General features: G+C 40.9%; 5 protein-coding genes across 5 annotated transcripts; 3 read left to right on the top strand and 2 right to left on the bottom strand.

The window, feature by feature from the left end:
• The first annotated feature begins 901 nt into the window (after positions 1-901).
• LOC111218905 (potassium voltage-gated channel subfamily E member 2-like) lies at positions 902-10,455 on the top strand. Its single transcript, XM_022741389.1, has 3 exons — positions 902-972; positions 1,265-1,277; positions 10,126-10,455. The coding sequence occupies exons 1-3, from the start codon at positions 902-904 to the stop codon at positions 10,453-10,455; spliced, it is 414 nt and encodes a 137-aa protein (XP_022597110.1).
• A 1,445-nt stretch (positions 10,456-11,900) lies between these two features.
• On the top strand, positions 11,901-16,660 carry LOC111218257 (calsequestrin-2-like). The gene is made up of 11 exons (XM_022740470.1): positions 11,901-12,416; positions 14,027-14,111; positions 14,264-14,364; positions 14,480-14,591; positions 15,079-15,152; positions 15,229-15,359; positions 15,469-15,514; positions 15,592-15,646; positions 15,816-15,916; positions 16,039-16,113; positions 16,193-16,660. Exons 1-11 carry the CDS (start codon positions 12,180-12,182, stop codon positions 16,469-16,471), a joined length of 1,296 nt encoding a protein of 431 aa, XP_022596191.1. The 5' UTR covers positions 11,901-12,179; the 3' UTR covers positions 16,472-16,660.
• A 3,727-nt stretch (positions 16,661-20,387) lies between these two features.
• Positions 20,388-35,481, bottom strand: LOC111218903 (vang-like protein 1). The gene is made up of 8 exons (XM_022741388.1): positions 35,411-35,481; positions 34,317-34,506; positions 28,412-28,840; positions 27,566-27,741; positions 26,339-26,472; positions 24,177-24,309; positions 23,085-23,319; positions 20,388-20,649 (listed from the first exon to the last, which is right to left on the bottom strand). The coding sequence occupies exons 1-8, from the start codon at positions 35,479-35,481 to the stop codon at positions 20,389-20,391; spliced, it is 1,629 nt and encodes a 542-aa protein (XP_022597109.1). The 3' UTR covers position 20,388.
• A 9,104-nt stretch (positions 35,482-44,585) lies between these two features.
• LOC111218811 (helix-loop-helix protein 2-like) lies at positions 44,586-44,924 on the bottom strand. The gene has a single exon (XM_022741288.1). The coding sequence runs from the start codon at positions 44,922-44,924 to the stop codon at positions 44,586-44,588; it is 339 nt and encodes a 112-aa protein (XP_022597009.1).
• A 13,981-nt stretch (positions 44,925-58,905) lies between these two features.
• On the top strand, positions 58,906-60,184 carry LOC111218686 (NAD(P)H dehydrogenase [quinone] 1-like). The gene is made up of 6 exons (XM_022741100.1): positions 58,906-58,910; positions 59,050-59,214; positions 59,304-59,434; positions 59,521-59,634; positions 59,706-59,807; positions 59,885-60,184. The coding sequence occupies exons 1-6, from the start codon at positions 58,907-58,909 to the stop codon at positions 60,182-60,184; spliced, it is 816 nt and encodes a 271-aa protein (XP_022596821.1). The 5' UTR covers position 58,906.
• The last annotated feature ends 11,905 nt before the right edge of the window (positions 60,185-72,089 follow it).

Below are 72,089 nucleotides of genomic sequence, written 5' to 3'. Positions count from 1 at the left end.
TTTTAGACACTGAAAATAAAACTTCCATTGAGACAAAAAGACAAATGTGTACTCATTATTTATGTTGTGTGAGAAAAAAAAACCTGAGAAACAACTTTTTTGAATTGTGGTGTATTTCAGAACATTGCAACACCAGAAATTTGACAACTTGACTAAGTAATTCAAATTAGTTGGAATTTTCTTTGTCATGCACCATTTCAACTCTCACACATTTTGCTTACTCCTCCACCAACCCCCAGTCGACTCGTGCCCTCGCTTTTTCCCCATGAGGAAACTAATGATATTGTCCTTGTGGAAAAGTACTGGCATCCAGGCCACGTTTTGTTCATTGTCTATTTTGGACAGTGAAAACATGAACAATAGTCAAACAATAGTGAAACAAATACTCCAACTGGCTTCACAGCTTTGGAATGATGATTTTATTAGATATGATGAATTAGGCTGCATGCATTGCAATCTGTCAATAGCTATGCGTAACATACATAAAAAATATAGTAATTTTATATGAATATTATTGAATATTGAATAGTTAGGTTTTATGCAGGCTTGCAAATTCAGCCCAAATGTAAACACTGCTTAAGTCGTATTCACAAATGTAAATGTTGCATTTCTTACAGCCTTCATACAGCCTTCTCTATAGCACAACACACCAGTGTCAGTTGAACTCTGTGGAGGAAAAGATACTATTCCTTTGCCTAAAGACATATTAAGCAGGACTTACCAAAATGAAACACCATAAAGCAAACATAATTTAGTTGGTCTTCATTCACATCCTGTTGGTAGACTGTAAGTGTTTGCAGTGCCCCAGCCATCTGCCTATATTTTGTCTTCTTATTATCACTGTTTGGGATCTTTCAAAATGGATATCTTTTGATAGGGGGTATGAAATACATAGAAGGTTATGAATGCCCTGAGCAGATCCTCTGAGGTAGTACTTCCTGAGCTGCTGTCTACTGCTACCAACAAGCTCTAGTAATCAAATGGTTCAGGTTAGATGGATGGTTAAGATAACCCTTAGGGCTGTGATTGGGGTTAAGTTGGTCTGCTGCCAAACGTGGTTTGTTGCCAGGACCCGGTGGTGGTGGCCATAATTGTTGCTAGGCCAGAGGTTAGTATACACCCCTTAAGCAGTGCTGGTTATCATGCTAGCTTCAGTAGAAGACAATAAGTGATACAAATAGAATCAAAACAAGAGATAAAATTGTTGTTGCTTACCAAAGTCAGAAACAAGACATGAAGTTTGATGCTGAGCATGCTTCAACATTTTTTTTAGACTGGTAAGTAAACAGCTGTTAATGCTAACGTTGGCCATGTTGCGATAGCAAAAACATACATATAGCACCTTTAAATTTGGTCAGTCCTTCAAAAACAGGTTGATAAATGTTTTTTTAAGCCTGCCTTGCAACTTATGAGACCTAGCAGGGATACTAGCAGCTAAATGCCCAGTATAAAGAAAGAAAAGATACAGATAACTATTAGCTCTAACATTACTTAGCGGTGTTTGGTTCCCTTACGAAACATGAAATGTCTGTGGTACTAGTCCCTTATGACCCTGTGGTACTGTACCACATGCTCCTCTGGAAGATTCCTGTGGTACATAGAGACTTGTTTAGTATTTTGTAACATTTACCACAGGATTGGGCCTCAGGCTTTGGTTGTGTTGTACCATACATTCTTTGGATTTGTATTATAAATCCTGTGGTACTGTACCATGTGCTTATGTGGTAAATTTCTGTGCGATATTTGGGGACATTTATCACAGGATAACAGGCTCTGTGTTACTGTACCACAGGTTAGTTACCTTAGAAAATGTACTGTAGTTTGTGGTAAATCTATGGTACAATACCACAGATACTGTGCTGTAACTCTTTTTGGTACGGTACCATAGGGGATGTACAGAGGTGAGGTACAGCCTGTTGTAGGTATAACTTTATTTGGAACACAGTCTTATTATTGTTTTCTTTCAGTTTAACAAACAATAAAACCACAAAACATGCCAACAGTTCTAACTGTCAACACAGTCCGTTAAGCTTCTTAACGCCCATAACTTTCTTTGTTCTCTTGGAGACTTTTGGCTCTAGTTGCACCTTAATGCTACAGAGGCTGTTCTTAAACACACCCTTTTTTGGCTGTGGGTATTTCCAAGAAATTAGGATGTTACTTCTTCAAATCCTTTGCTGCTGCCTGGGTGCAACTTGTAGGCTGGTGGTGCAGCCCACCTAATCAATTCCATCCGGTATTGGGGTCTGGTATATGATGCGCAGATTTGATTTGAAAACCATTGCTAATACAGTTTAATTCTGCTAACTATGCTGTTGATATCAGGGTTTGTATTTTTCAGGGTTTGGCATGGCATGCAGCTATTTTGAAACAAGTAATGTTCTACCATTCTTCCTGTGATGTGAAACCATGAAAAGTAAACAGATTGCATTAATTCAATCACAATCAATGATCAGCATACTTGCATACTTGCACCTGCATAGCTTTTCATTCCCATGCAGATCTCACACCTGTAAAGGAAGTACAGAGAATGTCTTTCCATCACCTCAGCACTTTGCATCTATAGGAAACTCATTAGATTAGAGTGATCAGTGAATATTGATGTATGCATGGATGTATGAATGAAAATTTAATGTTTGGTTTTGTATATTGTATATTGTATATTGTATATTATAAGTGATGCATTTGATTTATGATGAGCTAGCTGTTTCTGTTATTAGTGTGTTGTAGAAAAATACATATTACACATAAAAATCTCTTTTCGATATCTGCTTTTTTGTTTGTTTTCATGTTCAATGACTTTTTGGGATTTTCTGAGCCCAGCCTTGGGGCCGCTGGGTGTTCATCCATTCTGAAACTTTAAAAACATCACTGTTATTCATTCTTATTGGGGTGGCAACGAAAGCAGCCATGTAGGGAATGTGATGTGACCTTTCAAATATACAGCAAACACATAGTCAATGCATTCCTGTCATTCCCCATTCACAGCCCCGACTAAACTATGGCGGCATGCCAGGTATTCTGGCATTAATCTATTGAATAGGCCTTCAATGGCAAAAAGAAATATTTACCTCCTTTAGTAATAACAGCAGGGAGAGTAGTGTCTAGGGCCGCGACATGATGAATGTGAATCAATGAGGCATACACCAGTGACGCCTTTTCCCATCTTACTGGGTCAAACTGACCATTGACAACAACATTCTTGATGAGTGATTCAGTGACAAATCAACAGCATGGCGGCTGGAGTGTCAAGTATAAACTGCTGATAAAGAGTTTGCTGATTTGGAAACAGCAAGTTATTGATATGATGCAGAAAAAATAGAAGGTTAGTTTACATGTAAAGAAGCTAACCTCAGCAACAGGACTCATTCTTGTAAGTCATAATGTAAGTTGTCAAAAACAATCCTTATCACTCTTCTTACATGTGTCTGTGATAAGATAAGAGGACTATGAACTCACTGCCACATCGTTCGGAAAATAGGTTAGGGTGGAGAAATTTAAGACAAGAAAGAGGGAAACAGTGATGGCTGAGGTTCAAAGTTGAGCATGTAATGTTTCAAGCCTTCTAGTGCCCTTAGGTATCCCCTACAGTGCCTGAACTTCATTCACCTTCCGCTATGTTTTGCACTTTCCAGGGAGATGTATTTTTCTGGGAGAGGGCTTGTAATATAGAATTATGGCATTTTGCTGATGAATGATAAATAGTAGTGTTACCATGATAGTGGCATGATGGCCTTCGTAAGGTCAATAATGACAATATATTTGACCTGGTGAAGATCCAGATCAAAATATTGTCTACTTACCAGTAATCATTACAAATTGATTGTTACTTGTTTCTCTTTTTTAATCTCCTGTTCTCTGCTTCACCTTTCCTTTTTTTCTCACCATCCATTTCACCAGGCGACATGTCTAAAATGTTACTGGTGGAGAAGTAGGTTGACGGTGTATCTGATCATGGATACATCCATGTGTCTGATGCATCGATTCAGAGTGGCCCCTCAATTCATTCCAGTGGCTGGTCAAGTTGTCAGTTTACGGTGCCAAAACGACCCTCAGGCCACCGGAAAAAATGGCCCAGTGCTCCTGACGGAACTCGAATTGATCTAAACCAACTGATTTGAATCAACAAAGTTATTTGTAATTTAACACTCTACTGAATTGCTGTCAACCATATTGGTTTTTTGTTAATACTTGTACTGAGTGCACCCATGTCTAACCATTTCACACTCTATACATAGCTATAACAACTCAATGACAGATGAAGGCTAGTGTGACCTGTCTGACCGGTTAAAAGCTAATGTAATTGTCTGTTAAGAAAACAAAAGATCTTTAGGACCCAGCTATCATGCACTTGGCTTGCAGACCATGTTTTGTGCTTTTTGCATGGGTGAAGGAATTTAAGGAGGCGGAGCATGGAAAAAAACTTACAGCTAACTAAAATCAATAAACAACTGGTACTACAAATGCCAAGAAGTGGTTTGTTTGAAATTGTAGTCAAACCATGATGTAGGTTTTGATTTAGCTCTGTTGCTGTGGCCACTTACAAAATGGCCTCTTTAAAAAGTTTGAGGTATCACAATGAGCGCTGATTAACTCTTTTGTAATCTCTGTTTTGAACCTGCATAACAGATTATTCCAAGTTTTTCAATGCCAGACAGACATGGCAAATGAATCTTGTCTTAGAGCTGCATTGCCAAGCAACAGTTATGCAACTTAGACTGTGACTTGACGAAGATAGTGTGACTTTATATTTCAGCTTAATACCAATCTGCATTTATTGCTGCCCTTGTTAGGTCAGGCTTCAAGGTCAGACTTAAAGCGTTAGGTCAGAACCTCAGTGAGATAAAAGGAGTGATCATCATCTTCACTAGGAGTAGGGAGTGGTAACGCAGGCAAGAAGCCTCATTTGCATGTGTGGAAAAGTACTGCCTTACTGTCACTCAAGGACAAAGAAAACAAAGTGGAGATATGGAGGATTACTCCCATCACAATCAAGTTACTACATGAAATACTGTATTGAATTGAAAAGTAGTAATCATTTGTGTATAGCATGTACCGTTGAAGCTGAAGTTGTTTGTCACATGGACAGGTATTTCTGGATTTATGGCCAGATAACTATTGTGGCCAACCAAAACGTTGTGATTATATTTATCTATATAATGATGTAGGCTGACTCCTGTGACTCACAGAACACTGATTTACAGTATGTTAACACTTTATTCATGGCATGACCTCAGTGTGCCACAAACACACATATATCCAGACAAGCACTAACATGTTAAGTAACAGAATATGCTTTGTATAGTGTGTTCCTGCCTATGTATGCATAAATAGGCAGTATATTATGGTATATGGTGTCTGAGTCTGTGTGTATGTGTATGTGTGTGTGGGAATTTACATGTCAGGTTTTACATAACATTTGAGCATGGGTTTTATGGTTCACTGCCTCCCGTGGTATTGCCCCCTCTTTTGCATATGTCAGCCTTGCCTTGGGGTTTCTGTTGCTGTTCTGGTCCGTCTCTGACCCTTGATGCTTGATCCAGGCTTGTGATGATTTCCGATGGCCTCAGGTTATTTCAGTCATCACTTTGTTGTCCTTAGCTTGTTTACAACCTGGTGAAGCTGCACTTGCATCATACGAAGCATTACGTTAATTCAGGCAGAACACTAAAGTCGTGCTTGTAATGGCTGATTGGCATCAGCTGTTTGCAAAATGCTTCAGAATAATTGGCTAATTAGCTATTAGGAATTATAGGCTGAAAACATTTTCCCAAGTGGGCCCCTTGAGCCACACCCACACCAGAACCACCACCACCGTCCAGTCTTTATAAACCATTTCCAAATCCAATGTTGAAGAACCATCTGGGCCATGCTGTCTTTTCAATGTGATTATAAAGTACATTAAGTCAAGTCAGTCATTAAAAAAATCTTTTAAATCAGACTGGCAGTTCTATTCCTCCTTTTGCCTTAAAACAAAACATGAGGAAAAAAATGAAGGAGAGAAAAAAGTGCCCCCAACAAATGATTAATAAAAGGAAAGTAAAATCTAACACCGATTGAACTGAAAATACTGCAAGGCAATATATCATCAATAGATCAAATCATAATGTACTGTTCATCCATCAAATTCAATCTTGAGGGTTAAATCAATCAAAGTAAATAAAAACAAAATATGTGCAGAACTGAAATACTGATTAGAGTACATAGCTGTCAACTAAAATGATGATAATAATAACAAATAGAGACTTGCCCACATGTTTCTTATACTGGGTATGAATGCTCCTTTTGACTTTACTGCCCACTAGTGGTTGTGGGTTTACTAATGCTACACTTGAGTTCATATTATGGAACCAGTCAAGTTGAAGTTTACATCCACATCTGTCCAGAATCATATAATATATGAAAAATTAAAATAAATTAAATACAAATTGAGTTCAATTATTTTGAAATTAATTCAGTCACTTTCCAATAGCCAGTCGCTGTAGTGTCCAGTCTGCCCTGAAGAAGTGGTGCTGCTCAGGGGAGACTTTATAACCTCTTGTATCGTAAACTTAATGATGGCGGAAGCTCTTGGCAAGTGACTATCACCACCACCTGCTCCTGGCATGAAACAATGTTCAGTGACAGAGTAAACTTACAAGTAGCCTCTTTAACTTGAATGGAATTAAATAAATAAAATTGTGTTCAATTTATCAAATCTATTGAATTTATTGGGACAATGAAGACAGACAGAAAATGTTGGGAAAGAGAGTAGGGGAATGACATACAGCAAAACGTCCGGCCAGCCAGGAGTCAGCTGGGAGTTAATGCACCCTGACCACTCAGCCATCATGTCACCCAAAATTGAATTGAAGTTCTAATCATAAAACACTGACACAAGCCATTTTACTACACAATGAGTACTTTCACATACATCATGTGCATTCTGTACCAGGGTATTTCTGCTTTTGCCACATAACAAAAGTGTTGTCTGCTCTACCTTACTATATTATTTTACTTCATTAACGATAGAAATGATGGAAACATAGCAAAGCTGTTTCGGGTTGATGCAATGTCCCTCCCTTTATTATGAAAAGCATCAGATGTTCTGGTCCCCTGCTGTCAGTTCATTTCAACACACATTGTGTTGTAACATACTTTCATCACACTGAGCCAACAGACAAAGTCCTGATGTTTTAAAGAAATGTTTGATTATGAAACATCAGATTACTGAGATGCCATATTATTAAGATGTGCAGATGCTGATAACTGGCCAGAGACCAAGACAAACAAAGGCAACAAAAATCCAGGGTCAATGGAAGATGCTGTTATACACTTTGACTATTCCTTATTTTAATATGCAAAATCTCCCTTTGCAATATTTGCACATGGAAATTCCATTTGCATAAGACACCAATTCGTAGATTTTGCATGAGGAGAGCCCTGTATTTGCAATGTAGATAGAATTCCCTTCTTTATTTTACAATATATAGAGGGGTCCAAATCAGAAAGTGGTCTCAGACTTTTGGACCCCTCTGTATATATTCACATAGAACAGTTTCTACAGTTTGAAAGAAATTTTGCATATAATTTGAATCAGATTAGAGTCAAGGTGTTATTGTCTACTTCTGTCATCTGTGTCTTTCCTCTGAGGCTGTGGAATTCTACCAGTTTACTGGTCACTTTTCTCAGCTCCAGTTTTCTCTCCGTGTGTGCATCTGTCTCTTTGTGTTTGTGCTCTTTGTACTTACTGTTCCATTTTTCTCTTGTTTCACTTTACAGTGAAAAAAAAAAAGTCAGCGCAGCGTCCACCCGCTGGCACTGCATAGCAAAACATAAATGATCTTGATGGTGGGAGTCATCCACTCCAGCAGTGTGGCTCTGAGGGGGAGAGATGCCGCCTCTTCAAACACAGGATCCGGTTTCAAACAATCCCTCCAGCAAACAGACACCACGTTGAAGTGTCCTTGAGCAAGACAATGGCTCTGCAATGACTCCAGGGTGCTGAAACTGATACCTTACATTATCCTAAATGAAGACCCCATTTCAATTCCTCACGGAACCAAATAGCACACTTTTACCTTTTTGACCCTTTTATGACCCCCTTTTCTTTTCGACCCCACTGTGTTTCTCTGAAAAAAAATTAAGTGCATGACCGAAAATGTGTATCATTATACTGCCATCTAGTGAGAGCTACAGTAAAGTCCCTATAGACTGATACCAGAAATCCCCCTTGTAATGTCCTCCCTCTGTGTGAGCAGATAAGGAATTACAGGTGAATAAACACCTGCCCACTAGAAAGTGGAGCATATCACGCCGGTCCTTAAATCACTGCACTGGCTTCCTGTTTGCCAAAGGATAGATTTTAAAATCCTACTACATGTCTATGCAGCACTAAATGGTCTTGGGACCAAATAAATCTCCGCTCTACTTGCACGATATGAAACATCCAGACCCCTCAGGTCATCTGGGACAGGTTTACTCAGTGTTCCCAGAATCAGAACCAAGCAAGGTGAAGCAGCTTTTAGCTTCTTTTTAGCTTCTCCCCACCTGTGGAATAAGCTTCCTGAATACCTGAGATCAGCTCATTTAAATCAGGGCTTAAAATGTTACTGTTTGCTTCAGCACTTCTTTTAAAATGGTGTCCTAAGTCTCCGATATGATTGTATGCAATTTTGATATGACTTATTCAAACAGTTTTATTCATTCAAATTTGTTTTTTTATTGTTTTTAAATGCAATTTTAATGCCATCTTAATATTCTATTTTTTTTAATGTATTTCCATGCCTCTGTAAAGCACTTTGTCAGGTCAATCTTTAATTATTCCATTTCCTGCCATGAATTTGTTGCTGTTATTTGGATCTTAATGTATTCATGTTTGTGTATGTGTGTGTGTGTGTGTGTGTGTTTGGACTATAAAGACTTCCAGCACTCCATTTTCTTTATCAACTGGAGGAGATATCAGCAGTTTGTGCGCCCAACATTTTGAAGGTCATGCCGCAGTATCTTTCTCTCTCACACATACACACACACTGAAAACCGACCGTTCAGCCAAGCAGAAAAGATTATAAAAGTAAACAAAATATGAGCAGTGGTTGACTGCGTTTCTGTGAAGCAGTGAGCTAATGACTTTGCAGCTTCCTCTAACCAGCCGTCTTTATTTTGGTCTTTTCTCACTCATCTCCAGACTAATTTCATCATGTGGTCCTCGAAAACCTGGCAGAAGGTTGGTGCAGTATGTAAAAACTGAAACTACACCATAGTGTTTGTCCCAATTTTCTTCAACTGTAATATGATTTGAGGCCGCTGAACCCTTTTTCTGTAGTTATTCATAAGGTTGGCTGTAGAGTTGTGCTTGAATGAGGATAAGTAGGTGGACAAAAACACAGACTAAATCAGAAAGGTGCAATGTTAGTTAATGGTAATGAAATCAATGTGGGCAATTTTGTTGTTTTTGTTGTTGCATGTTGCTTTAATGTCTTGCATGTCACAATTCTGATGACCAGGCCTCTTTTACAGTTGAATCATCTTCTCTCTCTGTATTTGGACCAATATAACCCGGTTTTATAGCTGTGGTTGCTGTGGTTACTAAGGCCCTTAAAAACTTTTCTTACTGTAAACAAAGTGTGAAAAACTTTCTGCCAAAGTTAGAACAGTTTTGTTTATTTGATATGACAAATTTCTTGTGTTTTTATTTATATGCTTTTCTCATTGACTTGAATTGGGTGGGATTTACTTAAAAAAAAGGGGATATCACTGTGTTTCTATGCACCCATCATAATTTAGCAACAGTTGTGGGGTGAGTTAAACTGTGATTATTGCCCATTTAGTTAAGACTGTTTTATGCTGTAGAGAAGTTGTCCCCTTAAAATGTTTACATATTTGTTTACCTATATTAATGGGCTTATTTCTTTAAAATTGCCATTTTTATTATGAGTATTTGATGAAATTACTTTTATTACTTTTGTTTATATCTACTTTTTTTCATCTATTATTCTTGTATAGCTGCGGAAAAGAAGTTAGTTAGTTAGTTTAGTTGTACCATTAGAATTTGGATACAACACACTCAGTGTACTTTAAAAACAAGTATATAGTCTTAAACTTTTAAAATAAAAGAAAATCATCCTCTGTTTTCCCACCAACTAGATAAGTGCCTCTGATTGGTCCAACCTGACCCTTCATCTGGAGGGGTCCCTGACCAGTGCTTTGGGTCACTATCTTGACAACTGGAGGCGTAACGTGACAGCTGCAGCCAACGCTTTAGACAAGACACTGGCTGAGGAGAACTTCAGGGATGTCATCTGGTATCTGGCAGTGATGATCGGCTTATTTGCCTTCATCATTGTGGCCATCCTGGTGAGCACCGTCAAATCCAAGAGGAGGGAGCACTCGAATGACCCCTACCACCAATACATCGAGGAGGGCTGGACTGCTCAGTTACAGCAGGGAGGGGTTATAACTAACTTTGGAGTTTAATAATGCACACAGATACGTAACTCACAGCAAATCATCATCATCATCAGTTACAGAAGCAGCAGGGCAACATACTGCATGTCTTTTCTATTGCAACAGAATAATAAAGTCCAATTGATTATCTAATTTGTGGTTTAGCTTCATCCTTAATCCATTACTCTCGGTAATAAATTAGGAAGATGCCCCCAACCTTTTATTTTTATTTATATTTATATTGTTCCCTCACAATTATGTCAGATGTTCCAAGCGTGTTCATTGAATTGATTTTAAACTGCATGTTATTTGATATATTATTGATTATAAAAGTAAAAGTTATTGCTAAAGTAGATAAAGTTTCGGGTATAATTGATATAAAGACTCTTTTTTTCCTTCATTTTCAGTAAGAATGGTCACATTTACATTTATACTACTACTACTTTTTACTTCCATCCATTTATTTGTACTTCTCTCCTCACTAGTTTTCATGCATTCTCACTCACAGCATTGGTGGTGTCACAGTTTGGTTATCCTGTGCAGGTGACCTATTGTAGCCTGTTGTTGTTTATTGGCTATATGACATGTTGTCTGAAGATATTTTGACTCGTCACAGTAGGGAAAGCACTGACTGAATTAATAGTGGCTGGATTCAGTTTTAAGCCTGGTGTTGTCACTTACCAGCTTGTATGCGGTTCTACCTGCAGAGGGCAGCAGAGACCCTATTTAAAGCAGCTAAAGAACTATTGTACTTGAGGCAAGAGTGGAGATCAAGAAGACTAAAGAGGGAGGTAAAAATAGGTGCAGCTGCTGCTGGTTTGTCAGTAGTTCAGAATGTATGTGGTTATTAAACAAAAAAGTTTAAGAGGAAGATAGTGTCAGTTAAGTCAGTGTGTAAATGTATGTGAAGAGCTAAATGAGTAAAGCTGTTGAAAAATAAAGCAGATTAAATTCTGACAAAGGTTTTGCAAATCGCACCCAAATAAAAGCCAAACATTGTTATACATGGTCAGATAGCAAATTGCACATGCTAAATTAATAGGACCACATCTGCAGGACAGCCACTATAGGCAGACTATTTAAGTTGCCCTGTGCACACCTGTCGGCAGATTGTCTCCTGAGCCGTTGCTTAAAAATCTCCACCATTTTCTTCTCATGCACCAAACCACACGTCCGCTGTACTTTTGGTCCTCACCTCAAAATAACTTGAACCCCCAAATCATTGGAGCTCAACTCTCTCATCCCACATCCCTGACTCCCTCAGAGAGACATCACATGGGAGAAAGTACATACTATTAAACAACCCCACTGTTGTCCTCTACTATCTCTCTTTCTCACTTGCCATGTTATTTTTAGCATTCAAACAACTGGTCTCCTAAAAATGGGCCTGTCCTGCACGGGCAGGGGGAGAGGAGCACTGCTATGTATGGTATCCACCCCCACCCCACCCCAGTACCTCACCGGACTGACAGTACTCCTCTTTCGCCTTTGTGTCTGCACAGAGAAAGTGTCACATTGGGAGAAGGAGTTGCTGGGTCCTGAAGATGCTTTAGAAACTGGATTTCGGTGGACAGCTTGGGATGCTTGAGAACTGCCACTCAAGGACCACTTTTTACAATCTTAAACTTTCTACAGCATTTCCTACTTTTCCCTCCTCTTTCACAGGCTTTTAGGTGACCTTTCTGGTTATCTAGTTTTATTTTGTTAAACCAAACCATTCTCTGACTTTTGGGGGTGTGTGGTAGCTCTGGACCATGCTCTCCCTGTGGTTGTTCCTACTCCCTTGCCTGAGCCTCGTGCCTCTGGCGCCGGCTGAGAAGGGCCTGGAGTTCCCACAGTATGACGGGAAAGACCGTGTCCTAGACATCAATGACAAGAATTACAAGAAAGCCTTGAAGAAGTACAGCATGCTTTGCCTGTTCTACCATGAGCCCATACCAGACAGCAAGGAGCTACAAAAACAACACCAGATGACTGAGCTGGTGCTGGAGGTAAAGTATTAAGAAGAGGAAAACAAGGTAGGAAGTAGGTAGAGAAAAGGTGCAGGTCAGATTAAAGGACCGGGAGAGAGAGAGAGAGAGAGAGAGAGAGAGAGAGAGAGAGAGAGAGAGAGAGAGAGAAGAGCAGGGATACATAAAGAATTGGTTTGGTGGCAGAGGTTTCCTCAAGGTCAGTGTGTAAGTGTGTGCACTCTATGAATGCACTGTTGTCCAGTGAGATACAGTGCTGTCACTTAAGGTTATTTCAGCCTAATTCAATGTGTACTACAGTCCCATAGAAATGTATGATGCTAGTTCTCCCTGTGGCTCTACTGTTTTGGCAGAAATAGGCCAAGAGCTCATTTGTTTTATGTTTTTGAGCTATATATGTGAAGGGCACAGCTGCCTCCTGCTCTACTGTGGCTTTTTGTGGAATTGTCAAACCCAAAATAAGAGAGCTTGAGGGTATTTTGCATTCAAGCTCAGCTAAGCAGCAGGATACATGCGTAATTGATAGATTAAATGAATCTCTTTGTATGAATCCCATACAGTAGGAAAAAGTGTGCCCTGTCTCGTGTTACACGTGGCTGAGGGTGAGTTGCTCTTTGATCTGTTGAAGTAATCTGAGCCCAGCCGTGCAGTTCTGATATTAGCTTTACTTATTTTACACTGCACAGGTGGGCCATGCTAGAGTCAGACACCCCCATGGGCAGTAACCATGTAGAAAGAATAGTCTATTGCACATTAGTGACTGTTAGTGAGTAGTTACAGTTTACAACATATGTCCAAAATATCTACAACTTGCAGGGTTTTTTTTGCAGCCTTACAACCTGTTCGAGGTCTGTTTACTTTCTCATTGTTCATTGGTGGAAAACTAATGTGACCTGTGAACATTATATATAATTCATGCATTGTTTACGTCTCTGTTTGCTTGTTAACAGTTTTTCTTTTTCAATGCCACAGCTACATTTGTTGGCACATTCCCGCATAGACCAGTGGAACAGCGTAAAACTGGTGGCACTGCGTGCATGTTCACACAAGCGTGTGATCACCTACATACATGATACAAACAAAACGTGAATGCGCATGTAAAACCCTCGCCACATGGCGCTACTAGTGATCAGAAACCCCACCGGGTACCTTTAACTGTCTGGTACTGAGCTTCTCCTCGTGCGCTGAAGACAGCACATTAATCACACTAACATAAACTTGTGTGAGAATCATTTGTGGCAGCACAGTCCAAATTTCAATCAGCTCACCTACTGTACTTCACAGAACAACTGCCAGAATAATTATATGTTCTCTTTGGTTATATTTAGAACAAGGCAGTCTGGATGATTATGTAACTGTTTTTTTATGGCCCCTGGACAGCTTGGGCACCTCTGTCAGATTGCCAACTTTGGTAATAATTTTTACCACTGCAGTCAAGCTCCTCCTTTTTTTTTCACAAAAGCAGCTTCAGTTAACAGTTTAACTGAACTGGGAGTTTAATATCTGATAAAATTTACTGAACCTCAAACCCAAAATGAATTATTTTCTTTCTGTCTTGTCTCTTTACATCTTTTGTGCTCTGTCCTGTTCTTACCACTTACTCCCAAATCATCTTTTTCTTTTGGCTGCAGCTTGCAGCTCAGGTTATGGAAGAGAAGGACATTGGGTTTGGAATGGTGGACTCCCACAAAGATGCAAAGGTGGCAAAGAAACTGGGTGAGTATTTGAATGCAGCATAACCTTAATTTAGCCTCATTTATTTGTGTTGGATTAGCAAGTCTCGAAAGAGGACTGCCATTAATAACAGTTATTTAGTCAAGGGCTGACTTTAAATGTAAATAATGATATGCAATTTCCATCAATCACAGGTTTGGAAGAGGAAGGCAGTGTATATGTTTTTAAGGCCGATCGGGTGATCGAGTTCGACGGCCTGCTCTCTGCTAACACCCTGGTGGAGTTTTTGTTGGACGTGAGTAGAGTGATTTAAGGGCAGATTCCCAGCTGCCAGCGCTGATCAACACCAGTCTAGCCAGAGTAACAAGCTTACCCTAGAACTTCTCTCTCCTCTTTCTGTCTGTCTCTAGCTATTAGAGGAACCAGTAGAGGTGATAGGAAATGCTCTGGAGCTGAGGGCCTTTGACAGGATGGAGGAAGATATCCGCCTCATCGGTTACTTCAAGAACGAAGACTCTGAGCGTGAGTGTGCGAGGCTGTCGGCTCAAACTGATATGTTTGTAAAACGTGTATATTTTTTTGCTGTCTGAACAGAGCACGCTACCTTGTTAGACCGGTCTGTGATGGGCTTTCTGTGGCTCATGCCCTTCATTATAACATGAGCGCATTTTAACCCCTCATCTCCATGGATTTACGGATCCATTTTTACCGCTGCTGCTCACACAGCTGCCACTGCCTTGTCCCTTCTCACATGCGTTGGGAGAACTGAGTCTAGAGTAGTTTACTTGTGGTGATGAGCCGCAGCTTTATCCCATCTGACCAACTGTGGGAGCATTAAGTGGAGGTCAAAGTTCAGCTATTTCCGCTCCCTGATGTGCAAATGTCATGTATACAACAGCCAAAGAAAACACAAACAGATGTGTGATCAAGAAAATAGGAGCACAACAAAACCCTGTTGCACATTAGATAACACAACTCCTTTTCCCTCCCTGTTCCCTTTTATTCTCAGACTATGAAGCATTTAAAGAAGCTGCAGAGCAGTTCCAGCCCTACATTAAGTTCTTTGCCACTTTTGAGAAATCTGTGAGTAACAAACAAACACGCAAACAATTCAACAGACACATCATTACTATTGGGTGAGCTGTCATTTCTGCTTCAGGTGGCCAAGGAGCTGACGCTGAAGCTGAACGAGGTGGATTTCTATGAACCCTTCATGGAGGAGCCCGTCACCATCCCAGGCAAACCTCACTCTGAGGAGGAATTGGTGGAATTCATAACCGAACACAGACGGTAAACAAAGAGCAACCTAATACTCAAATGTGTTTTTACCAATTTCGGTGTCACTTTTAAAAAAAAGGATTTATTGTAAAAACAAATACTGTCTTTTCTGTACCATCAGACCAACTCTGAGGAAACTGCGTGCAGAAGATATGTTTGAGACCTGGGTTAGTGATGACTTTAACTTAAGTTTTCCTTAACATGTGACAGCAACCTGACATTTATGTTTCTTTTGTTATCACAGGAGGATGATATCGAGGGCATCCACATTGTGGCCTTTGCAGAGGAGGAAGATCCTGGTAAGAGTTTGTTATGAAGACTATTCAGATAAACACTAAAACATCTGGAGGCTAATGGCATATGTAAAATAAAAGTGAAATAGATAATAGACAATAAAAAATGTGACAAATAAAGCATTTAAACATTTCAAATAAGAAAATGCCACTAAAATGCCACTGTTTCTTCCAGATGGCTATGAGTTCTTGGAGATCCTGAAGGAGGTAGCCAGGGACAACACCCACACTCCTGACCTCAGCATCGTCTGGATCGACCCTGATGATTTTCCCTTGGTGAGCCGTGACACCTCCAGGCTTTAGACAGGCGCAGAGGCAGGCAGACAAGAAAGCAGTGAAACATTAAACCAAAGCTCACAAGCTGCAGCTCTAATGTGATCTGTATTTTTCACCCTCAGCTGATCCCCTACTGGGAGAAGACCTTCAAGGTGGACCTGTACAGACCACAGATTGGAGTAGTCAATGTAACAGATGTAAGTCCATGACAACCTGTTGGACATGTTGTGCTGAGTTTGTCGTGACGCTGTGTGACCGCTGTGTGTTTGTGAGCAGGCCGACAGCGTGTGGATGGAGATGGAAGACGAGGAGGATCTGCCCAGTGCTCAGGAGCTGGAGGACTGGATTGAAGATGTGCTGTCCGGCAAAGTCAATACCGAGGATGATGATGATGATGATGACGACGACGATGATGACGATGACGACGACGATGAAGATAATGATGAGGAGGATGATGACGATGACGATGATGATGATGACAGCGAAGATGATGATGATGACAGCGATGACGACGACGATGATGATGATGATGATGATGATGATGATGATGAGTAATTCATGAGAATAATAAATTGTGACTCCTCAGTCTTTATTCGTCAGGCCGAGTTGAACGTGAACTTCAAACAACTGTAAAGTAACTTTTCACTTAGAAATAATTCCAAATTTGTATTGAATATATACCTGACAGTGTAAATAAGCCTGGAACGGGTTTGGGATTAAAAATAAAACAAATATATGAATATTTATATATATACTTAAATGTCTGGACCAGACATTCACCTCACATCATGAGACAGTCATTTATCCATCTATGAATGACTGTTCATAATAAACCCTTGTCAGTGTCAACAATTTCTTCTTTTTACCCAGTGCACTGTGAAAGCATCAGTCCTCAATTAGAGACATCATTTAATTTCTCCAGTGGATTAAACTTTAATACCAAAAACAACAAAAAAATGTTGGAAAGTGCATATTTACTCAAATACTGTATTTTTACTGTACAAATTTGAGGTCCTTTATTTGAGTATTTTCATACTTGTACTACTACATTTCAGAAGGAAATACTGCACTTTGTAATGCTCTACATTTATTTCCTGGTTACTTTTCAGATTAAAAGTTTACATGAAACTAAATATATAGATACAAAATACAATATAATGTTAATAACTGAATCAGTGGTTCCAATATTTCTTGTGGCCCACAAACAAACAAAGAAACAAAGAAACAAAGAAAACAGATGTAGTTTACATTTGTACTTTTACTTATACATATTTCATGAGTACAGTTTCTGAGTACTTCTTCCACCACTCAGCCGCACTTATAAAATGTTTTACCTGTTCAATCAAATGAGTTGTGGCCCATTGCCCTCATTGTCAATAAACCAAACAGGGTGGTAAATGTGTGCTTCTCCATCCTCCTTCCAGGTAATACGACTTCAGCTGTAATGTTTGGTGTAAAGTTACATTTTCTGCCTAGGGGTGTTACAGCGTAGACATTGTAAAGCCACATGCTGACACTCTCCATTTTCAATAGCAAAGCTGTAATCTCCTCTTCTCATCTCTCACTACTTCGCCTTTCTTCATCAGGTTTATTTCTCACCTGAATTAACAGCAGCAGCTGCACAGGGAGATAATATTGTCATCACACTATTGGATTGAAGCAAGAAAGCTCATTTGAATGCTAATTCCTCGTGTTTCTCTTCCTCTCTACATTCCTGCGCTCGCACTCTGCTTGGTTTCTTCTTCGTTCTCTGCGTGACTCATTGTTTGCTCTTCGTCTCTCTCTGCGCACAGTCAAAGAAAACACAATCTGCAATCACAAGGGAGGTTTTCTGATCCATTTGTGGGCGGCAAGTTTTACATCTGCTCTCACACAGACCTGCAACTAACTCAGAGTTGGGTTAACTGCTTTGAAAAGGTATCACAGTATTTCATACTGGGAAGTTAAAGGCAGCAGAATAATCCTCAACACAAAACTGCACTAGGCCCAATTTTCATTTATTACTCCAGCTTTGGAAAGAATTTAGTTTGCAAATGTGATCTTCTCTATATCTGTTAGAGACAGACACTGATCATAAGATTATCAAAAACATATTTTATTTAATATGAAGTGCAAATGTGAAGTGAATTGTATTCATTATGCCAAACACTGATGGCTGCATGACACAAAGTCTAGCGCAATAAATATCAATGCTCTGTTCACTGTTAATGCCATCTCATTTGCACTCCACTGCTTGTCCAACATGATTACTTCATTTGATTCATTCACACACAAAATATTTTAGAAAACTCACATTCCTGTTGAATAAAAAATACAAAATGAATCTGAAAAAATCTATAATGAGAATGAAACATTTCCTGTTTCTATATGATCAGTATAATACCAAATCAACTATATGACTAACTGCAAAATGACACGTGTGGCTACAATATAGCTATCCAAGTATTAGCTATTATCATCAAGCCACTGCGAAATGTAGTTAGGCTAAGTGCTAGTTTTTCACAGTGAAACTACCAGACTAGACTTCTAAAAACTGACCATTTGCTGTTCTAATAAAATATTGGGGTTGACATGCTTATCAATCAAATTGCATAAAAATACAAACAAATACATTGAAAAGGTCAATACAAATATTTATTTAATTTTTTTTTTTTACAAATGTGACTTTGACACAGCTGCTGTGATTTTACATTTTCTGTTGTATAAAAGAAGACAGGGACAACTTAAGACTCATGACTTGCCAGCTGCAGGACATATCTTTTCTTCATTATATTCCCTTTCTTTCTCTTTTCTCCTTTCTCTCTCTCTCTCTCTCACACACACACACTTGAAAACTTGACATGTACGCTGAGCAGATCCTAAATATGTATAACTGAGGCACATGTGTAGTCAATAAGTATTTACAACCATCAACACTCCTAAACAGTCCTAAACAAAACTACACCGTCAGTGACCACAGTAACACTTGTGTAAATATAAATTTACAACATGACATGCCTCGCACATACAGAAGATCTAAAAAATACAGATCAAATATTCATAGAAATGAACAGTTTGACAGATGCACAGGGCAGCTCCTGTTCCAGCAGTGGTAGATAGATGGCAGTACTGCGACACTTGGGTTTCCACAGACAGAATACTGACAGCAGAAATACTGACACTGGGTTGAGCTAATTTACACTAAATTATTCGTTTTCTAACACTTATTTAAACACTTCCCAGCATGATTTAAGTGCCCATTCATTTTAGATAGGGATTGTATTTCAGAGAGAAAGTCTAATCTGTTGAAACAGCTCCTGAAATGTGGATTTAACTATACATTTATATATTTAATGCATTGTCTTATGCAGCTGAGAACCTCATGGCTCAGTCTATTTCACTCGGCTGATTGGATCTATGGTATGCAGAGAGGTGCCGTAATAATACGCCCTCTTCATGGTGAATTAAGACCCAAATCAGGGGCATATGTTTGGAAACTAAAGGCTACAGTTAAATTTCAGTCACATGAACCGCATAGCCATCCAAACATTAAGTGCCTCTACTGGCCTACAAAAAGATCAGTGTACACTGCACGCACTTAACTGTACAGATGCAAACATAATGACTAGTCAGATGTGTTCTTTCACAATCTATTGGCTAGACCGTCTGTATTCAGCTGTATTGTGTTTGGCATTTACTTCCAGATACTCAAGTGATTTGTCTGACATTTACGCACATGTCCTCAGCTATTTACAGTCCAGTTATCTCCACAAATACAGCACAGACAGACAAGTTAAAAAAATCATTCAAACCAAGCACAGTTTTGATATAAAAGTGTGGAGGGTTACAGTATATTCACATATAAATACTGTACATACATCTGTAATACAGGACAGTTAAATAATCATTGCTAAGACTGAAAAAGAGCAGTTTGGTTAAAAGGGTTCAGTTTATATCAAATGTCCTGGTCACTATAGTAACGCTAAGGAGAAAGAGGGAGACAAGCTGAGAAAGACAGACCCCGGGTGTATATTATACTTCAACACACACACACACAAACAAACACACAAACACACACACACACACACACACACACACACACACACACACACACACACACACACACTTTTGCATCCTAAATCACACTCTCCTAAATCATGATCTCTCCCATGCAGGCACACACTGGCACATGCAGATAAAGGAGGAGGAACATCTGTGAGGGTCATCTGAGGTGCATAGAGGAATACCTGAACTGTGTTCTGCAAATGTCAGGACAGAGAAATCCAAGCATATTCCCTCCTATTTTCTGTCTTTTATTGTCTTTCGTGTCTCCCGGGACAACGACATGGTCACAAAGATACTCTATGTGAGAAAATAACATAAACTTAAGTACAAAAAACAGTACAAAAAGCTTTTTTTTGTGTGAAAAATTCAGTCAGATAATCCTAACAGCCCTGCAAGTCCAGATCAGCAGCACTCGTCCACTGGGTCTGTTAAACTGAGGTTTCTGATTGAAGCAGCAGTATAAACTTATGCGACTTGGGGTCGATGTACTCCTCAGTCAGTCGGATGTAAGGGATGCTCTTGACGGTAACGGCTAAGCTAAAGTCCAGACACCTCAGCAGGAACTCTGACCCCTCCTTTACGCCATTGGTGACAGAAGCCTCGCTGACCAAAGTCCACTGATCAGCCATCCAGCGCTCGGGGCCGTACTGCAGGGTGGGACCAGGGGCCAGGTAGGCCTCGAGGAAGGCCTGAGCAAACAGAAACAGTCATTGATTCTACAATATTCACCAAGACAATCAGTTTTCAGTGGCGTGATGTTCAGGTGTTTGTTTTAAACCTATTGGATGGTTTACAAGATATTCCCAGTTCATTACAACATGGGTGGGTCTTATTTGCTTAGTTTTGGTCAACACTCCTAACTGCAAAAACACATCATTAATTACCATGTGAATTGTTGAGATCTGGGGCATATGGCAACAGCACTAAGCAACAGTTAGACGAGGTAAAAACAAGTTGCCAGATGCTGATGTTGCCTGAGGAGTGTTGCAGGCGAAAATAGCTCCAGATCCAAGCCTTTTGTGTGTTCTTCAAACCACTGAGTGCTGCGTGTTCAAAATATCTAGAATATACAATTTTCTCACCTTTCTGCATGTGACAACTCAAAGTCTTTTTTTCCGTCAACCCCCAGGCTGGTGACATATTATTACCAACAATTAACAACCATTACAGACCAACCAAGCTGTTTGACTCTGACCTGCCAATTCTGCTGCAGTTGTGCACAATTTTTTTTTGTGTGATGAAGGATTATTAGCAACATTTTTATGGTTAATTTACATATTTTAACTTCAAATAAAGTGGTTTAAATACAGTTCAAAACAGGTGTGCTCGTCCAAGTCAACTGAACTCTTTGCTGAGGTGACAACAGCTTATGAACTGTGATAACAGCGCTGCAAAAACAAGAAAAAAAAAAGAAAACAGACACCACAGTATTAAGATGTTTTGTGTATTTGGAGTTTGGATAATCAGATCAAAGTGTTGGCTTGTATGCAGCTTGTGTGATCTCAAAGCACTCATGTTGGTTGCCCTGTTGGACTTAGTTGTGGCAATGTCATTGTGTTCCCTGCCAGCCCCCTAGGCTGGTTTCACAATGATAGACCTTGAGTATGGCTTTAATATAACAGAGGTATAAATTCATCCGTTGCACAAAGCAGTTTAAGTCTTGACTCTCTTAAATCGGACTGTGGTACAATGAATTCTGGGTAAATCAACTTTTTTTTCAAAATAAATAAAATGGCCGACCGAGTCAACGCATCCAACCGCTCAGCTCTGTTTACCCTCAGCAGAAAATGTTGGTCTACTGGAAGAATTCAACAGCAACATGGACGTTTTACTTGGGAAATTAAGCGAAGAGTGTAACAATAAGTTTAAAATAGCAGCGACTGCAAACAGTGTCAATCTCCCTCAAAGAAATAAATGTTTGAAAGAAGAAAATACAGGAGGAAGACCACAAGAAAAGCTTAAAGACATTTCAAAAATTGTACCAAAGATATACGGCCCACTGTCGCCTCTGTTTTGGGCGATAAACGGTGGACGAGAGAGCGGAGTATGTGGGGTCAACAGCGGCCACTGAGGCTTCCCCATCCACATCGGCCAGCGTTGGCGCTGACAGCAGCCCACCAGCAGCCTCCCGAGAGGGACAGACAGAGGCCAGTGACAGCCAAGAGAACACAGGTAACATTAGGCCAAAAATGTCTCTAGTGATTGTTTGAATGACAGCAGTCAAAAGAAAAAAGTTTTACTTTGTAATGGTAGTTTTGGTATGCTAACGGTTGAGCCGGTAGCTAGCTGCTAGCGATTTAACGATACAGCCTATGTGCAAGCTACCGGCAAGTTACATGTCAACAAACGCTACAACTTGGCCTTCAGAATAAAGTAGTGCTGTCGGTGTTTATTTTTCTTAGCGACCCTATCTTTGGACGGTCTGGATGAGAGCAGAGGAGAGGCAGTTACTGCTGTCTCTAAAAACTCTTTCCCCTCGCATTGCTCTTTTCATAATAATGTTAGCAAACCACAAATTATGAGCCATGTTTTGTTGTATTTTGTTGTTGGGTGCTACTGGCCAGCACAGGTGTCACTGATTGTTACCATGGTAACATTATTCTTAGACCTGAGTTAGCCTGGGGGTTAAGGTGTGTAAATTTTTTTTGTGAAACAATCTTACTTGCATTAGACTGGTCTATGAGCTAAATTAAGGCCGGTCTAAGGCCGCTACTCATTGACCTACACTGGCTACACATGGCTGACCGAATTAAATCCAAGTAACTAATATTTGCCTTCAGAGTGACTTCTGGGTCTGCACCAATCTACTTGAACTCAATCACACAGGCTTATGCTCCTTCTCATGAAGTCTAAGCCTGTGTTCCTCCAAGGAATGTCGGCTGGCATTGCCATCCCTGCACACAAGGCAATCGCAGTCCAGACTGTTTTTGTCTGTGTTTCCCAAATGGTGGAACAAGCTACCGAATGCTATCAGAGCAGGGGCTTTGGATAAAAGTGTCTGTCAAATATAATGTAATGTAAAGTCCGATAAACACTGAGTTTTGTGGCTTAAAATATTTACAACTCATCCATTCTTATTAGAATTCAGTTATGACAGTATTAAAGTATCGAAATTCAAACTGACCTTTGGGCTCATGTTATTGACGAGGCAGAAAGCCAAGTGTTTCTGGATGCTCTCCATGCTGTGGCAGTGCTGCCTCCTGGTTGTGCGGAGGTACTTCTGCAGGGCACGTGCCATAGAGGGAAATATTGCCAGAGCAGCTTCACGAACATCCATAATGTCAGAGGGGGCCGCACGCTCATCCTCTTTCTTCATCCGCCGGACATGAGTGAAGGCCTCTTCTACAGCCACCACAAGCCTGACAAAGCAGGAGCTTACTGTCAGCTGTCGAGCTTACTGCTTTTAATCCATACTGTTCAATAAGTGACACATACCACATGTACCAGCGCAACTGCCCGTTTCAGACGTGGGATACATAATATAGATGGCTTTGCCCATCATCTGTCAAAGTAATGGCTTCTCATCATACATACATAGGTGTCCATAAATATTCCTACATTTGTCTCTGCTTCTCACTTGTAAATCACTAAATGAATTGTCATAAATTTAATCATATATTAGACAGTGAATTCTGCTGCCTTTTTTGTATATGTTACAAACATAGAATGGCATCATGTTAAGCTGAAACTCTTTTTTGCTGCATATTTAGTTTTAAATTAATGCAGTTGGGCACAAATGAAAATTGTAGGCAAGTCAAATTATCTTTGTACAAGGGTTTTTTTTTTTTTTTTCAGTTCTTCTGACCTGAACCATCGAGCAAGAAACATTGGGTTATTTATAGTATTTCCTGGATTATTAAACCAATTTCATGTGCTTTGTGCATAAAAGATGATAATTAAATGATAAATTTACAATGCTCTTGAGGCAAACTAAAAAGTGCATTCAGTCTCTCATTGTATTTATAATTATGCCGCTGTAGCTTTTGTGTTAATCTGACAGCATTTAATTCACACTTGTCTCGAGCTGATGGAAGAAATACAGTAATGCTTGAAAGACTGTCGTTCTAACTTGTATGTGAAAGCAACTTATTCACACATAGACTGACATGTGAAATTGCAGTCCTATTTACAGTATTTCCTGAGGTGCATGTCTGAAAGAGCCTATAGATCAATAATTCACCCTTTGACATGCTGTAATTTCCTCCATGCGACTCACCTGGCTCTACGTTTGCGGACTCTTCTCTCGTAGTCGGCCTCCTCGTAGTACAGCTCATTGTGGGCGCTGTCTTTGCGTTTGGCGGCAGCTGTAACCATCGCCCGTGACTGATTCCCATTACCAGGCTGAGCCCCTGCCGCGTTCCCTGGGGCTGCACCGAAAGGAGAGGACAGAGGCAAATTGGGTATATCAGTTTGAGCTGGAAGAAGTGGTCCCTGACCCCACCAGCCTCTGATTAATGTGCTGTTTCTCAATCTGAAGCATGGAAAGAAAAGGTCACATTGGAGGACAGCTAAGATCTAACACATCACTGGAGGTGTAGAAGAACTGTAAATCAAACAACTTGGTCACTATTTCCCCCATTTTGTGCTCCACAGACTTTTGAGAAAGATTTAAGGACTCTGTGTGCTATTCTTCGTAACTTATCTGGGGCATCCTGCCAGATCATGTGTCTCAGTCACAGAGAATGTTAATTATAGCACTGAGAAAAGAGGTAATTTCCACTGGAAGCATGCACATTTTTCCACAGAAACCTTTTTCACTGGGCGTGTAGGGGGGTGGGGTGGATTAGATATTCATCATTTTACACTTCAAAGGCCATAGTTCTTGTCTGATCTGTGAATTTACTGATTTGTGTGACAAACCCATAAAGCTAATGGAGCTTGTACAGCAGTATATTACAATTCCTGGGGTTTCATTGTAGGGGAGTAAGAGCTGGTCCATATTCATGAAGATCAGCACAGTTTGGGGGAGGTTATAGAGAGTAAACGCTGCAGGTCAGGTAAGGATATAAATCATTAATAATCTAATCTGCATGTTTGTGTGTGTGTGTGCAGGTGAGATGGAGATATTGAGTGTAGTAATAAAACATGGATGAAAACCACCTAAGTATATACTGTGGAAAGAATGTTGGATAATTTGCACAGGGCGCATTGTAAATATTTTCCACTGAAAATATGAGTAAACATTAGCATCTTTAACTTCCTGGCCTACATATTCATGCCATGAGAAAAGCGACTGTGAATGACTGAATGAGAGAGGGGGTGGGGGGGTGGGAGGGGGTTGAAGTGAGTGAAAAAATGAAATGGGAAGAGGGGGAGGTGGGGGAGCAAGAGCGAGCAGAGCTGGAGACGGAGCTGAGCGGGAGGAAGGAGAGATGTGGGAGTATGTGTGAAATGAGCGTTACTCTGATGAATTATTTAAGGCTTGAAATTCCACAGCCCTCTAGAGGCCTTTCCGCTGCACTTTGATAGTGAAGGGGGTGGGGTGGGTGGGTGGGAGGTGCTATAAGGACACCATATCCCCATACTGCATCCCTGCCATAGATCATCAAATCCATTGTACTCTATAGGTCGGGGATTGAGGGGTGGTGAGCGGAAGAGCCTTTTCACTGCAGGACAAGGTGCAATATGTGGCAGTACAGGATGTGTGCAGGGAGGCAATATATCAAGCGCATTGTAGCGCCACAGTTGGTGTATGTGTGTGCAGTAGAGTGCTTTCTGAAGATGCAATATATACATTATGTGAGGGACAGAGGCTTTAGAGTGCTGTAAAGAGGGAGTCAACTGAACCGTGAAATTAGCAGCTTCCTGTGATTAAGTGCTGTGCAGAGTGATGTTGAAGACTTTTATCTGTACTTACTGTCCAAAAGGTATGTTCTCAGTTTGTTTTTAAAAGCTGCTTGCAGATAGGATGGAGATGGAGGAAAAAAACATCACAAGAGAGCGGAAGACATAGTAAAGAAAGGCCCTGACTATGGCTTAGATCGAACTAATAATCAGACTTCAGTTATGTGTCTAAATTATGTCTAAAAAATGATGTCTAAAAACTTTTTTTGCTGCTGGGTGCCACTGGTCAGCAGGTGTCACTGATTGCTATCCTGGAAACACTGGTTAACAGGTGTCATTGATTGTAACTATGGAAACACAGCTCTTAGTTCTGAGTTAGCCTGTGGATAAGGTGGCTAATTGTTTAGGTTTAACACAAGTCAGTCTTTATTTTGTGAAACTAACTTGCATTAGACTAATCTGAGATCGTACTTAACCAGTTTAAAACATCTCTGTGAAACTGGCCCCTGGGAACCAGTGAAGCACTGAGAGGGACATCAACTGAAACGTTACATAATATGGGAGGGAATTATAGGGACAGATGCGGCGACTAACCGTCCACGTTGTAGACCTTTAACCCGGCCAGGTGTTTGGCAGCCCGGTGCTTCGAGGCAGAGAGAAGTGCTGGGTTATGGAGTGGAAAATCTCTGTAGTAATACTCCAAAATGGACAGAGCGGCCCTCTGAATGCTGTGCAAGATGAGACAGAGGTAGAAAGTGGAAACTCAGAGACAGTAGGATTAAGACAAGCAAAAGGTTCTGTTGATTCTTTTGATCTGCTTTTGTTTGTTGCCTGTTAAAGCCTGATGAAAATTTCTTTGTGATTAAAACGTTTCTTCAGGTAAAATATTGCATTGCACTTCTATTGCACTTCTTTTATTGGATCAAAATGGATGCAGCAGAATCAGAGATATTGTCTTTCTCATTCCACACATTCTTCAAAACCTAGCACCTACATTATCCTCAATGCAACTCGACTGCTGACAGTTCGGTCTGAGATTTTGGGTGCATTATGTCAGAAGCTGCGAATGTAGCCTCAAGCGGAGATAAGGAGCGGGCTGCAGAGGTGTGGTGAGCTCTCTTCTTTCTACTTCCACACCCCCAGCTTTTTTTTCCTTTTCAAACTTGTAATCCTCAGTCCCAATTTATCAGAGTTCACACATTTCCCTCTAGAGCCACAAAAAGGTGCAGTTCCCCTTTATATTATTGGAAGCTGTTGATACAATGTGTATAGTCTGTTTCTGCCTCCTGTGCAGGTCTTAACTTCCTGTTTACTATGCGCAATTTCATTCTAAATCACGGCAAGAACAAGACAAGTATAAGTCAATTATAAATCCATTATGTTTTTAGCTGCATCACACAAACCTTATCTAATTACCGCTGTTGTTTCCTTATGTTGTTGTTCTCACACGCTTATCCAGAGCACAAACAAAGGAAAACAGCCATAGGATGAATGCCTGTGTCCGGCACTTTCTCATCCCTCCCCCCAGATTCTTAGAATAACCCGCCTTGAGCAAACTAGACGAGGAGACTGATGAGTAACTCAATTACTGCCTGTGCCAGTCTGCCCTGTGGACATGGGCCTCCAATTACACACATACTTCAATGGTAGAGTGTAAAGACTGACCAAGTGACACTGTGTGTATCTCAGTGTGCACTGTACAGAGAGGTCATATTTACACGTAAAATTACAGGCTTATTTGACATCCTCATCGGTTTCTTCAGGAAATGCATACATAGAATGATAATAGACAAGGTAATTACAGCAAGTGAGCATTTATACCTGAGCTGTCCTATGTTGTAGTGACGTGTTTCCCCGTCTGTGGAGCGGATGACACACACGCTGTAGCAGGGCTGGAGCTGGCGGAGCTCCAGCAGCACCACGGCCAGGTAGTGGACAAACAGCTGGGAGTCCACGAGGGACACGGCAAACTGGACGATACCATGGTAGTCCTCATCCTGCTTGGACCACATCACATGTTTAATGAGAGCGTTCACTGCTGTTGGATGAAAACCTTTAATTTTATTAACTCAAATTACCACTGAGATGAAAAATGTTCTCTGTTTTCAAAACAGTCACGAGGCAGTGACAATAACAGTTAGATACAAACAACACAGATGACATAAAATATGTCACAAATTAGATTGAACAAAAACACAATTATAATAGATAAAACATATAATTGGAATGGTTTTTCATTTCAACCTCCTAAAATTACATTTTAAAAACAATCCCAAAGCTATCAAACAATAAAAAACTCCATCTTGTGATTTACACTTGTATCACCAAGTCCTTCTTATATACATACACAGCACAATGTACAATGGATGGATGGATGGATGGATGGATATATGCTTGTGTGTGTGAAAAAAAGTCAGAATAAGCTTAATGAAAAATAAATTTGAGGACAATCATTTGTTGATTCTGATTGGTTGTGCATTATTTTCAGATCGCAGCTTTGATACATCAGCCTCAGCATTGTTTAAAATGAATGCCTTAAACTCTTGATTGAATTACAAAAAATATAATTTCAAACCTAGAATAGCAGTAATTTAAAACAAATGTTTTGTAAAGAATGACAGAGGGTACATATAATCTTTATAGCCATAACGATAGTCTCAAACCCACCTGTGCATCGAGGATCCGGACTCCATAGAAGAGCCAATAAGACATAGTGAGCAGGAGCGTGAGTGTAGTGAGGAAGGCACGGTAGACGCACACCCTGGGCAGGCTGGCGCGACCCGGTCGGAGAAACAAGGCCCAAATGGCCACTAGGAGGATGAGGAGCTTGAAGGAGATGGAGAGGAAGAGGCCCTCGCAGGCTGCACCACAAGCCTGCAGTCTGTCGGGCCACATTACAGCTGGAAGAAGCAAGAAGACCAGGGGCGTTGCCAGGACCAGCAGCCCCACACATGAGCCCACAGCTAGGGGAAGATAGCGACGGAAGCCTTGGGTCCTGTCCTGTATTCCCTTCCCCAGTCCAACCACTTCCTCCTGGGAAACACTCAGCTCTGAGGTGCCTGTCACTGCGGTGGTGGTTTCGCCCCAGTTATCATCCTGAAAGGGGAAACAGAAAGGAAGGTGAAGGAAAGGTGTGTTTTTTTTCGATTATCTGTGTTGGAGCTTAGTGGGTCACTTCGCTCAAATTCAAAACGCAAACAACAAACAAAAGAAAAAAAATGATTTTTGAAATTTTTAAACTGATTTTTTTCAGAAACTTGTGACAGACAGGTAGCATATGGTGGGTTTATCAGAACTTTTTTTGTGGTTCAGAATACCAAAACAGTGAGCTGTAAGATGCTCTGGAGCGCGAAGGGGAACTGCAGATTTGGATAAGTTTCTGTGGATCTGTTTCTATGGCTGACACCTTTCAAATTTCATATATTCTTTTGATTCATTGTTGATGCAAAAATATTGCTTTGTGCAGCTCTAAATGTTTTTTTCAAATAAAGCTGAGCCAAATATCTCAAAACCTGCAGGGCCAATAAAACCCCTTAGAAAAATAGACTAACCAGAGTAAAGTTCACAAGAAAGTAGCAAATTAACTGGTAAATAGAAACTTGAATCACACAGACAATAATGCTTCCATTCTTCTATTTTACTCCCTTCTTTGCATGATGCGCAGCACATTCTTCATGCTATTTAGAGACATTTGATTTTCTTGGAGTTTTGCCTCATTATGACAAGCCTTCAAAGTCCCATTGAAGTAATATAGGATGACAGGATGGGATGTGGAGTAATGCTCACTTTGGCAGGAAGCTGCACGTGCTGACATATGAAGGTCCACACACACACACACACACACACACACACACACACACACACACACACACAAACACTGAACCGCAACAACTGAAGCTTTCCAAGCCCATCATTGCAAATTAGAGTCACATTTTTTTCTTCCTTGCCAGCAGGGTAATTTTAAGCATAAATCTTTTCAACAAAGAGACACAGGGAGAATAAATTAATGACAAGTCTGTTCTAAAGAGGCATTTTTTTTTGTGGGCCTGCCATTAATTCATGTAATTAGCCATTCATTGTCCCCCCAGAGTGTCACTGTATTGTGCATATCTCCAACTACAACCAATGACAGGAGTGTCAGCTGCAGTGAGAGGGATGAGGGATAAAAAATGACAAGCTGAACAGAATAAGCCTTTATGGCTTCTCACACACACACACACACACACACACACACACACACACACACACACACACACACACACACACACACACACACACACACACACACACACACACACCTAAGCAACCTGAAATGAACCTGCAGGGAAACGACAGTCACATTATTTTTCACCTGCCTGTATCCCACTCTAAAATGTGCTATTTTGGGCCATTTAAAAGTTACTATAAACATTTACAGATAAAGTTGACCCTGCTGCTATTCGTGGAATCTGAACTATGAACTCAACATTGAATTTGCATATTTCCAATCACGAAAATGCAACATAAATATGAATTCTGCCCCTATTACTGTTCACAGCCAATTAACTGAGGAGGAGCAGATGCCAACAGAAGCCAGAAGATGAATGAGAGGAGGAGACGCAGGGAAAGTGAGAGAGGGGGATGGCAGCGATGAGAGTGTAAGATAGCAGCGGGGGTATCCGTCTGCCAGAGTAATGTATGAAGCCAGAGGTCAGCTTCGTTAAGTGTAACGTCAGCTCCATTTACTGTCCAGTCTCATTTTTATTCAGCTCACATCTTTCCTCTTTTGCTCCTTTTTCTCTCTTAAGCCAACTCTCTTTAACAGGGTCCCAACCTTTTAGAATTAGTATTACAGTATCTGTAAACTGTGTGCCATTCCACACCTCAATAGACGTTAATTAGTCCTTTTGAAAACCAGGGGCCGGATAAATTTGAAAATGCTTCCTTTTCTCCCCACACTAGATTGATGTTTTTTCTCACTCAAAATCTGAAATCTGAAAATACCTCTTTGGGTTTTTGGTGCAGACTGGATATAATGAAGCTTTTACAAAATTTTAAATCCATGCCTGCTCAGACACAGCTGAGCACAGTAAAACTGTCCCTCCATGATCGCTCATTTTAAATATCAATGTAGCCGATTACATGGTACAGGTATGGTAATTACACCTGCATCTATGACTATTCCACGACATGACTTCACATTCATAAGTTACTGATGTCCTGAGTTCATCAGCGTCCTGTAGCTGCATTATTGTTTGGCAGATAAACAGTTATCATTAATGAACTTGATCGGATTGGTATTTTATGCTTTTGCTTCTGTTTTTTGACGACAGAAACAGAAAAAGATTAAATTGAGTGCAACTAAAACGAGTTTGGCAGCATCAAACGAACAGCTCAACATTATAGGGAAATATGCCTCCTCACTTCATTGGCAAGATTTTGATGAGAAGACTGATACCACACTTATGGCTGTGCGATAAATACGAAGCTGGAGCCAGCAGCCTGTTAGCTTAGCTTCGCAAGACTGGAGAACAGCTTGGAACCGCTAACTCCTCTCACTATTTAACACATTACATCTCCTTTGTTTCATTTGTACACAAATCAAAGTGTAAAAATGACAATTTTTGTTTTTATGACTTGTTTTTTGTGGGAGTTTTTGTTGGCTGGGTGCAGTGACTTCTCCCTGGTGTCTCTGATTGTTGTCTGGTGACTAAACTATCCCGAATTAAGCAGCTGCTGGTTGTATCTTAACATTGAACAGATAGACACAGTATGAGACAACCGACTCATCTAGTGCTCTGCAAGAAAGCGTGTGAAAATGTTTCTGATGATGTCGAATTCTTCCCTTTAAATACTTCACGGAGAGCAGAAGGGGACACATCACAGGATTAACTAGCTCAGACTCAGCAGAGAAACCAGACTGTCTGTGCCACTCCTCACCAGATGTTGGCTATGAGGCACAGTTTTATTGCTTGTGGACTGAGAGAGAATAAAGAGATTTACTTTATGTTATTTTCCTGTCGTATTTGTGTGGTAACAACCTCAAAACATTAGTGCGGATGCAAATAGTTTGCATCTATTTTATTACAACTAATTTTTTTTTCTACAGTTCACTTAAACATATGCACCCTAATAGCTCATCAGACTCTATTTGAATGTGTGATCTGAATATTTCAGTCTCCCACACAGTCTCTCTGCCAAGGTGTTTATAAAGCCAGACTTTTATACAGACAAGGTTTCATGCTAATGTCTCATTTAGTGGAGGAAGACAGTGTATCATTGGCTGAGCTAATACGCTGTAAAAAGCAGCCATTAAGTCTCGGTGGATTAATCCCCAAGATTAATGCTGCACTAATCAGACCTGATCTCTATATACTGTAAAGTGAGGGGAAAGTGTAAATAACCGAGAGAATGAAACGGAGGAGGAGAGAGAGAGAGAGAGAGAGAGAGAGAGAGAGAGAGAGAGAAGCACGTCGGCTGCCCGCTTGCTTGGCAGTCTTTTCGTCTGGCAGAGGGTGAATATGGATTATGCTTAGGCCTGTTCCACCATCACAAAGCACAACAATACAACAACATACTGATTAGCACTGCTCACAGAGACTCACACATAACAGTCTGCCAGCCAGAAAACACAATGGCTGAGCCCCACTGGCCTGGGTGGAGGTTAGACTGACACTAACATGTTGGTTTGTTTGCGCTGGTGTTGGTGAGGGTATTAGTGTCAGAGTGTGTGCGTGTGTGTGTGCGTTTGTGTTAAAATGAGTCATAGGACCTGTGAGACAGGACAGGTTTCATTCAATTTACTCCATTCCTTTGATTGTGGTGGTTAGCTGTGACTAGGTGTATTTACACCCATATAAATAAGCTGCGCAAAGGAGCAAAGTGTGGAATGCCAAAACAAGGATATGTGCTCCTCACCATATGCTTTGCTGTTGCTAGAGCTAACATGAGGAAATTGAAGCTGCTGCCTTCTGGCACAAAGTCACAGTGTCTAAGTCTCACAAAGCAGCGTGGACAGTCTCAGTAACAGATTTGGCACTCGCTCTATGACTCACACACACACACACACTTGCACAGAAGCTGTGGTGCAAGAGCGTATCCTTATGTCATAGGCATGCGTGTAAACATAGAGGATTATTCATATCAGCTTTCCTCAAAGTGGCGTTTGGCTGGATACTAAGGCTAATCTCAGTCTGTGAGAATGTCTGTCTGCATGTTTCGAACAGATCTGCTCTAAAAAAAAAAAAAAGCACTGGCAGGAGTGAAGTTTTGGTAATGGTGGTGATGGTAACGGTGGTGCGCTGGTGTGCCATTTGGACACATTAGTCTGGAGGGCTAATGCAGTACAATGGCAGATTACCTTACACTGCCGACAATGGATGTAAGCTACAAGCTGACAATCACATGACAGCGTGGAATGTGGCTGCCCAGACAGAAGGGGATGCTGAGCATAGACGGCAAAATAGGTCAGACCTCAGAGTGTTAGAAAGTCTGGCTGAAAACATGTCCAAATCCTAATCACATTAAATAATACTATCAGTGTGGGGAAGTACACCTTTTTGCAGGCGACTCGTACTCAGGCCCTCTACATACACGCACTCCTTCTCTCTCTCTCTCTCTCTCTCTCTCTCTCTCTCTCTCTCTCTCTCTCTTTTACACATAAACTAACAGTAAATACTCTCCTCTTACTATAGATTTCAAGTAGGTCAGAGAGGCTGTGACGGCAGCCTTGGGCAGAGTTCCCTCTAGAGAAGAATATCTATAACTCTTTTTTTTTTCCTCCTCTACATCTCACCATGTTTTCTTTACCTTTCATTGCATTCATTACCTGACCCTTTGCATTGAAAAGAGCAGTCTGACATTTTGAAAAATGCACTTCTTCGCTTTCTTGAAGAAGGATAAGTATCTATCTATCTATCTATCTATCTATCTATCTATCTATCTATCTATCTATCTATCTATCTATATGAAGCTGGAATTTAGAATATATGGAAATTAGCTTAGCATAGCAGAATGAAAATGTTATTGATCTTCTCATCCACCTACTTCTTTAAACAGTGATCACAATATTGGACTGCATCCTAAATCCCTGTAGAGTTGACGTAGTTAAAGATCCACTCTGTCTTTGAGCTGCGTTATCACAGCATTTCGCTTCCCTGTGCCAACTTAAAACCTAGTTTGCTCGCAGAGCTCAGCAAAATCAGCTTTATGCGTTGACTGGTACCAATTTGCTCTGCTTTAAAGCTATCAGGCCTGACAGTTATACCCAGTATCACACACACACACACACACACACACACTGTAACACAGCATTGTCCGTACAAATCCATTCGGGCATACAAGAGGGATGCTAATCCTGTGGCCTATTTGATCCCTTGTCACCATTGTTATTATGTGTCAGGCGCTGAGGCAATGTGTAGCCAGCTGTGTGAGGATGAGTTTATAAGGTCGGGGTGTGGAGTTCATAGCTGGATTACTGGGCCTTCTGATTTCCTCTACAGGAATGTGATTACTGCAAAGACTGTTTGAAACTATGCCTCTCAAAAACACACAGCCTGTGTTCATTCACAGGTTACTCCGGTCTGCACTGTACTGTCTTCAGTATCAATACCTGGGCGTCATCGCCAGGATCTACCGCTGGTGTGGGTTCTCCGGGCAGTGGCTCTCCATTGTGAACAGGGGAGTCCTGGGATGGTGTGTCGGGGGGGTTGATGACAACAGACCTCTCAGAGCGACTGCTGTCTTTGCTGCTGCTGGCCTTGTGCCGCTCACGGCTTCGATCCCTGGGAAACAAACACAAGAATGAGAGAAATATAGACACATAAACATAAATATAAGATCGTAACCCTAATGTTCCAATATACTAACTAGTGATTATTTTTTTGATTAATTGTTTTGCTCATCTGATGTTGGAAAAAAAATACCACACAAACACAGTAAAATTTTGAAGTGGGAGTTCAAATCCCCATAATTAATCATTTCAGGTATATATTCATGTAAACAAGCAAAACGCACACAAAACTAAAGATAAAGCATTAAGTCTATAAGTTGATTGTAAGAATTTTGATATTTGATTGTTTAAATCTTGTTTGAAATAAAGATGCCAAAAAAAAAAAAAAAATCTGGGTCCAGCATCTCAAATGTTAAAGTTTTTATTATTTACCAACATTTTATAGACCAAATGATTAATCAACAAAATCAAGAAAATAATGGACAGGTTAATAATGAAAATAATTGCCACAGCCCTTCATGGCAAAAAGCTGGTGGGAAGGGAAGACTACGAATACTCCAACAGACAATCACAGGAATGAGGAATGGACAGGACGTAAATCAAATGCTTCTCTCATCTGCAGAATAGACAGAGTAGAGTAAATCACTGAAATAGGTTAGAGCCACTCATCTGTGACGACCCTAATCCATGAGCTCTATCTGTCTCAATCTCTTGCTTGCTCCCGCTCTGTCTCTCTCTTAGTCTCTCATCTCATTTATCTGGCTCTGACTAACATGCTGCCCGCCCAAACAGAGGGCAAACACAACAAACTCAATATGCACCGAAGGTAAAAAAAAAAAAAAAACATAGCAAGGGGCGACAGATGATCCAGCAAAAACAACAAAAAGGGAGGGATAGACAGGTACAGTGGGGGAGCAGACACATCAGATGGAGAGGCAGACAGACAGGAAACATACCCATGTCGGTTTGATCTCCCGGAGCGGCTGGAGTGATAGGAGTAGCCCGAGTGGGTCGACTCAGTGTCCATTCCAAACGCAGGTCAGAGGCGGTGATTGGGCAGGGGGGATGAGGAGAGAGTCGTCGCGTGGCAGAGAGGGTAAGTTGGCAGCAATGCTCAGGAGGAGGAATGGGTTGCTATAGAGACGAGCCTCAGGAATCCACGATGGCTGACTACTACCCCAGAGAGCTGCTTTAGTAGCCACATTGACCTGAGAGATGGAGAAATAGGAAGGTATGAGAGGGAGGTTTGCTTCAAAGCGTGCTAGTCTAACAAATCATGCATCAGATAGAGTATAACAGCCAGGCTACCAGCTGACACATTTCAAGACTTTGCTGATTCTTACCATTCAACGTGTTTCCAAGGAGAACAGAACGACCAGTGATCGAAATATCAGCGTAACCAACCAACCATGTTTATTACAACTGCTCTGTATTGTAGGGCTGGTAGGGAAGGTAGATACATAAAATGATCAATTATTAATGTATGGGCCAGGCAGGTTTATTCTTGTCTACCTCTGTATAATGCTTGTTCCTCTAACAGTGGTAAGACTGATAATGAGTGGATAATCTTCTGTGTCCCCAGAGTCGGTTCTGAACTTGGCAAAACTACATATTCATTACATATAAGACAAACTTTATTTGGAAACACTGCCTTCATGCCAGAATGTAGCCTACACTTCTCAAATTAATTATGTCTGTTTTTTTGTTTTTTTAATGTGACTTCGTCTTGATGCTGCCACGTTGGCCAGGTCTCTCTTGTAAAAGGAATAATGAATCTCAGGAGACTTCTTGGTTAAATATAGTGAGGGTAAATAAAAACTAAACCAAATAAAATTCTTAGTTGAGAAAACCTACAAGAGCTTCAGGGAGAAAACAGAGGCCAGAGCAACCAGTTTCAACCAGCACGATTAGAAGAGGTGACAGGAAATGCCATATTGGAAACAATATGATATCTACTTTTACAAGATGCTAATAGATTGATAGACTGGGTTGCTGTTTGGATTTTGGAAATCTCATGTAAAGGAAATCTTAATTTTATGATTTGGATTTTTCATTTATTCTAAAAGTCTAAAACCAGTGGACTGAACTCACTTATATATAATATACCCAGCAAGCATATGTTTTTCATTCCTACCAGTTTGCTAAAATCTACAAATGGACAAAACAGTAAAATAAAATTAAACTAAATGAAAAACAAAATCTGTGATAGCTATGGTTCAGTATGGTTCATAAAAATTCAACTAAATAGTTGAAAATGAATTCTCAGGTTTGTATCTACATGAACCGCCTCTCCATCCTGTTGTTGTGTTCCGACTGAGAACACCAGACTCACTTCCTGGGCCTTAATGCATGCTGTGTGATGCACGAGGATGTCTTCTTGCTTCATCATGCATGACCATTCATTTAGACCTTAATCTACACCCTGTCCACCTGCCAATCACCAAACCCCGGCCCAGTTTCCTTTCACTTACTGGGATTATACTCCCCTCATTGTTTACAGGCTATTTGTTATCTCTGCAGCCAGTGGTGCATACAAACACTAAATTAGCCCATTCAGCATATTAGGATGTGAATCCACACAGCAGCATAGACATCATTCTGTGGAAGTGATGGTTGGAAGAAGCTACACTGCAATGTAGCTGATTTCCATTAAGATGATATGAGTGTTTTTCTTTCCCTTCATTACCCATTGAGGGAAATGTGGCTGATGCATATGAGAAACCACAGATTTTCCATTAAGGATTTTTATATAATGCATATATTTTACGTAGTATCACTGCCAGAACCTATAGTATTACTCATGTAGGACAAATGCTAGAATTTGTATTATCTCACAGACCTGTAGCATCCAGGTATAAAAAGATGCTGCGGTGACAGAAAGCCCACTTTCTCTGAGAGTGAGTATGACATCATTCTCCACTGATGCAATTGCTTGTGCTATTAAAAGCAAGGGAGCATAGTGCTGAAAAAGACGGAGCTGCAGATATGCAGGACGTCAATGAATAATGCACTTGCAACACAGTAGAACATAGCACTCATAGCATCAAAGCTGATGTCGCAGCATCAAATTTTAAACACAAACCAGAGTTTTGACACAGGACAGTCATATCTCTCATCTATAACCCACATCCAGAGCGTCCACTGTTGCCTTGGCAACACCGGAGGCAGGAGGCCCCATCTCGCAGCAATAATCAATCACCCCTGCTGAGAGTAAATTTGCGTGATACACTTATGTGTGTGTGCCTGAGTGAGAGAGTGAGGTGGTGGTGGTGGGGGGGCACAGGGAGGGGGCACAAAGAGCAAACAATGGCCTCTCATCACACCCAGTACCAGTATGGTTAAATGAATGAGGCTATGATTTGAATAAAAGCTGTTAACCCCCTGAGTGCTGATCTCTGAACGCGTGGCAGTGGTATGTGGGCCAAGATGATCCCCCTGAGAAGCCACTCATCCACGAGACGAGCATGAAGAGGCATAGTGAACCAGGCCATGTGGAAAATCGCAGCCACGGGGTAAGAAAAACTATCAGTTACAAACCAACGGATAACTATGAATAAAGCATGCGGGAATAACAACGCGGATCAGAGATCTGCTGCAGCCCCCCTTTTTTTTTTACTGTCAGTTGACCCATCCAAAAAATCCTGTCGCTCCTCTGTGAGGGAGTCTGTGCAGGAAATATATTGTCTGGTGAAGCGTAGTTGCATCGCTGTAGACAGTTCTGGTTGGCTGCACAGAGAAAGAGATTCACGAGGGCAGAAAGTGACACTAATGTAAAACAAACTCATTAATGTGTTTGTTTAGCGGATGGAGGTTGTCGCGCAGTGGGAGCTACTGTAATCGCACATGGACAGACTCAACGATACAGGCTCATGTAGAAGTATGGATTCATTTTTAAATTTTATTCTTATATATAGGAGAGAGGCACTATTGCAACAAATATGTGTGATTATCTGTAGGGAGAGCTGCAACATCTGATAGGTCAGATTCTTTACAGCATTTTTTCCCCCTGCTGACCTAACTCATCACTTAATAATGATCCTGAGAATGTGGGATTGTAGTGCAGTGTCCTGCAGAGGCATGTGACCTCCAAACTGGGCAGAGAAAAAGAGGTGTGGAATTTGAGATTCCATCGAAGTGTGATGCAGCGTTGTCACCCTAAATGGCACAGATCAGTCCCATAGCTCATCTAGAGAGAACATGCTGAGGCCTGGTTACCATGGCATCTGTGCCCGCCCTCACACCCATTAGCCCTTGTGCCTTTCCTTCCCTCCTTCATGTGTGCCCTGCCCTGGTGGCATCATGCCAAAATCTGCCAGATGCAGCAGCTGTCTGTCTGCTCTGTTATTTCCTTTATCAGTTGTTTCACAATTTAAAAGCAGTCTACAAATTTTCCATCTACTGCACAAAATATACAAATGATAATATTTTAGGGGAGCAACTAATGACTATTTTCATTATCAATTAAACTGATATTCTCTATTTTGGTCTACAAAATGTGAAAATGGACATCGCAGTCTTTTTCAAATTGCTTGTTTTGTCCAACCAATGTCCACAAACTTTCATATTCCAATTGTTGCTAATTCATGTTCTGTCGATCAACTAATCAATTCATTGAGCAATTATTTCAGCTGTATATCAATTTTGTGCAATTAAACATCAAATACCTTCTTTAAAAGCAAAAATAGAACATATAATGCAAAAGCACACACAAGTAACATAGTCCAATAAGCTGGTTAAAACCTCTCTGAAATAAAATAAAGGTTGACACCCACTGTTATTAAAAGTGATAGTAATCTCCAGTCCAGTCATGGATGTCAGATAATCCAGAGGAGCAGATGCTGATTAACATATAGCATCACTGACTGAATCAAATAACACAAACTGAGCCAAAGATGCAAAGATGCGAAACCCCCATGGAAACAGGAAAAAAAAAAAAAAACTTATTGTAGTGACCTCACCACCAGGACACATGATGTAATTACACACTTGTTTCCTGTGTATTTTCCTTTCATTGTTTGCTGTCACAAATCTGACATTGGATTCCTGGCACAAACACATTTGGTGGGGTATGTGCTGAGATGCTAAACCTGTGACCTTTGAGTGACTGGATAGACTCTCAATCACTCCAACCCTGCTGTTCTTGTACACACACACACACACACACACACACACACACACACACGCACTCATGCACGTACACCCACAGAGTAAGAGGAGAAAGTTAAGACCTGACACAGTTCTCTGGAATGCAAACTTAGTCCCCTCTGAGCTGCTCATGTGGAACTAAGTAAAAGTAGAGTAGAGCAGGGAGAGGGAGCGAGGTGATACCGGGTGGGAGGGTTGTGGAAGAGATACCTCAGTACATTCCTACTGTAAGAGCAGTGCTTCCATGTCACTACTGTACACTAACCCTACAACGCATCACGCTTTACACCGTGCTATCCCAGCTTTGCAGGATCCTAATGCTCCTCTGTAGCCTGGAGGGAGCTGAAAGGTGGCTCCATTTCTCATTACACCTCTCTGACTCTGCCCTGCCAGCCAGAAAAAACACTTTAAAAAGAGAACAATGACAAAAGCACTGCCAACAACACTTTCTTTTGATCATTCATGGCAAGAATGGCTTCCAGGGGCTGACTAATCTAGCCTATTGAAGGCGTTCCCATACCTCACAGCGTTCTTTCAGCCTCTCCACACATCACCTATCAGCACTCCTCAATAATACATGGTAGTAGGTTCCGCACAGTTTCACTGCAGCATCACGCCTCTGACTGAGGGACACTGTGAAAGAGACGACACCGATAGTGTCACACGTGAAACGTCTTCAGCCATAGTAACACCTCATCCAGCTGTGCACAGTGTGCTGTCCAGAAAGCTGCTGCTGCTGCTGCTGCTGATGGCGACACACTGAAACGCCCTTTATTTTATAGGCTCCGGAGTCTGAGAGGCAGAGAGAGCAAGGCATGTGGCGATACTTCTCTATTACACAGCTGCAGTTTCGGTTACAATAGATCTCGTTTCAAGTCGCATCCGGAAGCCAATTACCCACAGTGGGACATATAAGCGAGCATCACCTGAAATAATGCATGCATTCTGTTGGTTCAGTCAATTCTTTTACACATGAGAGGTACTGGAGCAGATATAAAGCAATAGGGTAACCTCCACATTAATGTGGGTTAGGAGGAGCACAGACTAAAGGTGTCTGGTTTGAAGGAAACCATTTTTCCCCAACGACGACAGCATTGAACTTCATCAGTAATTCCTCTGTGGGGTTGTGTCTCAGGCTTTTTGGCCAGGATATAGCCGGTGTAATGAACACAGCATCGCGATTACATTTCTTTAAACCTACCTCTTTCCTCAGATGTGTGTCATATTCCCTCACTTGCGCCTCGGTGTGAGTCTGCCGACGCTGGAGCTGCTGCGGCTGCTGCTGTGAGGCGAGACTGTAGTGAACTGAGAGGCAGCTCCCTCATACGAGCCTGGCCATTGTGATAAGCAGGACCAGAGAGAGGAGAGGAAGGCAGCATGGAGGTACAATCCACTCCAAGTGCACTAAAAAGATTATTTTCAGCCGTAGCCCACAAGAGGTCGTGCTTCAGAGCTGCTTTGTACAGGAGCGTCAACGAGGTGAAGTTGGTAGCCTGTATCTGCCCTGTCAAGTTAAAGACACCTGTCCAATCAAGTAAAAAAAAGAAAAGAAAGTGTAGCCTGTTTCTTCACTTGCATGATTAACATTCGTTTTGCAAAGTGATGTATGTGCATAGAAGGCTGTTTTCACATGCATCTGCAGAAAGAGGGAAATTTCCCTATATGCACCTTGAATCTGACTTTGATTTTTGTGACATTACATCACTGGTTTAGAAGCCACTGGTCCAGTGTGAAACTTACAGAGGGTGTGATGTGGAAACTCGGAGCCTTCAGTGCACATACACAGTGAAACAGTTATCTTGTGTCTAACAGTTAAACTTCTGACATGAAAAATATTTGATTGTCCTGCATATTCACAAAACCTACTCAATTTTTCAACAAGGGAAAGGGAGTAGATGCGTTTTTAAGAATTTGAACTTTATCAAACTTTATTTGCTGAAATACCATGTCAAACACTTATTATCATGCAAAGACATATTAAACCCTGTCGTTTTTCATTACATAATAAGATCAAAGAAATATCCCAAAATATCCACAATCATTCCACTAACCTAAACTGAAATCATCAGGTATGCTTGTGAAAAACTGTTGAGGCTGGATTACCAACCAGGCAAAGCTGGCAACTCCCAGGGGCCCCAAAAGCCCCATGTTCACAGATAAGGACTCTAAGAGGGGTCTTACATAAATATCTGATTATGTGTGAAAATCTAGTTTTAAGATCTTCATTATTGAATCTATCTTCAAAGGTCCATATTCCTGAATTGTTTTTTGTGTAATCTTATTACCACACACACACACACACACACACACACACACACACACACACACAATAGGGCCACATATGCCAGCATAAGAATATAAGAGAGAGAATATACAAGAAATGCCACAGTGGTAACAGGCTGCAAGAAAAAAAAAAGTTCAAGAAATGTTTGCAACATTTTATTTACTGTGAGCATCAAGAACAACAACAAAAGCAACAGCAACGATAACATCAGTAATACACAATATATAAGTGTTGAGTTTTAAAGCTTCTTCTTGACCTCAAAACAAATTCACCTCGAGCTCCATTAGCAGCTGTTCTGTCCGGGCACTTCTTTCTAAATTTGAACATCTGCAATTGAATGGCAATACATTTGCTGATAAAGCTCATGTGATATGATTGAAGAACAGTAACTCAATGCAAATAAAGCAGCGTTTTCAATTAATCAAGGCACACACACAGAAAACTTGGCTTAATCAGTTACGGCACCTGTGACGCCAGGTGAAATCAAGTAAAGATCTTGTGCAAAAAAAGAAAAAAAGCATACTGTCATGATACAGATACATATGTCCATACAAGCAAGACTCCTTTCAAAATATATACCAAGCATATAAATGAAGTGGATATGAACTTTTTACAGTTAGATTTCCCTCTATGAAACTCCATCAGAGGGCAGTGTTGCTCCTTCCAAACACTGTTTTACGAGACTTTTCCCAATTCAAGATTATATCTGCAGGAAGGACGTTTAGAGAAGGAAAACATCAAACCACAGCTCTGAACCTGTTCAAACATGTAAGTAAATTTTAACTTAAAGACAAAATTCAATAATTTCCAGACACTGTGGTGTACAAAGGAGCTGTAGGCAGACTTAAATATTCCACAGTTCCAGTGAAGTTTTAGTATTTTACCCATATCGGCTAAAGATAATAAGCTATGTATGGGCCTAATAACATTTCCTGCCCCATTTATCTTAAAATATGATGTTAGGTTTGGCGTCTCTCCCTCTACTCCCTAACATACTCAGTGTGTAGATCAGTGTGTAGTGTGTGTAATGTGCAGTGTGTAGACAAAAGGCTGTCACTCTTACTGCTGGAGTGGACATGAACAATACCCAGAGCCCCCTGGGCCACATTACACCGCAGAGACTCGCATAAAGGGACGAGAGAAATAGCGCAGACAGCCTCTGACTAATGGAGAGAAAAGGCAAGGAGACAAGCGGGACTTCACATTCACAGCCTGATCTCATACGATATAAAAGGCATCTTTTGGTGATGTGGAAAGACAGGGCAGTATGTCAAAACACTGAGGAAAACCTCAAATGTTCAATGATTTATTTATTCTTTTTATTTTACTATAAATTATGCATGATCTAATTTAACTAAATGAAATGATAAAGAAAGTAGGCCAGTTGTGCTAAACAATGTTGAAGATAAAAAAAAAAATCTTTAACAGCAGGTTCCCTTACAAGGTTACCCTTGTTGTGGTGCTGCTACATTCATATCTTAACCAAAACATTTTCACCTTAATCCAGAAAACACTGAACCAAAACTTTAGATATGATTGTAGTTTCTCTGTTCTGTCCCACTTGTCTTTAGAAATAGACTTCTACTGTTTGCTGCTGACAGTACGATAGTATAGCCAGTGTTGGAAATAATTGGAAAATGTGAATTTGGCCTGTTACTGCCACATACTAACATAAAATAAAGCTCTAAGAGACACAGAACCTAAAATATAATGTCCCGTGGTTCTAAGAGATACCATGACCTGGATTCTTCTTCTTCGTTCACATTAATGTCTCATTTGTGTGTGTGTGTGTGTGTGTGTCTGTGTGTGTCTGTGTGTGTGTGTGTGTGTGCGTGCGTGCATGTGCGTATGTGTGTGTGTGTGTGCCCCCAGAGAGGAGGCAGATGGATGGCAACGGCCATCATATGGATGTTGTGGTTTGTCTGGTGAAACACCTGCCCCATCCAGAGGGAGAGAACCCCCCCCCCCCCCCCCCCCCCCGCCCCATGCAAAAGCTAAAGCACTAAATAAATAAGTAAATAAATTAAAATAAAAATCTCAAATAAAAATGCTTTTAGAAGACACATTTTAAGATGAAATCTAAAAAGGCCTTGAAATCAGCCACTGCAAAACCTAATGGCTTCAGAGATATTGTTATATAACAGCAATAAACAGGGTTCTTAAACATTTTAAGCTGTCACAGTTTATTTCCAACAAATGGATTTTGAATGCAATTTCAGCTGCAGCTCAATCCCACATAGCAAAAGTGCATAAAAGACCACTCGACTATTTGAAATAAATATATTTACAAATTGGTGCAAACAGGAATCCAAGTCACAACATAGAGGCCAGCAGACTAAAGACAAGGCATACAAGGTCAAGCACTGAAATGTTTTAGTAGTTTGGAAACATAAATATCATACAGCAGCTCTCAAAAATAATTCACATTCTCTCCATCCTTTCCATGAGAGCAAGCCTACAGCAGTGCTGCAGGCTGCTGCTGTTTCCCAAGGTGACAAGTCAATATGATATTCCCATAACAACCACAGGATTTGCAGCAGGCTACAGTGTGTCTGTGTTCGGGGCAACTCCACCAGTTTAACATGACCTTTAACCCCTCACATACAGGGTGTTTCTCAAATCCTGGATCAATATCCTTCCTGGCTGTTTACAGATAGTAATTTTGCCTCTGTCCTTCCTCCAGCTGGGCACCACGTTACAGCCTAAACATCCAGCACGTGGTTGAGGTAGGAGATGTAACAAATCGCGAGTCGCAGGATCTCAATCTTGGACAACTTTTTGTCTGGTGGGATCGTTGGGAGCAGTTTTCTCAACTCTGCGAAGGCCAAGTTGAAGGCCACTACACGGATCCGCTCCCTGGTGGCGTGCGCGGATCGATATTTAGCCGTCGCGCGCCTCCTCCGCCTCTTCTCCTCCCTGCTGAGGGCGGGCACGTGCACGGGCTCGGCTGACATGGAGCCACACTGAACATCGTCCAACGGGGTCTCTGTGTCTGTTTGTCCCCAGTGCAGCTCGGGCTCGGGCCGGTCAGGACTGAGCATCGTGCTCCTGTCCTCACGCTGCAAATGTCCTGAGAACAACAGCAGAAGTTAGTTGAAATACTGTTGTTGTGATGTTTTGTTTTGACTTCTGTTGTAACTTTATGATAAAGTGCTAAGAACTAGGAACTAGAATTAGCTTTGTAGTAGGCTAGACTAGACAGTTAGCCTTTATTAGCCTATTTTAGCAATAATGTGATTCTTTCTGTTCGTTACATCTGTGGTTGTCGCTTTTTTTAGTTGTCATATTTCTATTCTTTCTTGGCCAAGTTGAAAAACATTTATGGTACAAAGAGCCCTAAAATATGAGGGACTCGTGCTGCCCCCTTGTGACGGGACTTCGTGGCTGTTACTCAGCCGCCGGCGCTGTCCGAGGTGCTGAAACAATTTCATAACCACAATATCAAACAGCAGGTGCACTATCGAGTCATTTAGTAAAATGATGTATATTTTAAATCCTGTTTTGTTCAGTTAAAACAAATGAAAAGTCGAATCAATATGCGATAGAGAACAGGATATATTCTGGCTTGTAAAAAGAATTAACACTGGAAATTGATGGAAGCGTTTCTTTATTTGTTTTAAGGAAAACATTCTTATTGATGTAACTTATAGGCTACCGTATTTCTTTTCTGCGTTAAACTTGTTATTTATCAGGGATCAGAAGGAGTAGCTTGAAGGGTCAGTTCTCTATTCTTTTTGTGTTTCAATTTCATCATGGTTCTTACACGAGTTGCCTTTTTAAAGTTTTAAACCATCTTAGTTCTGCGATCAGCTGAGCCTGAGCGGAATCACTATTAGTGAACAACATTAAAATTTAAACTTACCTTGCACATTCAAAGAACCAGATCCAGCTGATTCAAAATGTCACATAAAGATTCGTTAGTAAACAGTCAGCGCAGGTGGGTAAAGTTTTCTCTCCATCAGCCTCCATGCTGTCCCTGGTTTTGATTCGTTTAAGTCGAGTTAAAGAGCTGCGAACAGGACGTGGGGTTAGGTTTGACTTCGGGTGAAGTAGACATGCAGTCCGGCTCGTTCTCATCCCTGTCCATCATGGTGTCTAATACGCATCTCCTCCTTCAGTGTGAGAGACAGTCTGCTTTGTTGCTCTGTCTGTTTCTTCCATCAAACCTTTGCCTGGATGTGCGCAAGATAAGACCCCCCCTTCCCCCCTCCCCCACCCCCGCACATCTCTCCATAAAAGGCGGGATAATAAGAGGGTGTTTATTTGTCCAAACCTCTCCCTTCTTTCACTTTTATTCAGGAGAGACGTTCACTGTCAGATTTGTTTGTGCAAATGTTTCACTCTGTGTTATCGATGAACGTCAATTGAGTAAAGTCCACTTGACATGAAACTACTAACACTGACGCCATGTTTTCCAAGATTTCACTTGTGTAAGGTCAAGTGTGCACCTGTGTCTAAATAGAAAGAAAATTTTGTAAAATTTGTTTTAAAGTCTCATCTCAGAAACAAACAAAAAAGAAAGAAAGAAAAAAAGCCTCCTTCGGGGTAAGACTGAAACATTTTCTGTGGTCTACCCATTAAAAAACTTCATTAAAAGCCTTCAAGTCAAGGAAGATTGGGTCATATCTGTGCAAGTGGAGCTGGGGCTGGTGACAAGACAGGCTTTTAAGAGGGGTGAGTGGGCCTGTGGATAGCACTTGGTTTGATCATAAGCTGTAAAATTTCACCACATGCTCTGCCATTTGCAGCACTTTAATAGGCCCAGTGGTGATAGAGGCACCGGGTTAGGAGATTGGGAAGGGATAGGCAGTCTGTGTTGGAAATGAATTGAGAGCTGAACTGTAAAATAGCTCATTTATCCAAACAAGAATAAAAAAGATGGACACCAACTTTAATAAAGGTTTCTCTATCTTTTTCCATGAAAGCTATTTGAAATATAGAATAGTATACAGCCTAATATTGTGGATGAGTTTGTGTGTTTGTAGTCTGTTGTGTGTGGTCAGATGTGGTAGGAGTAGCCTTGTGGCTCTGGCATTTTGATCTGCTCATCTCTAAGAGGGAAATGTCAGTGCTAATCATTACTAACATAATCATTGTGAGTAAATCACCGATGGGCCTCCACCTCTGTGCCGATGGTGGAAAATGTTTCCTCAGACGCTGTCAGAAATGGCACCATAAATGCTCAGTTGGGATCATGTGTGATTATTGAGAAGGCCTTGGCATATGGCTAACATCATTATCATTCTCTCCAAACCACCATGTGACCATTTCTTTCTTGTCAGCTGGGAAATGGCCTGGATACGCTGCTCATCACTGGAGGAAAGACACGTAATGTGATGAGGATGATTTCTCAAAATAGTTGTGTTAGTAAACATAAATATTTGCGTATCTTTCTAAGTGATGACTTGATGGATTCGAGGGCAGGAAATGTTTCCATTACTTTGCTTTTCCTCAGTCTGTTTAGGCCTAATGTAGCAGTTTCATTTCCACTGAATATAACATCAGATTTACTGTTAAACGATCAACATCATATACACTGCACGTTTTAAAAGAGTTGGTACAACAATTAGAAAAAAAAGAGACATCCCGGCTTAAAATACTCAGGGGAGAGCTACTGAGAAAAGCTTTGCTCCGTGGTATATAATGAAAGACACGGTCAGTCTCTTGAGGGTTGGAGGGTGTGATGTTGACATGATCATGAGTGTGTGTGTGTGTGTGTAGTGGCTGTAGTGTGTGTTTCGCTGTAACCCAGCTGTCTGCAGTAATTGCAGAACAGACATCATTCAAAAAAAAAAAAAAAAATCTAAACCAAAAACAAGAACAGAGCAGACCATGAGACCAAGACAAAGGGTTGTACTGTTACAGGCCAAAACAATTGTCTCCTCTTGTGGTGTTGTTTTCTGTCGGGTGGTTTTATCAAACAAATCACATAAATCAGTAAATAGATCACATGTAAGAAGTATATCATCTATATAATGTCAATTCTGGCCTTCTGCTGCAAGTATTATGTAATAAAGATCCCTATTTTCTTTGATTTTCCTCTTCCTTTCTTCACCTACCGCACTTCCTTTCCTTTCCTTATCACTGATTGGCTCTTGTTTTCTCTCCCTCCACCCCTCATTTACCTGATAGAGTTCACCTGGGCACGACAAGACTATTTAAGGGCTTCACTCCATTCATTCACTGTTTTTTCACCTTCATATGGATTGGCAGTTTCTGGTAAGAAGTGTGTTACTCCTTCAATTTGTTTTTGTCTTAGAGAAGCTTCTTCATCCTTATTTCTTTAATTAGTATTTTGATCTTTATTATCCTTTCAGAACCTGGAGCCCATGTGTGTTTTCCTTCTTTTCATGTTTAATTAAGAGAGAATAAAACGTTTTGTTGGATTTGGATATATGTTTAATGGCCTTCGTTTATTCATCCTCCATCCTGATCACCCTGCGCATCGGCATTCAAAGAGACAAAGTTTGGATCAATGAGTCACTGTGACTTACAGGAAACCATGGCAACAAAGTAAGAAATAAACAGTATTTATTCTTCTTTTGCTACTTGATTTATCTACCTTTCATTTGACTGCAGCCCACCTCAAAAGGAGGCTCGATGAATATGTGATGCCTGATCCACTCATCCGTTCTGTCAGAATTTTAACCCTGCGGGTTATTAGAGATTAACTGGGTGTCTGCATTTAAACACCTGGCCATGCCTAACGTTCAAGCAATGCCAAGATGATTTAGAGATCAACCAAATGATCTAATCTGTTCTAATGTTCTTTCCCACCTGCATTTGAAATATTTAAATTAAGTTATACAAAAAGCATGCTGTCTTAGGTGTGTGTGTGTGTGTGTGTGTGTGTNGGCTGTTACTCAGCCGCCGGCGCTGTCCGAGGTGCTGAAACAATTTCATAACCACAATATCAAACAGCAGGTGCACTATCGAGTCATTTAGTAAAATGATGTATATTTTAAATCCTGTTTTGTTCAGTTAAAACAAATGAAAAGTCGAATCAATATGCGATAGAGAACAGGATATATTCTGGCTTGTAAAAAGAATTAACACTGGAAATTGATGGAAGCGTTTCTTTATTTGTTTTAAGGAAAACATTCTTATTGATGTAACTTATAGGCTGCCGTATTTCTTTTCTGCGTTAAACTTGTTATTTATCAGGGATCAGAAGGAGTAGCTTGAAGGGTCAGTTCTCTATTCTTTTTGTGTTTCAATTTCATCATGGTTCTTACACGAGTTGCCTTTTTAAAGTTTTAAACCATCTTAGTTCTGCGATCAGCTGAGCCTGAGCGGAATCACTATTAGTGAACAACATTAAAATTTAAACTTACCTTGCACATTCAAAGAACCAGATCCAGCTGATTCAAAATGTCACATAAAGATTCGTTAGTAAACAGTCAGCGCAGGTGGGTAAAGTTTTCTCTCCATCAGCCTCCATGCTGTCCCTGGTTTTGATTCGTTTAAGTCGAGTTAAAGAGCTGCGAACAGGACGTGGGGTTAGGTTTGACTTCGGGTGAAGTAGACATGCAGTCCGGCTCGTTCTCATCCCTGTCCATCATGGTGTCTAATACGCATCTCCTCCTTCAGTGTGAGAGACAGTCTGCTTTGTTGCTCTGTCTGTTTCTTCCATCAAACCTTTGCCTGGATGTGTGCAAGATAAGACCCCCCCTCCCNTTCGGGTGAAGTAGACATGCAGTCCGGCTCGTTCTCATCCCTGTCCATCATGGTGTCTAATACGCATCTCCTCCTTCAGTGTGAGAGACAGTCTGCTTTGTTGCTCTGTCTGTTTCTTCCATCAAACCTTTGCCTGGATGTGCGCAAGATAAGACCCCCCCTTCCCCCCTCCCCCACCCCCGCACATCTCTCCATAAAAGGCGGGATAATAAGAGGGTGTTTATTTGTCCAAACCTCTCCCTTCTTTCACTTTTATTCAGGAGAGACGTTCACTGTCAGATTTGTTTGTGCAAATGTTTCACTCTGTGTTATCGATGAACGTCAATTGAGTAAAGTCCACTTGACATGAAACTACTAACACTGACGCCATGTTTTCCAAGATTTCACTTGTGTAAGGTCAAGTGTGCACCTGTGTCTAAATAGAAAGAAAATTTTGTAAAATTTGTTTTAAAGTCTCATCTCAGAAACAAACAAAAAAGAAAGAAAGAAAAAAAGCCTCCTTCGGGGTAAGACTGAAACATTTTCTGTGGTCTACCCATTAAAAAACTTCATTAAAAGCCTTCAAGTCAAGGAAGATTGGGTCATATCTGTGCAAGTGGAGCTGGGGCTGGTGACAAGACAGGCTTTTAAGAGGGGTGAGTGGGCCTGTGGATAGCACTTGGTTTGATCATAAGCTGTAAAATTTCACCACATGCTCTGCCATTTGCAGCACTTTAATAGGCCCAGTGGTGATAGAGGCACCGGGTTAGGAGATTGGGAAGGGATAGGCAGTCTGTGTTGGAAATGAATTGAGAGCTGAACTGTAAAATAGCTCATTTATCCAAACAAGAATAAAAAAGATGGACACCAACTTTAATAAAGGTTTCTCTATCTTTTTCCATGAAAGCTATTTGAAATATAGAATAGTATACAGCCTAATATTGTGGATGAGTTTGTGTGTTTGTAGTCTGTTGTGTGTGGTCAGATGTGGTAGGAGTAGCCTTGTGGCTCTGGCATTTTGATCTGCTCATCTCTAAGAGGGAAATGTCAGTGCTAATCATTACTAACATAATCATTGTGAGTAAATCACCGATGGGCCTCCACCTCTGTGCCGATGGTGGAAAATGTTTCCTCAGACGCTGTCAGAAATGGCACCATAAATGCTCAGTTGGGATCATGTGTGATTATTGAGAAGGCCTTGGCATATGGCTAACATCATTATCATTCTCTCCAAACCACCATGTGACCATTTCTTTCTTGTCAGCTGGGAAATGGCCTGGATACGCTGCTCATCACTGGAGGAAAGACACGTAATGTGATGAGGATGATTTCTCAAAATAGTTGTGTTAGTAAACATAAATATTTGCGTATCTTTCTAAGTGATGACTTGATGGATTCGAGGGCAGGAAATGTTTCCATTACTTTGCTTTTCCTCAGTCTGTTTAGGCCTAATGTAGCAGTTTCATTTCCACTGAATATAACATCAGATTTACTGTTAAACGATCAACATCATATACACTGCACGTTTTAAAAGAGTTGGTACAACAATTAGAAAAAAAAGAGACATCCCGGCTTAAAATACTCAGGGGAGAGCTACTGAGAAAAGCTTTGCTCCGTGGTATATAATGAAAGACACGGTCAGTCTCTTGAGGGTTGGAGGGTGTGATGTTGACATGATCATGAGTGTGTGTGTGTGTGTGTAGTGGCTGTAGTGTGTGTTTCGCTGTAACCCAGCTGTCTGCAGTAATTGCAGAACAGACATCATTCAAAAAAAAAAAAAAAAAATCTAAACCAAAAACAAGAACAGAGCAGACCATGAGACCAAGACAAAGGGTTGTACTGTTACAGGCCAAAACAATTGTCTCCTCTTGTGGTGTTGTTTTCTGTCGGGTGGTTTTATCAAACAAATCACATAAATCAGTAAATAGATCACATGTAAGAAGTATATCATCTATATAATGTCAATTCTGGCCTTCTGCTGCAAGTATTATGTAATAAAGATCCCTATTTTCTTTGATTTTCCTCTTCCTTTCTTCACCTACCGCACTTCCTTTCCTTTCCTTATCACTGATTGGCTCTTGTTTTCTCTCCCTCCACCCCTCATTTACCTGATAGAGTTCACCTGGGCACGACAAGACTATTTAAGGGCTTCACTCCATTCATTCACTGTTTTTTCACCTTCATATGGATTGGCAGTTTCTGGTAAGAAGTGTGTTACTCCTTCAATTTGTTTTTGTCTTAGAGAAGCTTCTTCATCCTTATTTCTTTAATTAGTATTTTGATCTTTATTATCCTTTCAGAACCTGGAGCCCATGTGTGTTTTCCTTCTTTTCATGTTTAATTAAGAGAGAATAAAACGTTTTGTTGGATTTGGATATATGTTTAATGGCCTTCGTTTATTCATCCTCCATCCTGATCACCCTGCGCATCGGCATTCAAAGAGACAAAGTTTGGATCAATGAGTCACTGTGACTTACAGGAAACCATGGCAACAAAGTAAGAAATAAACAGTATTTATTCTTCTTTTGCTACTTGATTTATCTACCTTTCATTTGACTGCAGCCCACCTCAAAAGGAGGCTCGATGAATATGTGATGCCTGATCCACTCATCCGTTCTGTCAGAATTTTAACCCTGCGGGTTATTAGAGATTAACTGGGTGTCTGCATTTAAACACCTGGCCATGCCTAACGTTCAAGCAATGCCAAGATGATTTAGAGATCAACCAAATGATCTAATCTGTTCTAATGTTCTTTCCCACCTGCATTTGAAATATTTAAATTAAGTTATACAAAAAGCATGCTGTCTTAGGTGTGTGTGTGTGTGTGTGTGTGTGTGTGTGTGTGTGTGTGTGTGTGTGTGTGTGTGTGTGTGTAAAATTGGACCTCTGAACAGCAGTAACCATGTGATTTCAGCAAAATCTCTAATTTCAGTTCTTTGCCTTGTGCCACTCTCCACATAGTCTCTCTTGTGTCCTCTCCTCCCTCTTCCCTCATCTGTCTCAGTCTGGACACCATCTGTTTAAAGGCCAGAGCCACAAGCCTTACATTTTCATCTCCTCCTCCTCGTCTGTTCATGCATGCACTTGTGTGTGTGTGTGTGTGTTAAATAAGATGACTTTCATTTTGAACCCATCTTCCCAGGGTTCTTATCTTAGTCGATAATCTATCAGTCAGAAAATTCATCAATTTGGTTTAATGATTTAACATTAAGCACAAAATGATAAATATTGTCTGGTTGCAGCTTCTTGAAAGTGAAGATTTGTTGTTTTTCTCTGTTTATATAATTTTGAATTGTGTAACTTTTTGTCTTTGGACCCTTGATTTGATAAAACAAACTGGATAACATCACCTGGGGTTCTGGGAACTCGTGATATGTATTTCTTCAGTATTTTCTTTTCATTTTAAAGAATCAGTGGTTGAATGAATCGGGGGAAAAAAATCACCAGATTAATAAACAATGAAAAATAATTATTGCAGCCCTGATACAGTCAGTCAATTCTTACCCATTTTTTTTCCCCCAACAAATGCATTATTCATGGAAGTGTAATTTGTGATGAAGGCTTTTGTTATTGACATTATTTCTCTGAAGTGCTTCATCTTCCTTCAATAATGAATTAAAGAGGATAAAGTCGATTCTTCGTTCTTTTCTTCTTTTGGAAGTTGTGCCAAAAGCCTTGAGAAATGCAGCTGTATGGTCTCACCTCTTTCCCTCCTCCACTCCCCTCTTCCTCCTCACCGCTGTAACCATGGTGACAAAGCTGATTGATTAGATATCTGATTCCAAATCAGCAGAAACAAAATATGACAGCAGATGGTAACCAAACAGAAAGGATGACTGAGGAAGGGATCAAATTAAAATTAAACTACTTCAACATTTGCATTTACAGTGTGTGATTTTAGGGTGACACATGAGGATTATATATGAAGATAGAATTACCAAACCATGAACTGGTTTGTTATGAAAGCTATGGTCTGTGGCATGAAAAAAAAGTCCCATTACTTTAAACACATTGCTACTTATTGACACCTCAACATCATCTAGTTGTATATAACGTGTCACGTATACTCCCTTTAGTTTGGTCAACTGTCCATTTCTTTGCAGGTCACAGAAAAGTTAGTTAATAAGTGTGTAGTAACTTTATTTGACAGACTTGTGGTTGCTACACTTCCAATTGATTTCTTCCAGCCAACATAATATGGGATCTTTTAATCTGTGTACAGCAGGTCAGTTAAACACACATTATGCAATTTATCTACTGGCAAGTCAATCTCAAAACATACTGTATATGAAGGAATACATTTTACAACTATAAGTTAATGATTAATAAATATTAACTTTTTAAATGGAGCAGTTCTTTTGAAGAGTGTTTTTAAAATCAACACATAAGAGCTAACAGTTTTCTAACCTTTCCCTATGAATAGAGTCTCCTTATTTCTTTTCAGGAAACTTTTAAGTATGGGAAGTTTAGGCCTATGGAAAAACTGTTACCAAGTAAAGTGAAGAGCAATGTCCTGATTTAATTCAGTGGAGCTGTCCCCCTGTCTTCTGTTTATTGACAACAAAACAAACAACCCATCCAGCAACTCAAACAACTTTTTTAAATACAGCTTTCATTCCAATCTGGCACTTGATTCCGTTTTGCTTTCAGGCCGGTGCACAAAATTCCCAACTGTCTGAAACTGAAAGAACAACTCTGAGGAGGAGGATGAGGCACTAAACAGACCCTTAACTAAATATAATTGATACAGAGAAGCTTAAATGGAAAAGCAGAGTGGATGGATTTGCTGCACACCTGACAATTACACCTGGGAAATGCCTGTGTGATGTTTAATGCGAGTTAAAGTTTAAGAATTGTCTCCTTCAAACTTAAAAGCAGCAACTTCAGTTTGTTGTTTACTTAAACAGGACTTCTTTTCAACCACTTCAGTGAGACAGACAATACAGAGAACACCTGTTTCTAGCTCCTCAGGGGGCAAATAATGGATAGTGGAGAGCTGTAAGACACGTTAATGTGACAGAGGTAAAGACGGAGATTCTCACTTCTCTCAGAGCTTTTACTCTGGAAGCAGTGACTCTTATCTCAGTACGCGCTTGTGCTGTAACATTAGATAAATATGCACAAGGTCTGTCTGTCATTCAGTCTATTAATAATACAGTGTTTCACTGCTAGATGCTATCACAGTTCAGTGAACATCACTTTATGGTATTGCCTTCAGGGGTTACGGCTCAGGAAACCCTACTTGGCTGACAAACATATAATGACTTGTTATCCCGATGACGACAGAAGAGAAAGAAAGATTATGTTGCATTTGTTGGTCCACTGAAGTATAGCAGTTAAAATATATAAGAATTTTCAAACTCAACAAAATGTAAAAAATGCAACGGCGGGGAGCATTGAAAATCACATTTAACCTGAAAGAGTGAAAGAGAAAAGTAATGACAGGATAGAAGACACAGTGATCAAAGTCACAAGGTCGTGTCTGCACTTTTATACGGATTCTTTATTTCTATCTATTTTGAAAATGCACAATGTCAATTTGGCTTCATTTCCTCTTCTCTTTGCTTTCTTTTTTGTTTACTTGCGACAGGAGGCAAGAACCTTTCCTTATTTCGGGACCATCTGTTGCCAGGAAAATCAGAATTACAGTTAATAGCAATCGCAAATACTTATTGTACCTTTATAATGGAGCTGAGGACTTGGTCTATACCAACCAGGAATGCAAACTTCTTCTGTCAGAAGTAATTCTAAAATGTAATATGCACAGACTGTCTTTGATAATACACAAGGCATTATGAGATGTTAATATTATTATTATAATTCTTATTATTATATGATGCCTACCATGCCTGTTGTGAGATATATATATATATATATATATATATATATATATATGTACATGTACATGGTTTTTGAAAAAGTAAAAACAGTCAGAGGATAAAAGAGTTGACTCAGTTTTTCAGGTGATAATCAAAATATCTAATATCAGATGTAGCAGATGATTAGATATGTGTGTTTACGGCAACACTTTGAATGAATATGCGTACAAGTGACAGACTCTTGCTTGTTAGCGCTCTCTGTTGCACTGTCAACACTGACTCAACAACACGCTCAAGTCTTTAAGGACACACCAGATGTTCCTACTTGTGGCCACTTCTGTTTCATTAGAAAATCACAACAGCAGCTTTTGGATTGAGAGTGGAAACCACAGAAGCAGCTGTTTGATATAACTTTATAAAACTGAGCTCTTGCCTGATATGAATATAATATTTAACCAATCACAAACTTTTATTACATCCTCCAACTCCAAATGTTGTATGAATATCCAACAATGGTGCAGCTGCTACCAAGTCAAAGTGATGACAGATGGTGATGTCCTCACTGCAAGTGAGGCAACTGGTGTAAGCTGCTCTCTAGTGGACTTGTATATCAAGGAAATACTCATAGTACACAGGTTATTTCTTTCATCTCAGTCACACATGATTTATCTTGTCCAATGTTGATAATAAATTTACCATCAAGTAGTGATAACATGTTTGTAAAAAGTACTCTCCTTTATCCAGAGAAACCTTATGTGTTTGATCACTTGGGAAAGAGCCCTGCTGCAAGATACCCACAATTTGGAAAGAGGCCTCTGCAAGACTTCAGCTTCCTCTGGCTGCCATGTTTTCAATTACTTATAATCTGTACCCATGCCAAGCAGCAGTGCTGAGAGTCTGCCAAAAGTATCAAGAAGTACAGTAAACCCTGGTGCTCTGTTTACTTATAGTCATCTCAGTGATTAGATCAGTGACATTAATCTGTTAAAGGTTGCAGTTTGCATGCTTTACAATGACTCTGTTCTGCCAATATATAGCATAATTCATGACTCACCATCTGGATGGCCATTACTCACTTTGGCCTTAACCACCCAGCGCTCTGGCAGATATTCACAAACTGTGATTAAACCATAAACTGCATCAAATTAATCTCTTGACTGGAGGAGAACCCAGCTACTATCGCCATCTAGTGGTAAATAAAAGGATGGCGATGAGAGTATGGGACAATGAGGTCCAAAGCACAAATACAAAAAGAGGTGCTCCCAGCCCACCCCATTGCAGTTGTTCCTCTTTTCCAAAGATATTTTTCCCAAATAGATAAGATAAGATAAGATAAGATAAGATAGTCCTTTATTAGTCCTGCAGGGGGGAAATTTGCAGTGTTACAGCAGCCAAGTGGACAGCACAAAAGAAATTCGAAATGAGAAAATCAAATATTAAAAATTTACAAAAGATAAATAAATAATATAGTATAGCAATATAGTATGTACAGATAGATATTCAAAATGTTATGTTATGTTAAAAAAAATTGTCCTCACCTGAACTTCACGATTCTGTTTGTGCGATATATGAAAAGGATATTGTCTAAATCCTGTCCGAAAAGAGACACTATACCACAAACTACTGGATAAACATAGTGAATCATCAGAGGGCACCAGTGATGCAGGTAACATTTTCTTCTGGTAAACTAATTGTTGCTACTGCCAAGCTTGTTTGTTTGTTCTGCAGCTGTAATATATGCTCTGCAACGGTAGGAAAAACAAATCAACAAAAGTATGATATGAATAATTACTGGACCAGATGTGGTAACCTTACTCAGCTCAGACACTCAGTATGACAGAACTTGAACCAGTTTGTTAATCCATCCATAGACAGGATGGTGTTTGGTCCTTGTAACATTTACAATAAATAATCTATTCTTATTTTACTTTTGTAGCATCTGGATGGTGTTGCAACTTATTTATGTGTGAGCATTTTTATTTAAAGTGTGGCAAGATATAGAGGGCAAAATTGCTGTATGTTCTCAGCTTGACCACATGATGGCACTATAGGTTATATTTTAATATAATTAACCAGCATTTACTATGAAGTAAAACATCCTGAAATCCTCTGTAATTTTGTGCCTGTACCTTTTTTATACCCCTATGTATGCTATAATTTGCCTGTTAGTGGTGCTGTAAAGGGAATCCTAAAGATGGCCTGCAGATGTTTCTTTTATGTTGTGCGTCAAAAACCAGGAGGCCTGAATGAAACCTGTGAACCAGGCCTCGAGAAAGCACACGTCAAATACCTGACACATGTGGAAGAAAGTGTGAAACATACTAGTGAGCACAGCACACAATGTTGCAACAAAACAGCCTGGGATCATGTAGCTCAATACATCACAATCCATGAAAACGTACCTCCCAGCGAAAAAAACACATGATCCCTTCCTGTCACAACAGAGGGAATGCAGCCAGCGGCTCGGTGTGAGGCGCAGTGAACACCAACATACGTGTGTGGTGATGGTGCAAAAAATAGAGAGGCCCCAGAGATGAAAAGAGCCAGCCTCATAAACACCAGAATGCCTCATGATTCTCATGAATTTAAATTTGAACAGTCCATGCGGTGGTTTGACAAATACCTGCAAACCCTTAAAACTCAAATCAATCTCAATGACTGAGAAAAAGGAGAGACAATGGGAGGAAAGACAGATGACAAAGCGTATCCATATGTCTCACTCATGTGGTGTCTTTGCATGCATGTGTGCCTATGTGCTAATGTGAAGCAGTTGTTCACCCCCACCACCACCTTCACCACCCTCCCCCTCACAGTGCCTGCATAGATGGTACTTAGGACTGATTTTGGTCCCAGATGTGTGCCAGCCCATGTCTGCCTTTGATGCCCATTGCTGAGACTATTTTCTTTTACGGGGGAAGCATTCGTGAGCGGAGTCAACCGCAGGCAACTGTTTCTTTAGAGGAAAGTAATGTAAAGGCAAACAGAGATGGAAACCAGTAACAGCAGAGTGAGAGGATCACTCAACCACATTTGCTTGGATGTGGTTTGAAGACACAAGGAGTGGCACACAATTTTTAAACATCTTGTAGACAGGGGAAAAAGACTGACACGCATGCTCTCAAATACCCACACACATGATATAGAATGGACACAAAAACACAGGCCCGGGCAAACATTGACTCTTTCTCTTTCTGCGCAGGCTAAAATAGGAAGACATACATTACTAGTAGGAGATGCATGTGCAAGAGTACTATAGTAAATTTACCCTGTGTTTAAAAGTGGCTAAATCAGCAGCTGCTTCACTGATAAAATCTACATAGTCTTGGCTTTTAGTGGTACATAAATTCCACTCCCTGTTTAAAAATGCTTTCCAGAGTCAGTAAAAAAAAAGTCCTGAGAGATAATCCCACATCGCCAGCTGATTGGTTGATGATCTTGATTGCTGACTGACAGCACCTGTGAGAGTGCAAATGAGCAACAAGGCCTGGTGTATAAAAGCAGCATCTTGAGTTCTGAAGTGGGTTGAACTGCTCTTTGAGGAGTTGAAAATGGGTGAGTTCTTTTGGAGTTGTTGAAAAGTTTGGGAGTGTTTATTAAATTCTCTGATTAAGACTGAATAGCACACATTTGGGTTTGGATTTCACTGTGTCCGATGATAACATTTTCTAATCTGCAATTCTTGTCTTGGCAGCGAAGAAAGTGTTGATTGTGTACGCCCATCAGAGCTCTGGCTCATTCAGCGCTGCAGCCAAAGATGCTGCAGTAGAAGTTCTAACTGCTCAGGGGTGCACGGTGGAAGTATCTGACCTGTATGCTATGAAGTTTAAAGCCACTGCTACTGCTGAAGACATCACTGGTATATACATTTCCTACAGGCATTAAAAATGTCATACCTTTTTTAGATTGCTCTTCAGCACTACAGGAAACTCTATTTTGTTGCTGCAGGGGAACCTAAGAATGCGGAACACTTTCGTTACGCAGAGGAGACAAAACTGGCGTGGGAGGAAGGGAAACTGTCTGCTGACATCACTGAAGAACAACGTAAAGTCACTGAAGCAGACCTAATCATCTTTCAGGTAGAGCCTGAGTGGCAGTAATGTGTTTGTGCTAAGCCCTAAGCTCTTCTTACTAAAACTAATTTTAACCCCTTTGCTTTTCTCAGTTCCCCATGTACTGGTTCTCTCTTCCTGCAATCCTGAAGGGCTGGTTTGACCGGGTACTCACTCTTGGCTTTGCCTATTCGCATGATAAGCGATATAGCCATGGAATCTTCAAGGTAAGGGATCAAGCAAGAGGTCTGCATTACTAGTCTAAAGCCCAACTCAATTTCTTGACTTTTCTGCACAGGACAAGAAAACTGTGTTGTCCTTCACCACTGGTTCTCATGAGTCCATGTTCAGTGCAACTGGCATCAATGGAGACATGAATGTCACACTGTGGCCACTGCAGGTATATTTTTCTGCATGAATGAACTGAATCAAACATCCAGTAATTTGACCAATAACTAACACTATTTCTCTCTTCAGAACGGTATTCTGCACTACTGTGGCTTCCAGGTTCTGGCCCCTCAGATCTTCTGGGCTCCATCTCACGTTGCCTCTCAGGCCCGCAGCACCATGCTGGAGGAATGGCGTAAACGGCTGCCTGGTCTCCTGGGAGAAGAGCCACTTACCTTTACTCCCATGGACTGCTTTGACGTGGAGAAGGGTTTCCAGCTGAAGCCTGAGGTCCATGAGAAAAATGCCACCAAGGAGTTTGGACTTACAGTGGGGATCCACCTGGGAAAACGACTGCCACCAAACAACCAGATGAAATGTGGAGTCTGAAGAACGCAGGGCTACATTTAGTGTCATACCTGTCTTCAATTACAATAAATCTGATTCTGACTTTAATATTCTGAGTTCTTGTAATGCATACGGTCTTGGTTAGTTTCTTGCTGGTTATTCCCTGATGAAGGGCTGGACCAATGGTTCCTACGGAGTTGTAAATATACAGAAGGTACAGCCAGGTAATCTTCATGGAAAAAGACTTATGGTCAGCCTTTGCACAATATTTCACTCGTCTTCTACAGTCTTGCGTGTAATGCATTAACCACTGCGTGGTTGTTGGACTCGTGTCCCGCTTTAATGGAGACATACACTGACTGTTATATGCTGGCAACAAGTATTTTATAGGCCGTTTTCTGCACAAGTGGCAAGTATTACACCACATGTTGTCCATTTCCAAGCTTCTGCTGTGATCTTATTAGCAAATATTTCACTGATGCGTAGATGGCACTACAGCATTGTGTCTCTACTAAACTGAGAGCCAAGAAATTTTCAGCTGTGCTGGACTAATTAAATTTTCAGCTTGGTTTTAAAGTAAACACTTTCAAGGTGTGTGGTGGTGGGGGGGCTTTTTTCCTCCCCTCAATTTTGTTCCAAGACTTTGGGTGTTCTTTTTAAATAAGACCAGTCTTCCTGATTTCAGACTTCACATTTAAGCACAGATGATATCAATGTATCAGCTTTTTTTATTTTTTATTTTTCTTCAACTTGGATCCAACTCTGACATTGTGAAAATTCCTGCTTCTCCAAGTGACTCACATTTTAATGGTCTTAATCTGTTTTAACAATGCTGCACATTAATCTTATGTGTCGTGCATTAATTACTATATTAAAGCAGCTATAATCTAATTTATAATGTACCATGACAATAGCACTAAGCGCAGTTGCTCTTAGTGACAATCCTGCAGAGAATTATCACCCAAATATGCAGCTCCTGTTGCGACTAAGGCCTATAGCGAGTTTCAGCTCATTGCTTAGCTGACACACAGCTTTAGTGTTTTGGTTAACTCTCACTGCAAGGTGTCATTTTTGTTTTGAAGTGGAAAAACCCATCATACACTACCTGCTCAGCACCAAACAAACTGGTGGAAAATAGTGGAGCATTTCACAGCTAAAAAAACATTTCCCTCAGGAGGTGGTAGCAACCAAAAACAGTTGGCCAGAAACACAACCGCAAATGAATGCTAATGGTGTTCCAAACTGCAGGATGTGTAAATAAGCAACTGTTTACAAGTTTGCTATATCAACTTTTAAGAGGTCAGTGTTGTGTTCACAGCTTGCTTCCACTGACCCCCAAATAGAAAAAAATTGGTATCCTCTTTGTTCCATATCCAGAATGATATGGTTCTGACTCCTCAGATCTACTGGGTCTCTCGGGAGAAACGCCCCTTTTCCTTTACTCCCTCTTTGATGGGGAGAAGGGATTCTAGCTGAAGCCTGCGGTCCATGAGAAACATGCTAAACAAGGAGCTTGTTCTGACAGTGGGAACCCACCTGGGTAAACCACTCCTACCCAGCAGCCAGATCAAAGCTGGAGGGTGGTGATGAACACAGCTCTTTTGGCTCTGCCTGTGCAATAAATGCTTCATCTCTTGCTGATTCTTGTGGAAGTTTTGACCCTCATGTTTGGGTGAGCTGAGTTAATGTCCTCTTGAGCACTTTGTTTTGGACTTGTTATTTTGAAAAAATCAAACAAACGTCCCCACATGCTGCCTGGTTTGACCTGAAGAGTTCTCTACTTTGTATACAGACAAGCTGGCGACCAGAGTCTGCTTGCATGCAGGTTCGTGCTCTACACAGAAACGCAAGTGGCCGAGCTCTTTTCCCAGAGAAGCAGCTTTTGTTTGGGTATGGAGGAAATGAGATGGAGGCAGGAGTGGGGTGGGGGTGGGGGTTTGGGGGCACACTTAAGGAAATGGCCTTGCACTCTTATGTCCAGACCACTGCCTGTGACATGTAGGAACTTGACAGTGTGCATATTTCACAGCTGAGGTTTCACAAGGTCACAAGTGTGTTTGTTTGTGTGGAGTCAGGTCCAGTTTCATAATCACCTGTCTCTGCAGCATGTTCAGATCATTTCCATTTTTTTTTTTTTTTTGCTGTCATAAAACAGAAGAAGCTTAGTGAGTTACCCACTGAGCTGGTTAAGGCATTTCATTTCTGTAGTCTAATATTACATGGGGCCTCACAGCTAAACACTCTCTTACAACATGAGAGGAGTCGTAGATGACAGTGTGATTAAATTGTGCCTTGAGAAATGACAGAAGCGTCAAGTGTTTGAAATGTGTGAACTTTTATGCGCTTATTTACTTCATCCTCGTAATTACACTGACTCTGTATCAATAGATCTCCACAGCAACATGATTAAATCTTTACCATTATCAGTTTGAAGGGTTTAAGGAGTGCTTTTATGCATCATTGTCTCAGACAGGGACCCATAGTGTTGGAGTTAGAATCGCTGCAGTGGTGGGCATTGAGTGTTTATGTATGAAAGGGTTATACCCTATCTGATCGGGTGTCCATCCTGCTCTCCCATTGTCCATCCCAGCTCTCCCACCCTGGCCGCAGGGAAATCCATTTTTGGCTGGCTCAATGGGAGGAAGTGGGCACCGTCTTATACCAGGCATGGAACAGAGTCTCCGGAAGCGCAGTCCTGTTTTAGGCTCAAATACACACATTTATTCAGATAAAAAATAGCAACAAAACATTTAGAGGAAGTCTGAAGTCTGAGTGAACTCCAGCTTTTCACCAAACACACAGTGCAAGGAGTTTGTTTTAAATTAACATCAAGCTAAGATTGTATTAAAGAATAGTTTGACATTTTGGAACAAGTACTTTGTTGCCAAAACTTATATAAGATTGACACCAGCCTTGTATCTGTTTGGTAGCAGGAGGTTTGCTTAGTTTAGCATAATGAATGGAAACAGAGAGCAACATTTAGCATGGCTTTGTTCAAGTAACAAAATCCACCAAACAGGACGTTTAAGGCTCATTAATGAACACATTACATCTTGTTTGTTTAATCTGAACAAAAAACAAAAGGAAAAAATGAAACGCTGTGGTATTACAGGTGGTTAAGTGCGGAACAATCCTTTGTTCAGGCACAGTAACTTCCTGCAGTCTCCACTGGGAACCTGCCAACTCCTTCAGGCCAGTGAATGACTAGTCAGACACATAATCTTCTGTAAAACAACAAAATGATGTTTTTACATTTTGGGTCTCACACAGATTAAAGAAACAAGATGTAAGGTATTAATTAGTGAGCCTTAGATGTGCTGTGTCACGGCCACTGCCATGCCTCTGGGTTTCCTTTGTGTTTCCTTGTGTTCCCCCCTTCCCCTGTGTCTCCTGTGCTCCCTTGTCTGTCTCTCTGTATCTGTGTCTGTGTCTGTGTCTGTGTGGTGTGGTGTGGGCGTGGCGCTCCCTCCCTGACTCTCCTGGCTCCCGGTTCCCTGTTAATCACACACACCTGCCTTTCATCAAGCTCATCATCCTGCAGTATATCTACTCTGACTCTTCACTCACTTGTCGACACATCGTTGTTTCTGCTATGGTCGTAGTCATCGCTTCGGGCCTCTCTAGTGTTCTCCGTGAATTGTTTCCTCCTGTTGTTTCCTTAGCTAATCATTATCTCTTAACTCAACCGCCTGTCTGCTTGCTTGCATGCTCTCCAACCCACGACCACCTGCTACCTCCAGTCAGCCCACACCATTCTCCCCTATTCATCCACCCACCCTGCCCAGCCGGTCCGGCCATTCTGCACCGCCCTCCTGCCCACTGCCTCAGCCAGCTACCTCCACACTCATTCCACACTCATTCCTCCCTACCCTTTTCATTAATCCTCTTCTTTCATCTTACTTGAAAGTCTGCGCCTGCGTTTCGATCCACGCTGCAAATCATAATGTCCTGTTTGGCTGATTTTGTTACATTCGGAAAGAGCCAGGCTTTCTTTCTGTTTACATTGTTTATGCTAAGATATGCTTACTGGCTACTGGGAATAGCTTAATATTTACTATACAGACGTTAGAGTGGTATTAATCATCTCATGTAAGTGGTGAATCAACAAATTCACCAAAATGTCAAACTATTCCCTTTAAAGTTGCTATGACTATGTTTTTGCTATCGCTGCATAGCCAATGTTAACATTAACAGCTGTTTACTTACAATTCTGGAGGAAATGTTACGAGTTCAGCATCAAACTTTATTCCTTGTCTCCAACACTGACAAGTGAGGCCAATGTTAACTCTTGTTTTGCTCCTATTTCTGTCACCTCTTCTCTACTGAATTTAGCATCACTGTAGCATTCAGTGTGCCCTCAATTCAGCTTGAGAGGATGGAGAAGTACCACTGATCACAGGGCGTATTATAACCTCTTTGTCTCGTAAAACAACAATGGCTGAAGCTCTTGGCATGTGACCGTTATCACCATCACCACGACTACATGGCAAGAATCCACATTCAGCGATGAAACAAACTTACAAATACCTTTTAAAGGATTGGAATAAAGTTCAAAATGCAAATATGACAAACACAAATAACATTAAGACTTGATTCTTTAAAATGAGGTGAAATCTGAGTTAAGAATGCAGTGCTGAGCCAGATGTGACTGATTGTTCTTTGTTGACTTTTGGGTGTTTTGATTAGGCTGTAAATGGGTCCTTGTGTTTCCACCAGATGTCACAGGGTTAACAACAGGCCTGCCATTAAACACTATGACCCAAAACAGGCAGGGAAAGAGAGAGCTGGTAACATTCAGGTGAAAAAGAGGCTGGCTGAGAAATGAGGCAAATTATTTATATCATCCATCCTCTCACTCTTTCAGGGGCTTCATTAAAATCCAATCAATCACATCTCACCGCAAACCACAGCTTGTCGAACTTGGCCCGTGTGTGTTAGTAAGTCCATGTGTGCATATACATGAGGAAAGAGAGGCACAGTTCGGGGCAGTTATATTAAGATTGGCAGCAGGAAAGGTTTGTAATGAAGAACTACCGGCGTTTACTTTTATGTTTTAACTTAGGCTCCAACTGCCCCCTTTACCTTCGTATCACAGAGTGTCCATTGTGTGTCCCCATCATTATGAAACTGAGGAATTCACTCTGACATCTGAGCACAATCATCCCCCTAAACTAGACCAATCACAGTACTCTCTTAAATCAGGCTTTTCTTGTGGTAAGTAGATAGGTTCCCACAGACCTTGTTAAAGAGAAAAATTCTGAGATTGATAGTTCAACAAAACAATTCTTTACTCACAACTGACTCAAACATACAACATAGTTAAAGGAGTTTTACTTCTGGGAAAATCCTGCTGTTAGCTGTACGGCATACCTGACACAGCAGACACAATATCTCAGGTTGATCTGCCTTTAGCATGACAGGAAATAAAGTATTCTTATGGTTTTATATTCTCATAAATACAAAGCGCGAACCACTTGCACAAGTATCTACGTAACGTACGTGTGTGTGTGTGTGTGTGTGTGTGTGTGTGTGTGTGTGTGTGTGCGCGCGCGCATCAAAGATAACTCTCTCACGGCCCAATGCTGGCGATCACAGCCTGAACAGCTGGTAAGAAACATTATAAAAAGGGTGGACTAACAGCTGTGGAGGAACACGATCACAAATAGAGCCAAGGAGCTTTTTACAAGGTCCGAAAAAAGGGGAGAAAAACATACGGGGGGAAAAAATAATAACAATCACTGCCTCCTTCCTCCTTTCACGAACTTCTACAGGATGTGTCTTTCATGGCTTGCTCTTTTCATCCTCATCTCCATCCTTCTTTTGTCTTGGTCCTCTCCTCTCACCAGTGTGAAAATACACAGGAAACATTTGCCACAATGGGACTTTTCACACATCTTTTGCTCAATGGGGATTAGAATGTTCACTGGAGACGTATTCCTGAGGGGACCGGACCGTAGCTCACCACCGTATAAGCAAACACTTTCACAAATCAGGCTCCTGACAGGCGCTTCACTCAGCTCGGCTGGCAGTGATAGAGCCCAGGCAAGCCTGCACTTTGCAACTCTGAAAACTCTTGCACGGAAGGCCTGCCACCGTGGTTTTGACAAATGGATGGACAGAAAGCTATTGGCCTCCACTCAGACTCTGATGTATAGGGTGCCTGGTAGTGGGAGGCTGATGTGAAGCCGCAAAGCTGTTTCATATTTACAAGCAGAGGTTGAGTGCAGCTGGGAGGTTCGGGGAAGGCTTTTGGTGGTTTGGTGCATCAGTGTGACAGGGTTAAGACTGCAGTCAGCCACTGCGCTCCTCTCTAAATCCTTTCCTATATTGTAATGAGAAGCAGATACCTACTATCTCCACCACGGGCTGCAGAGTGACGGAAGCAACAGACACATGGTGAACACAGCACATCCTGTCCTTCACTCCTGTTTGATCCTTCGCTTTTGTTCCTATCTTTGATTCAATCTTCTTTCTGGCTCTTGTTTCATGCATCTCACTTGGATATTTCCCTTGATATAATACCGATGTATTCCCGCTGCCATACATCAGTATAAACAATGAAAGACTACAAATGGCATCATATGTTCTGGTCTGTGAGTAACAGATGTAAGTAGACACTCAGAGTTATAGATGAGACTATGAGGAAAAGACTAGATGAATGGGAGCGCTAGCGCTAGTGCGCCTCACTAGGAGCTCCAGGCGCAGAGGGCTCAACTCCAGATGCTGCCTGAGTTGCCACATCCGGACCGTAATCCCCCGTCAGTGCTGCGTTGGCTTGTGTGTGTGTGATCGGTGGCGAGACCATGAATGGGAGCCACCTGGGACAGTGAAATATGGCTTTAGGTAATTTTCCGTAACATGTTGCTCCGGTGATTTTGATCAATAATTTTTATGCTGCAGGCTCATTTTTAAATGACATGATATTTACTGTATATCGCTGTTCAGATGTTTTTCCGTGAAAGTGACTCAGGCTTCATTCTTCTCGCATGTTTATCTACATTACTTATTCCATCATCTTGTTTGAGTGTTGTGGAGTTGTGTTTATATCCAACAAAGCCTGCCATGTTTGGTTTTCCCTCAGCCTCACTCAATTTTTTTTTTCAGTTGAAACATCACACTATCTGTGATAAATTCGGTCTGTTTACCATTGATGCAACTTAAAAGTTTCAAACATAAGTCAAACCATGAACTTGATCCCAGTGACTATACGTCAACACGGAGGCCTTCATGCATAGTCAGGCAAGGCCACACCTACAAGTAACATGGCTTGTGAAGCTATTGCTGCAGGCTTCCCCAAAACACAGCACATTCCTGCAGCACTGATGGTCCATTTTTCATTTAGCGTGACAGGACAATAGGGGTGAAAGTTAGCCACCTTATCTGTGAACTCTATGTCATCGGCATGGTGAGGCAATGTGTTGTAAAGCACACATTAGTATTGTCAGGATAGGATTTCTAGATTAGAGCTGCAGCCCCCAAGGGAACGCGGTGAGACGGACACCATCTCATGCAGCCTGTGGACAGATTCTGTCATTCACTAATCCATACTTGACACTCACTGTCCCCTAGGGCAAGACTTTTCCTCAGCTATCACCCATCTTCTTCATGATCCCAATGACCTGACTCCTATTAATGAACATGGTGTGAGTGTGTGCAAGAATGCAGAGAGGGTGGGGGGCGGGGGTGAGGGGGTGAACACTAACTTTTATGGCTTGGGGAAAAGCCGAACATGCATTTTGTTTGAGTTACTGCAGCGTTAAGAGATGACAGATGAACTTAATGGGCTGTATGAACCACAGCCAGTCATGGTCAACAGCTAAGCATGAAGGCACTGACAGATTCAGTGAGGTCATGAAGAGACAGGCAGAAGAGAGAGCAAAGAGAAAGCTCTTGGAGACAGCAAGAGAAAAACAATGATCAGGGGCAAGATTTTAAAGCTACTATATTCAATATCTTTATAATAACAATGGATCAAATTACTACATGTAGTGTGAGAGGTCTCATTCCTACCGACGAACCCACAGAGAATTATCACCCAACTCTGCAGCTCGCTCTAGGTTTATAGAGCTTTCTGAGCGTCTCTCAGCCCTTTGTTTGGGTTTTACAGCCCACAACTTTACTGGTTTGGTTCCCTCTCACCACTCTCATCAGTGGTGTTTTCAGCTGGAGTAGGCAGCTGTTTTCAGCCCGCCGTAAGCTACCTGCCCGGCACCAGATGACAGACAAACAAAAAACGGAGACTTATAGCTGATGAGCATAGGGGGAGCATTTACCAAGCCTCAAGAGCCAAATATTTCCCCCAGGAGTTTGTGTAGAGCAGATAAGCCAGAACTTAAAGGAGAGTAAATATTTGACTTACATTTGCCACTTGGCCACAAACACATCTCCGAATGAATGATACTGTTGCTCTATGTCTCCTGGATGTATAAATACGCTGTTGTTTGTTAACAAGTTCACCATCTCAACCTAAACGCTGATAATATGCCGGTACAGCTTGTTTTTGCTGCCTCAAATTGGCCAAAAATGTAGGTTTAAGAAAACTATTTCACTCTTTAACACAAAGCCTCTCAGTGTTTTCTCAGTTTTTTTTTTGTTTTTTTTTCCAGAATGGACATCTGAGCAGTTCTCAGATTTCACTCACATTCATAGGCTGGTGTAAGAGATGCTCTATCAAAGTGAGGAATGCCTTCATTGCTACATATCCCGACAGGGACGCGCTCTTTCTGCCAAACACGCACCTGCATGAACACATCCCTAAGAGACACAAAAGATCACCTCATCACAAGCGTTAAGTGTGTCTGCAGCGACAAAAAAAAAAAAAAAAAAAAAAAACTGCCTCAAAAAACCCATTCTTTTGTTCAGTGAAAGTTTTTTCAAAGGTTCATTGCAGTCCCTCATGTTCACACACTCCTTCGCATGCTCCATCCCCTCCTTCTGCAAACTGCTTTCTGTTTCACTCACACAGACCCCTCTCCTCCTGAAAGATAATTGTAAATGAATGAGTAATTAAGTGAAAGATGTTTGAGGTTAGAGGAGCGGGGGACAAGGAGGAATGCGAGGGAGTAGAGACATGCAGGGGGGAACCTCAGGGCAGGATGGAGGTTTACAGTTGATGGTAAAGATGTGGTTGAGTTTGAGAGGGACCCTCTGAATGGAGATTTGCACGAAAATAGGCCTGAGTCTGTCAGACCCCCCACCGTGACATAGGGCTAGACTACAATAGAAACGGCAGTCATTAGGAATAACTCTCTCAATCTGTCTTCCTCTGTTTTCCCCAACGTTTCTCTCCCACACCACCATCCACCCTCCTCTTTCTTTTACGTCACCACTTCTCCTCCTGCAGTCGCCTTCCATTTTCCATCTCCTTATCTCTTGATCATTTTGTTTATCCTGTCGGTGGCATGTGTGATGAACTTGGCCTTGACTGAAGTATTAAAAGAACAGATGAGAACCGCTCGCACTATGTGGGAATGTGTTTGCATAGCAAACAAATAAAACTCAAAGATATACAACGAAAGGAAAACTTAGCCCTTGTCGCAACTTGTACCAGATCCAGTCAATTTGATTTATTTAAACCAAAATCACAAATTTGTCTCAGCTGGGTTTTAACGTAAGACCTTAAATCCTCAGTTCAGATAAGGAAAAACTCGTTATCAGCAGGAGGCCAGTGGGGAGAAATCTAAGCAAGAGAAATGGAGCAGTGACTCCTCTTTCAGGACAGGCAGACATTCAATATGTAGGTGTTGATCTGCAGAACATTTTTTGGCCACATGCGGGGCAGCAGAAACAAACAGTCAACACAACAATGACATTTCATCCTTTTGAGTTATTATGGAAAACTCCAGCATATGAACAACGTATAAACATCCAGCTGATACAGAGAAACATTATCATTCCTTCTGAGTTTATCTGTTTTGGACTGTTTTGGACAAAAAAAAGTCCAATGTTCAGTCCCTTTTTTTCCCCGCTCTTTTGGTCTCCACCAACTACAGAGGGAAATATTTGCCATTTTAGTAACTAAATGCTCCACTATGTTCATCAGCTAGTTACTAACTTTGTCTGTCCATTGTTTGGTGTTGGGGAGGTAGCGTGCGATGCGTTTATCAGCACTTTTTGATGAAAACAGCTTCCGGCTGCGTCTCTCTGTCGAGAGCATTGAGAGTAAGCCAAAAAACAGTAAAGTTGTGAGCCGGAAAACCGAAACAATGAGTTGAAAGAAGCTGAAATACTCTCAAGCTGAGCGGATCTGCACAGTTAGGTGATAATTCTTGGTTTGTTCATTTTTGCAAGAAGTCATTTCACCGATCATATATATACAGTATATCTTAAAAATTCATTATCGCAGCTTTAAGTGAATTTAAAAAAATTACTGAATAAATTAAGTCGTAACAGATAATATTCAGTAAACGTTGATGAGATTCAGCTAAAGTGTGCGAAGACTGTGGATCACAAAGAAAATGTCAAGCAACCGTGTAACTTCATTTCATTTCATTAGATTCTTCCTCAGACATTAAATGATGGTTGCCTTTTCTCAAACAACACCACATACATACGCACACACACACACACACACACACACACACACACACACACACACACACACACGAACACCCCTGCAGTTCCCAGTCTGGCTTCCCTGTGAATGGGGACTGCAGAACAGAGGTTGGCAGCAGTCTGCAGGGCTACGGATGCTTATCAGAAAGGCTTACAAATCCCTCCTGATGCTCCTGATACGGAGGACAATGGGTATGCGTGCGTAGTGGGAGCTCACTTTAAAGCCTCATTGAAACCGACTTCACTACTCTGCTCTTTAATGAGGTCAGAGTAGCCTGCTGGCTGTATTTCATCACTGAAAACAGGGTGTACAGTCATAATAAACTGCAGTAAGGTGACTTGTACCAGTCAACGATATCTTCCTCCTGAGCAAAACATGCTGGACTCACTGTACCTAGTGAAGTCAGTACTTCAATCACTCAGCATGACATCAAAAGAATTACTTTCACTTGAGCTAGATCAAAGTACATTATCACAATTTTTACAATTCAAACTAAGGTCTATCTATCTGCGTTCTTTAAGGAGACTCTACAGCTTCTACTTCAGTGTGTGATCCTGTCTTTGTATTGAACTTGGGGTTAATTGCCCTGGTGGGAGCAGCTGCCAGGCCACCAGAGTTGCAGGTGAGCTTTCAGCTGCTTTCAGCAAACACATGAGCCTCCCACACAGCTTTGTGTTGCTTCCAGAGGATGTGCCTGAAATGAGACTGACTAACGCTCAAACGACAATGAAACAACAAGGCTCATGCAGCTGATGTTGTTGTTCATAGTTTCAGGACAAATACTGCATTAATAATGATTAATAAAAAAAAAAAAATCAACCCCTTTGCACCTTCATTCTCTCAGATTGTTCAAACTGATTCTAGACAACAGAAACTGGCATCAGATTAAAATGTGAACTGAATCATGAAACTGGCTTTTGGTTCATTATTCAGTTACCTGGGTGTGTGGTATTGGATGTTGGGTTTAACCCTCTTTTTTAGTTTTGGGTGAAAGCAGTATAGACTATGTGGTTTGACAGTCTGCATCTCTGGTTTCATATTAAGGTGGCTGGGGCGGGGCACTGCAGGGAGCACAAGGAGGAGAGAATTATTTAATGTGTATTTGTATTGTGTATTACGTTTATTATACATTTACCCTATGTCATGTGGTTTCAAGGTTTGTCATCAGTCACGCTAGTCACTAAATCATCATAAAATCCCAACGCCACTTAAAAAGCAAAGAGATTTGTGGCTAAATGTATGGTCTCTGAAGTTAACATACTATAACATGATTGTTTTTATATCATGAGCCCCTTTTGTGCTGATTTCATACATTAGACTGTATAATAAACATGGCTAATAATATGTTATATTATCTATTATGTATTATAAGCCAATATATAGCTTCCTCTA

Source organism: Seriola dumerili, unplaced genomic scaffold, assembly GCF_002260705.1.
Source record: "Seriola dumerili isolate Sdu_G_001 unplaced genomic scaffold, Sdu_1.0 BDQW01000052.1, whole genome shotgun sequence".
NCBI lineage: Eukaryota > Metazoa > Chordata > Actinopteri > Carangiformes > Carangidae > Seriola > Seriola dumerili.
This window is presented reverse-complemented; position numbering and strand designations above follow the sequence as displayed.

Excerpts from the sequence above, each read along its gene's own strand:
- LOC111218686 (XM_022741100.1), top strand. Across the intron at positions 59,215-59,303 it reads TACTGCTGAAGACATCACTG|GGGAACCTAAGAATGCGGAA; the intron begins GTATATACATTT and ends TTGTTGCTGCAG. Across the intron at positions 59,435-59,520 it reads CAGACCTAATCATCTTTCAG|TTCCCCATGTACTGGTTCTC; the intron begins GTAGAGCCTGAG and ends TGCTTTTCTCAG.
- LOC111218903 (XM_022741388.1), bottom strand. The coding sequence starts at position 35,481 with ATGGACACTGAGTCGACCCACTCGGGCTACTCCTATCACTCCAGCCGC. Across the intron at positions 28,841-34,316 it reads AGGTATTGATACTGAAGACA|GATGATAACTGGGGCGAAAC; the intron begins GTACAGTGCAGA and ends TTCCCCTTTCAG. Across the intron at positions 24,310-26,338 it reads AAAGGTCTACAACGTGGACG|GGGCTCAGCCTGGTAATGGG; the intron begins GTTAGTCGCCGC and ends GGAACGCGGCAG.
- LOC111218905 (XM_022741389.1), top strand. The coding sequence starts at position 902 with ATGAATGCCCTGAGCAGATCCTCTGAGGTAGTACTTCCTGAGCTGCTG.
- LOC111218257 (XM_022740470.1), top strand. The coding sequence starts at position 12,180 with ATGCTCTCCCTGTGGTTGTTCCTACTCCCTTGCCTGAGCCTCGTGCCT. Across the intron at positions 14,112-14,263 it reads AAAGGTGGCAAAGAAACTGG|GTTTGGAAGAGGAAGGCAGT; the intron begins GTGAGTATTTGA and ends CATCAATCACAG. Across the intron at positions 15,647-15,815 it reads TGCAGAGGAGGAAGATCCTG|ATGGCTATGAGTTCTTGGAG; the intron begins GTAAGAGTTTGT and ends TGTTTCTTCCAG.
- LOC111218811 (XM_022741288.1), bottom strand. The coding sequence starts at position 44,924 with ATGCTCAGTCCTGACCGGCCCGAGCCCGAGCTGCACTGGGGACAAACA.